This window comes from Helianthus annuus, chromosome 3 (assembly GCF_002127325.2).
Source record: "Helianthus annuus cultivar XRQ/B chromosome 3, HanXRQr2.0-SUNRISE, whole genome shotgun sequence".
Taxonomy (NCBI): domain Eukaryota; kingdom Viridiplantae; phylum Streptophyta; class Magnoliopsida; order Asterales; family Asteraceae; genus Helianthus; species Helianthus annuus.
In genome coordinates this window covers 156,953,285-157,014,232 of record NC_035435.2, presented here as the reverse complement: position 1 = coordinate 157,014,232, position 60,948 = coordinate 156,953,285, and the positions used below count along the sequence as shown (strand labels likewise).

The window sequence follows — 60,948 nt, the reverse complement described above, 5'->3', positions numbered from 1 at the left end:
ATTTGCGTGATCTTCCCAAAAAGCTTGGAGATTTGGTTGCGTGACTTATCTATGCAAGATGGAATGTTCTAGAATAAATGTTTATGATTATTTATTTATAATAAAATAATAGGTAATGACCGGGTCGGGTTGGCCGATTTCGAACAAAATTTTAGCACATGTGGCAGCTATATCTACAAGGGTACTAAATTTAGTACGCAGCGTATATAATCTGCTGTTGTTGGGTTTTTGGAGGAATTTTAGCGGGATCGAAATCGGGTGGATAGTACTTATTCACCACCTTTCTCTCAGACATCTTGTATGAATCGCATGAAATTTTTGATATATATGGTGATCTGAAAAACGCAATACACACCCTTTTTGTTGTGAAATAAGGCAATGAATAGTAGTAATCCTCATACCTGTACTACGTGTTTATGTCCCTTCCTTCTTCAATTCGACGATCAATGATCCAGAACCCTAATCATAGTTAGTTGTATATATATATGGGAACTTGTTCAACACGAAAACTTTAAATATCCCAAACCCACTTTTTTACAATAGGCTCGGCCCTTAGGCCCGACACTCTCTTCCATTGGGCTATTGGCTATATATTCTAAATTCTAATAAGGTTAAATCCTAAAGGTATAAAGTTTGTTTATCTAATATAAGGTTAAATCCTAAAGGTTTAAAGTTTGTTTATATTAGTGGAAATGTTTATTTGAAGAGGTATGGTCCTAAGTCCATGCATACATGGCAGAGACCACACCACTTTTATCCAGCATGGCGCCTACATCAACAGAGCATATCCAGAAGCTTCTGGAGGAAATCGCAGGTGACACCAAAGATGCTCTCCCAGACAAAAAGGACAACACGTGTCACCAGTAGACGGACGCCAGCTGGACCTGCAAAATATTCCAAAGATAGGACGACAGCCACAGCTAGAATTCTCCTATCTGGACGAATAGAGATGCGCCACATCATCCACTACTCTGAGCACGACAGAGGAGACCAAGAGGATATTCCTCTTGGTCGGACAACTGGCATTCAGCAGCAGCTGGCAAGGCCCTCCTTCCCTCCTTCATCCTTCGGCTATGAATAAGAGACTCCTCCTTCAGGTTTAACATTCTCCTCTCTCTCTATTTAACCTACAATACACACTATTCTCCTTAGAACAATACTTATTCTCACGCTGGAGGGTGGTCACAAGGAGTACCCCCCCTATTCCCCTCCTTGTGGCGAGTCACCGGTGTTCTGTTTTGCAGGAATCCAGCAGTCGGCGAGTGGAGGAAGAGATTGAACCCATATTCACGAGACGACCCAGCTGGTTAACCTAGTGTTAACCAGTGTTTCATCATTGGCGCCCACCGCATCTTTTTGCAACCATTTTCATCTTTTTTTCTCTTCAAAAACTCTCTCTTAGTGGCTGAACAAAACCCTTCTCTTCACGTAGACGGAGAAAGCTCTTCCTTTGTGCTGCCTACGGACACCTTTCACGTCCAAGGGCACCAAAGGAACGGGACCGTCAGAGAAGAACAAGTGAACAATGAAATACCCGATTTCTTCGGAAGTTCTTCCAGAGTTATTAACCAAGCCACACCTGGAGCTATCAACCAAACAGCCCATGGAGTCACCAACCAAACAACTCCAGGAGTTCAAACGCCAAAACAGGTGCAGGTCCTTCGGCACCATCGGCTCAGGCACAACTAAACTTCTCAGCTATATTAGGGCTACCTGAAGGAGAAACTCTGGGCTCCTGGTACGCCAAACAAACAGCATCTTTAAACATGGTCTATGCATAGTTAAGCGCACAACAAGCACTGCTCCAAGCACAAGCTACTCCATCCTCCTTTGTTACTCCACCTCAAAGGCCACCAAACACCCAAATTTCGCTACAGACACATGCGCATAGGCACGCGCGGAACCAATAACATGAGAAATCATCCACCATCTGGAGACAAAGCGTGCATGACACACGCGACACCTATGGTGAATCAGAAAGCAACTATGAGCAGTACACTTACCAACAAAAGAAACCTCCGTTGCACAGTCGCTTAGGCCCGCACAACATCAACAATGAATGGGAGAGTTACAATGAAGAAGATGACTCAACTTATAAACAAGAAGAAAGCTCTGTTTGCAGCAGACTACCACCGAACCATGAAGCATATAGACCCCGCGCACACGCGGGATACAATCCAAACGCCGAACATGACTACACCTTAAGCTATCGTCCAGAAGGCATAACTGAGAAATCAAAGTTCATCAGAGAACTTGCGACGACCCCAATAGACAAGACAAAGCTGCCACACAATGTGGGAAAGTATAATGGCCTTACTGACCCTGATGATCATCTTCAAGTATTCACCAGTGCAGGAGTGGTAGGTGGGTGGTCATTACCAACCTGGTGCCATTTGTTCGTACAAACCTTCGTCGGCGCAGCACGCGCATGGTTTGATAGCCTGCCAGAAGGAAGGATCAAGTCATGGATGGACTTTCAGAACAAGTTTCTAGCACATTTCTCCCAACAGCGCAGACATACCAGAGACCCCAGGGACTGTTTAAACATCTAGAGAAAAGATCATGAAAGCATTGAAGACTTTATCACCAGATACAACAAAGAATATTTGGAAATAGGAGATGTTGGGGAGAAAATGATGTGCGCACATTTCATGAGAGATGTCAAGTGTGACGACTTAATCAAAAGAGTCAAGGGCAGGGATGGAGGTCCCAAAGACTGGGATACTTTCATCGAAGCAGCAAAAACCATTGCAAGAACCGATAAACAGCTGAGTGGCGATGACAGCCATCAGTACAGCTATAGCCAGCATGCCAACGATAGACCCAATACCCGCACCACCACCACCCATGAGTACCGAAAACGTGCAGGAACTCCGCACAGTAGGTGAGGAGTTAGTGGATGAAGGAGGGAGAATCAAACAAATAGGGGAAAGGCTCGTTTGGAAGTACGACGAGCGAAATATGCAATACTGGATGAACCCTTAATATATATATATATATATATATATATATAAATATGGGTAGTTGAAAAAATATTTATATATATATATATATATATATATATAATAATAATAATTAAAATAGATAACCTAATACTTATTGATGCATAACTAGAAGTATGTTTTAAATTCCAGTTGTAGTTTGTAATATATATAAAAGAGTAGAATGTCGCAATGCTCGATGATTTTGATCAATGTGTTTGCGTGATTATTTACATTCAATCTTATCCTGTGATATTAATACCTAGTAAATGTTTATAATCCAAATGGATAATGAAGTGAATCAGGAAAACCCGAATAATGATAACAATGGAAACCAAATAAATAACAGTGCTATCCAACATATAGCGGCACAAGAAATTATAGACGCTATGCCATATATTATTAAGACTATTAAAGAAGCGGAAAGTAATAAAACTAACAGTGGAAGTAAACGACTGCCTACTGAACCCAGTCACAGCGTAAACAATGGACCGTTACTTCAATTGCCTATTCCAAAAAGAAGAAGAACCATGTCATATGGTTGTTCTTACAAAGAATTCTGGTCTTGCAAACCAATAGAATTCTCTGGCAATGAAGGAGCCATTGCAGCTCTACGCTGGATAGAAAAGACAGAAGCAGTCTTAAAAATAAGCAAATGTGCAGAAGAAGATAAGATCTTGTTTGCTTCCAATCTTTTTAAGAATGCAGCTCTAGAATGGTGGAATACTATTCTCCAGTCTAAGGGAAGGGACAGAGTCTATAATATGGAATGGACAGAGTTTAAGAACATGGTTGAAAGAAAATTCTATCCTCCCAATGAAAAGGAACAAATAGCTAATAAGTTCTTAAACCTTAGAATGACTGGAGTTGACTGTAAGGGTTACACTACCATATTTTTTTGAATATGCTAGAATTGTGCCAACCCTAGCCTCACCAGAACCAGTATTAATCTCCCGTTACATCTGGGGATTAATCAGTGAGATTATACATGTAGACAAGGCAGCTAGACCACAAACCATAGAAGAAGCTGTAGAACTAGCAAATACTTTGACTGATGAGCTGGTACGTACGCAAGAGGAAAACCAGAGGAAGAACCTAGTCCAAAAACTTACCCGGGAATTTCGCTACAGTAATTCTAGCGGTGGGAAAGGTACAGGTTCTACTTCTACACCTTACTGCAAGTACTGCAAGAAAAAGCACTCAGGGAAATGTTCCACATACTGCAACTTCTGCAAAATACCAGGACACAAGGAAGAAGACTGCAGGAAGAAACCCAGTAATGGAATATGCTTCAATTGTGGAGAAAAGGGGCATATCAAACCAAACTGTCCGAAACTAGCTCCAGCCATGAACAACAAGACTACTAAGAATGCTAGAGTATTTGTGCTGGCTGCGTAAGAAGTCAAGATGATTCCGGATGTGATTGCCGGTACGTTTTTAGTTAATGATGTTTTTGCTAAAGTATTATTTGACTCTGGTGTGAACCAAAGTTTTATTAATACTTCATTTTGCAAACTTCTCAATCAACCATTAACTAAACTCCAACAAGAATGCCTAGTAGAAACAGCAAATGGAGAATCCATTACGATTACTGAAATCTTGCAGGGAGCAAGAATAGAAATACTAAACCATAATTTTATTGCTAATCTTTACCCAATGAATCTGGCTGGATTTGATATTGTATTAGGAATGGATTGGTTAGTAGCCAATAAAGCCAGTATTCTATGTGATCAAAAGTCAATACAAGTAAATTCACCCAAGGGTGAAAAGATCACAATTAAAGGAGACAAGCCATCTAGATCCACGAAATTCATCTCGATGATGAAAACAACCAGTTATGCAAGAAAAGGATCACTAGTGTATATGATTTCCATAATCATTAACACTAAAGGAAAAGAGTTGAGAGATTTTCCCATAATATCTCAATTCTCAGATGTTTCCCAGATGAGTTACTAGGATTACCACCAGATAGAGAAGTCGAATTCAGAATTCACCTACTACCAAGAACAGCACCAATTGCCAAGGCACCCTACCGTTTGTCACCAGCAGAGATGCAAGAACTGAAGAAACAATTGGATGAACTTCTGGAGAAAGGATTCATACAACCTAGTTACCAATCTTGTTTGTCAAGAAGAAGGACAGATCAATGCGTATGTGCATTGATTACCGAGAATTGAACAAGGTCACGATTAAAAATCGGTACCCATTACTGAGAATCGATGATCTGTTTGATCAATTGAAAGGAGCTCGATTCATTTCCAAGATCGATTTACGCTCAGGATATCATCAATTAAAAGTACTGGAAGAGGCATGTCCTTTGCAGAGTGGGAAAGTAAACCGGGTGATGGTCACTTATGCCTAAGCTAGGTGCAAGATCTGGGACCATACCCCTTCAGTGGCAAATGACCTAAGTTGCCCTTCCAATATGTATATTATATATAGTATAGATAGATACATTTTTAAAGTACGTCTTATTCAGTTCGGTTATTAGACACCTTAACCATATCCGTAACCGACTTATCGGTTAATCAAATAGTATTATCCATAACCGCCGGTTAATATCGGTTATCGGTTAATTCGGTTCGATGTTAATTTCGAGTTACCCTTCACTACACACAGCTTTTATCCACATATAAATAGGGATTCTCAGCATTGCCTCTAGATACTTTATCCCATAATGAACTCCAAGCTCATAGACATCAAACCAAAACACTAGCAGTAAGTTTTTGCTCTGGGCATACAAATGAACCGACTGGATATATAAAAGAATCACCAGACGCAGAGATGTTCAACTGTAATAAATCACATAAATATATGAACTGATACTTCAATTTATAAGTAAAGATATGACAAAGTTTCCACTTCACAAAATGATGCGGGCCTAAGCGTGGAAGAGCGGGCCATCCGGTACTTGGAGGCCCAGGATCGCGTCACAAAAGGGGCTTCATTGAAATGGCTCTAACTTGGGCTACGGGAGTCCGTTTGGGGCGTGTGACCAGTCAAAACGAACGGGAGAACGAGCTCTATCTTGCTGCAAACGCCTACGGCGGTTTGGGTCATCGTCCGGGCCGAAAAAACGCTTATTTCTATTAGTTTTTTCCATTTTTATGTTTTTTCAAGTATTTTGGGCATTTTGTTTTTGGGCTTGTGTTTGGCCCGTTGTCTTTTTTAGGCCCGTTTCGAATTTCTGTCTCTATTTATGTATTGCCCTAATCATTTGATGAATCAGAATTGAATTTTGAGAAAAACAGTTTTTCACTTCAAATTCCGAGCCCTTTGGGTTGAATTTTGGGATTGGGGAAGAACGACACGGGCATTCACAGAATCAACGTGTTTGATCTTCATTATCGTACTACTCACTACATCACAAAACCATTAGAGAAAGGCAGATATGTTGTCCACTAAAGAATGCTTTTGACATTTGAGATCACATTCACAATGACGTGGATATCTTACCAACACCAACAAATTAGTTCCTATTTAAGTGCTATGGTCATCTTTTTTCCTTAAAAAATATTATATTTATATCTGTTTTGAAGTTGATATTAACATCTTATATATTAGAAGGGAGCTGTTGTGTTGTGCGTCACTGAGGTAGGTTTAGGAAGTGCAAATCTTACTTTGCTAACATTATGGTTGTGCAGTGTTCTCTTCACATGCGTGAATTCGTTAAAATGAAAACCACCGGAAACTTAAATTAGGAAAGTTATGTTTGGATGACCATAAACCTTATGATTTCTTTGATGAATAAACATTATCATTGTTGGAGAACACATCGAAAAACTGCCTACATATATTGTGAAACATATTCAGTAACTATTTTTTGTTTACAACTTTTATAAGAAAGCACTTTTCTTTTCAGGGACTGATTCAGAACCTAGAAAATATGTTGTTTGGCAAGCAACTTCTGATTTTGTTGCTAGAGAAGTAAGCACATGTAATCGTGACTGACACATGATTAAATTGAATATTAGTGTCATTCGTAGTATATGTAATGTCTGTGATTGGAATGGGATGCGGCTAATCGTTGGTTGAATCTGATAATTTAGTCAGATAACTATTGCATATTGCATACTTAGTTTTACTATACAACTTACAAGGAACACTTCTACTTTGAAAATGTTACTATACAAATAACACTTCGGGGTTGGTTCCGGTACAAACTATATTTATCCTACAAACCATAAGAACAGATCCTAGCACTTAAAAAAGTTAAATTAGCACATACTAAAACAATAAATACATAAAAGTAGCATTTTTGAATTATATTAGCACATGAAAATTAATCAAGATAATTGATTTTAGCACATATGTGAAATGATATCAGCACTTTTCTTTATTAGCACATTAAAAACAAAAGGAAGATCCAAATAAGAATTGATTGCTTGTTAGCATAATTATAAGGAATTCAAGATAATTGATATTATTTAGGTTATCATTTTACCATTTCTCCATAACTAGTTGGATGCCATATGACACTTTTATAAATGGTTCTTACCGTTTGTATACGAAATATGGTTTGTATTTAATCCTACTCCATGACACTCCTACTTTGAAAATGTTAATTGGTTTGCTAGCAACCTCAACTTTACAAATTAAATATAAAACTAGATTTACCACCCGCCGCAGCGGGATAATCACATCCATTGGTTAAAAATTTGGATTACAACAAACATAGATTATTCACAGCCAAATACTTCAACCAATAAATGATACAAAACAACACCACGATAATCCGCTTCATGTAGTCCATCGAAGACAATCGAACCAACAAACAATCCAGCTTTGCTGCGTACATACGTACTCCATTGGTCTGCACCACTACCAAAGCAGTAGAATCATCCGGTATCAATACAACTGCTAGTATCACCGCCACCAGAGCTGCCAGCGCAGCAGACACTAGAGGTGCAGGAGAGTATCTAGTAGCGGTTTCAAGCAAGCTGAGAAGCCCTAAATCCTCGGATTTTGATAGAAGCCCCAATTTCTCAAAGAGAGAAAGAGAGAGAGAGATAATTTAAACTCATATATTTACTTACAGTCCATAAGTTGTCTTGGTATCACTACTTGTGAACTTGAGAAGTGGAATGAGAGCAAATGGGAGTTCAAATGACAATATCATCTGCCACAATAACAAATAGCTGTTAATAAGAGATGCTTTTGATGTTGTTTACATAATATGAATAATCACCTAACAAATACTATGAATAATCACTAACCGATGCTATAATAAATAATTAACTATCCAGCTCCAGGCCCAGCCGACTGGCTTATAAGAGCAACAATTAAGCTAGGGACCATGGCTAACTCCTGGTTAAGAAGTTGCTAACCATGGCTTCATTCTTTAGATCAAGAAATTCTTGCCATGAATAAGAAGTTGTGTGTCAGATTAATAAAGAGACAATTTACAAGAACGTATCACATGAATATACAAACGTATCTGGAAGTTGATTTGGGGTGAGTAGAAAAATACTGAACCATAACATAACCAACAAAACCGAATAAAATAAACCAAACCAAACCAACCTAAATATAATTATTTGCATTAAATACATACTTAGGGAGAGTTTTAACCAATTTTCCTTCTCATTTTAGACTCTACTTATGTTCAGTTTTTAACCGTTTGATCCGCTAAAGATAAAAACATAACTCAAATTGATCCGTTCATAAGAAAATGGGTTGAAGTTAGTTGCCACATCCACAATACATTTATAAACATATGCAGAGAGCTAAAATAAGACATGATATCAACTATAGTGTGTTGGTTCAATAAGAATAAGCTTTCTTGAGCAAAACGATTTAGGAGGTTTTATGTATTAAACATACCGACTTTCGACCCATTTGATGATTTCCTGTTAAGCTATTTCTTTTGTTTTTACCTTGTTAGATGACGTAAGCCCAGTCTACCAGTTCATAAGCTATTTCTTTTGTTTTTACCTTGTTAGATGACATAAGCCCAATCTACCAGTTCAACCGGATACGTCGAAATACGTGTTTTCATAAGGTTAGTGCATCACATAGCGTTTGGACTAATCCGTTCGACATTTGCAATGTACCCGCGTCGCAACGCACGCGGTTCTTTTTACTTGTATATCTTATTTACAAATGCCGGTTACATTTGTATATATATTGCTTTGACTTTTGTATAATGATAAATTTCCCCTTTAGGTTTTTAGGTTTTCCTTTTTACCACTTGATTTTTAAACTTCCTTTTCTTTTGTGCTTTTAATTACTATGTCTTTTGTGTTATTCTTTTTTTATAATTTTAAATCTCAAAATTAATTTAACAATATGTATATCACTTTGTGGTGTGTTTAATTTTATCTACGTATTGGTATAAATTTAACGCGTCTAATTTTTTCGTCACAATTTAATATTTTTTGTTTAATTGTACAGCGTATTTATACGTTTCTTTTATGTGTTTTACATGTTACGTGTTGGTATAATTTAGACGCGGGTAAATGATCCATCATAACTTAATATATTTTGTTTGCGTATCTTTTGTGTGCTTAAACATGTTTATGCCATCGTGCTAACGTGCGTAACGAACGCAAAAGTGCCCTTAAATACGTAAATGTCATCGTACAACCCCACCACCTCTGGCCGTGAAGTGCGTTCCGAATCGAAGAGTGTCAAATATAACACGTTCTCATTCGACGGTATAATTTCGAGTTACTCTATGTTTTGGCCACGCCGCAATGTGCTTGGCTTCAAATTTCAACCCTTGTTTATTTATTTATTTTTTTTTTGTACGTTTCCTATGTATGAATCGGGTCACGTGTTAATACATTATCATTGTACAGTATAAATTCGATTACCTTACATTTTGATCCAATTGCCAATACTATTGAGTTAAATAGGATATGTCAAAACGCGCGTTTTCATATGGTCAACGCATCCCATAACATTTAGACTAATTCGTTCATTTACTTAGTGAATAGTTTCGATTATTACAAAAATAAAAAATAAATGAATGGGTTGAACGGGTCAACCCGTGAACCCATTGGGTTGACCGGAATCCTACCTGTTAAATATAAACAGGTCAACATGCTCCGATCTTTATATGTTAAATATATTTTAACATGCTCCGATCTTTATATGTTAAATATATTTTACAATCTATTTTCAATCCTTGCAATCTTGAAACTAACATTTGGTATTTTTCATTTTTGATATTTATGTTCTCTTTTTTCTGTAACAGTCCACTGTACGCATGGAAAAGTTTTGGACTGGTCTCACAATGCTAATGATAGCGTGATATATTATCAACTCTATTTAGTTAAATTGAATGTTACATACAAATTTACATGTTGCCGGATAAAATATTATATGGAACTGAAGGCAAGAAGGTGGGGATATTTCACCCGGGATGAGTGGCGTTCAGGAATGAAATTCCTGAAAGCCGACACTCTAAAAAAAACTACAAAAACGATTGCCCGGGTTGCAGTTGGAGGTATTATTTTTATATCTTGTTGTCCATGTTCTTTGAGAAAAGTAGCCAAGAAAGAATATTTGAAGGACTTCTATAGCTACCCATTTCGTTACCGCCTCACCTGTAAGATTCATCATCTATCTTATTTATTTACCATCTTAGCATTATATATTATAATATTGTATTGGATTTTTCAGATATTAATTGTTTAGTCTTAGTCTTGGACATTGAGACCGCCTGTTCATTGCTTGAAGGAAACATGGAAACATGGATGGACTTTTATCGTTTCTGTCACGAGGTAATGAACCAAGTTTTATTGCGTTTTCGTCACTTCAACTCCTACTAAATTACTCGAATTTGAAGATAGACTTCCCGGGCTATTGAACTTCCACGAGAACGACACATGGTGTGACGTTATTGACATGTTCGTAGATGCTCTAAGATAGGATAAATAGGTATGATATCTTTGTTTACTTGTTTATATGTTGATCCAGTGGTGGAACTAGCCCAAAAATTTAGGGGTATCCCAATTTTTTTATTTTTTAGACCAGGGGTATCCTTTGTATAACGGAGACGAAGTTGAGGGGCATTTTTACACTACGGGAACGGAGTTAAGGTGTATTTTTACACTACGATGACGGGGTTGAAGGGTAGCCCGTACTACCCCTACTAACCTTCTAAGTCCACCCCTGTGTTGATCTGATCTTGGTCTTGAGAACAATGAAAATCATATCACACATAAACCCGAATACGACCCATGTATTCACGGGTTGAGATGAATCTGACCCGTTTGACCTGAAATTAATGTTGATTTTTTTTTCATGTTATTATTGTAAAACTCTAAATATACGTATTATTTTTTATTTTATTGAATCATTTATGTTTAAAATATGCCAATCTATTTTGAACTTTTAGATATTAGCATAAAAGTACCTAAATAGTTCATATTATTACGTAAATAAAAAAATGAATGAATGGGTTGAACGGGTTAAGCCGTAAATTATTTTTTATTTTATTCAATCATTTTTGTTTAAAATATGTCAAATTATTTTTAAACTTTTAGATATTGGCATAAAAAATACCTAAATAGGAATTTTGCAAAAATTAAAAAAAATGAATTGGTTGAACAGGTCAACCCACGAACCCATTATGAGAAGATAGGGGTCACGGAGTAAACTCATGACTCTCATGCGGCGATTTAGAAACATTCTAAGTTAAGCCTTTGATACAAGGTTAACGATGATTCTTGTTGGTTGTGTTGGAAGTTAAGGCGATGTATACAAAGAACGGCTTTGTATCACTACAAAGGGAAGTTACAAGGACAAGGCTATGACTTGTGTGTAAGTTCGGGTTATTACAAATGATCCTAACAACATATTTATACTACTCTAAAGCGGATCTAGATAATTCTTTATCTAAAAAATTCCATACATGAAATCGAGGTGTTAGTTTCTCTAGAGTTCCCCGGAATATCCATCATTTTATGCCCATTCATGGCTCTTCTAGAGGGAGTTTCTTATGAGAGCTCGAGCTCGGCCCGGTTCGAGCTTTGTTTCTCAAGCTCAGGGCCGGCCCGTAAGCTTATCAATCTAGGCTAAGGCCTAGGGCCACCAAAAAATAAGGGCCTCCAGTTTTATTTTCTTTCATATATTAGACTTGTTTTTTGCCATTTAAATAATGTTTCTAGGCCCAAGATTTAGGATTTACACTAGGAGTCTGCATTGTCCACTCACACATCACATCAACCCTCGTTACTTGCAGCGTCTTTTGAGTAACCAATGTGAAACTGATTGCGGATTGAGCGAAATTAGGGCCAAGATTAGGAAAAATCATCGCTATGGTTATTCAATGTCTCAAATCTCAATCTCAATTCATTTATACCAATTCAATAGGGCCCTGACTTTGTAGTTCGCTTAGGACCTCCAAAAACGTTAGCACGGCTCTGCTCAAGCTCGGCTCGTTGGGAGTTACTCAAGTTTAAGCTCGGCTTGTTTATAACATATTAAATAAAAATAATATAAATAACAGACTCGATTAAGGTTAAGCTTGCGAGCTCGATAAGTGAAGCTCGGCTCGGGCTCGGCTCGTAAACAGGTTTAAATAAGCTCGGCTTGGCTCGGCTCGTTTAACAGACAACTTTATATTAGGGGTAAATGTAAATAAAAAATAAATATTCACAAAATTTATTATTACACTAAGGCTCGACAAGCCTGACGAGCTTCACATGCCAGGCTTGAGCTTAGAATCGATAAATAAATGAGCTTTATTTTTCTTGAGCTGATCTCTAGCAGCTCGCGAGCCACTCGGCTCGTTTGCACCCAAGTTATAGTTATAAATTGATGATTATCCTTTTTTATAGTTATAAGATTGATGATTATTCCTTTTGGGTAATCGCTGTAAGGTCTTGGTGGTTGACGAAATTGCTTTTCAATGTGTTATGTTGTATGTGTAGTACTATAATGCTCACTTAACAACAAAAGCCAAGTATAACCTGACTCATTTTATATTGCCTTGGATTGGTATTGGTAATCATATGACCGTGGCAAGTCATTTAATATATCATTTATACTATGTAACCTCACTGGTGTGTGGTTCTAGGCATATGATTATTTGTTATCAACGGTCTCTATGGTTTGATGGTTTGACTTGCACCTCTTTTATTTGAAGATATTAGTCTTCTACTTTTTCATCCCCACTTCTTCTTATGTTCAACAATTCGATTGGGTCTTTAGTGGATTTCCTTTGTTGATCGAGGAAATGCAGGAACGTAGCTTTTGGTTGTTCAAAACCGCCCAAGGCTGTTAACGATGAGGTTAATTTGGCACACCCAGTGAGTGTATGTACGAACATATGACACTAGACTAGAACTACTTAGGTGGGAGGCATACCCAGTGATCCGAAGTGTAAACGTAAGACTGTTCCAGGAGTTAAATGGACATGTATCGTCAAGTCATCTTATCTCGTCTCCCGAAGGTGATGGCAACAGGCCCAGGTACACCATAGGAATGGGTGTGGGACCTGATTCTAACCGAAGGTTGGACTACTACATTGGGCTGAGTAGTGGCCGGGCTTCAGTCAATGTGGGCATATAGACCAGACCTCCAGCCGCAGTGCGTTCATAGACCAGATCTCCCGCATGGGCATGCACGTGAGTTGGACCTCTGGATGAGGTATGTTCACGTGTAGGATCTTCATATGACATTTGTGTGGAATATATGTATGACCAGACGTATTGCTGGATGTCTGGACGGTCAATTTGTTTTTAAACCAAAAAACGCATTTCAACATATGAAAAAGGCATTAAGAATATGAAAATGGTCTTTAAAATGTAATACATAGACTGTTTGTTTAAGTTTTAACCGTCTTATACATATGTCCTGACCGAATCCGATGACACTGGTAGCTCGCTCTCTCTACATCTTAAAAAAACCAAGAAAACGATGATAACCACACATCACAATATTAAAACAAATTCCGCAACCCTTTACACATAACATCATTTTAACACACCTTTCAAAGGATTCTATCTTGGAAATCATTCATTAAAGTCGACGCTATGGAGCTCAGCTTCTTTCCTGTTTCTCCTGCTATGTTCTTTAGGGATGACATATCCTGTTGCGCCTGGAATTACATACATATTTTTTAAAAGAGAGAAAATTATCTTTAGTATTAAAGTAAATTCGGGAAGAGATGGAACGAGATTCGGTTTTAACAATCAAAGATATCAATACCTGGAACGAGATTCTGTTGATTAGGTCACTGGCACTAAGATCGAGGTTAGAATTATCCTCGTCACGACCAAATAGATCAGCACTTGAGATCGCTGCCGACCCCTAGCATCCGACATAAAGAAACAATATTTCGGACATGTGTCAAAAACCTTGTTATATAAGTTTGTATTGTAGGTTTGATGAGTTTAAGGGAGGATGCATACCTTAAACTTATCAAGTCTTGCTTGACCATCAAGATCAGCTTTCTCCTGGTCTCCAAAAAATTGTGCTGACGAAATAGATTTAGCATTAGAAAATTTCTTCCTTGCTTCATCCGTTTCCTGGATCTGAATAACAATATCATTTTACAATTATTTGATGCAAAAATTAAAATAATAAAATAAAATACTTCTGACCTGAACCTTTGACGCGGTACTTTTTTTGGAGAAACCACTATCCATCCCATATTCAGCAAAGAAACTGGATGACTTGGGTGGCGCAACATGACTAAGTGTGTTCACGCCACCTGGACCTGTCTCCACAGTTTGAGAACTATCAACATACTCGAAGCGTGAGGTGTGAGGTGTTGCAGCAGATGTGGATATGCCACTTGCTGACGTGGACACTTGTACAACCGGTTCTTCAGGCTTCTGATCATACAGACTTTCACTTGTCTGCATAAAATCAGTAAAATCCAAATCATATAAATAGTAAACGAGTAAGATGCCATTTTCGTCCCTGAGGTTTGGCCAGTTTTGCGACTTTCGTCCAAATGTTTGTTTTTCTGCATCTGGGTCCAAAAGGTTTGAAATCTTGCCATTTTCATTCAGCTTGTTAACTCCATCCATTTTCTCTGTTAAGTCAGGGGTATTTTTGTCTTTTTTGTTAACTTAAAGGTCAATTCGGTGTTTTTCACTTTATGTACAAGCATTTAAGTACCCCTGACCAAAGCCGTTAGACAGGGTTGCCATTCAAGTTAACAAAAAAGACGAAAATACCCCTGACTTAACAAAGAAAAATGGATGGAGTTAGCTAGCCAGATAAAAAATGGCAAGATTCAAACCTTTTGGATCCAGATGCGGAAAAACAAACCTTTGGACGAAAGTCGCAAAACTGGCCAAACCTCAGGGATGAAAACGGCATTTTACTCATAGTAAAATTAGTAACGTAGTTGAATATGGTCTTTACCTTGGTGCTAAGTTTTCTTGCACCAAGCCCACTAGGTTTTCCGGTCTTTTTTGCACCACCAATAGGCTTTTTGACAGTAGTTGTACGAATTGATGAAGAGGTTTTAACTGGAGCAGAGCCATTGGATATGTTGGATTCAGGTTTTGCTGAAGAGGTCTCTTTTGGGGGTTCAGTGACCTTAAAATCAGAAGGTCCATCAGAAGGTCCTTCAAAAGGTTCAACTGTTTTGTTAGAAACAGGGGATGATGGCAAGACAGCCTCTTCTGCAGAACTTTTAGCAACTTCTTTTGAAAGTAATTGTTTATACAACTCAGCAGCTCTAGAGGTGTATTTGGCCTCGATTTTCCCTCCATCTGTCCACCCGTGTTGCTTAAAGAAAACTTGGGCACGATTATTGCCACCAAAGCTCATCATCTTTAACTGATCTGGTGTCCATGAATCTAAATTGGTTGACCTGAAAAAGTTAGCAGCTTTATGGGTCAACAAGAAAAAACAACTTAGATAGAAAGGGCAACTGTATTTTTGGGTATTGGTGTTTTAAATTTATCAGGCTAAAATATGAACCTATTTCTAACCGTCTTAATCAATTAAGAAGATTTTTAAATACTTCTATTGCGATTGGTTATTGTGTTGCGACTATGTATTTAAACAGAGGTATACTATAAACTTCTGAAATTGACGAAATGCATTTCAGCTATCTCATATGCCATCTCCTCAGTGCCATGTTCTCTCATGGATTTGCCGTTAAACTAATGACTTACAATGTTACATATAACTCATTATTGACAGCAACCTTACAAACTTTACTGTTATTTATGACCCCGTAAATCGTTTTTACTATGGAAGCCTTCTGCTATTGAAACAGGTCATATCGCATTACACGAATATGTAAGATCCTAGGGCAATTCATCATTTCCCCATAACTGAATATTCAAACCTAATGCATCTCATGCTGATATTTCTACCTAAACGAATAGACAAATTCCTAAGTCATAACAACCTACAACTGTTGAATGAATGTCAAAAACATTTAAAATGTGTTCATTAGCATTTGAGCCTAGTTATTTTATAGTAAACTAAGTTTCAAATTCACAAGACCTAGCGATCCTCACAATGATAACTTACATGTACAGTAAAGTTCCATCCATATTCAACAAAATTCAGTACTCTTTAAGTTAATTCTAAGTATGTCGCCCTTAATTCATCCTAAAACCTAAACATCAACCAATCACACAACCTTACCCTAAAAACATCAACACCGACAAGAAAAATCACCTAACGTTGCTAATACGAAAACACAAATTCCTAACAACCTACAACTGTTGAATGTCAAAACACTTAAAATGTGTTCATTAGCATTTAAACCTAATTTCAAAACAAAGCAAGTTCAAATTCACAAGACCTATCAATCCTCACAATCATAACTTACAAGTACAGTAAAGTTCAATCCAAATTCAACAAAAATTCAGAACTCTTTAAGTGAAATCAAAGGTACTTCAGCCTTAATACATCCTAAAACCTAGTCATCAACCGATCACACAACCGGACCCCCAAAAACATCAACACCGATAACAAAAATCACCTAACGAAGCTAATAGCCTAATACGAATACACAAATTCCTAACAGCCTAAAGCTGTTAAATGTCAAAACATTTATGATGTGTTCATTAGCATTTAAACCTAACTTCAGTTTCAAATTCACAACACCTATCAATCCTCACAATCATAACTTACAAGTACAGTAAAGTCCAATCCAATTTCAACAAATACTCAGCACTTTTAAGTGAAATCAAAGTTATGTCAGCTTCAAGTCATCCTAAAACCTAATCATCAACCGATCACACACACAACCGTGCCCTAAAAACACCAACACGAACAAAAAAAAAAAAATACCTAACGAAGCTAATATGAACACCGAGGCTACGGTGCGTAGCAGAGCAATCAATACAGAGAAATATCCCGTAGGTCACCGACGCCCAAGTAGGATTCTTCGCGTTACAATCAAAACACATCTGACACACAACACATCACAACAAACACAAATCAGATCAATTCAGATGCAAATTCATATAAACTAATGACAGATCTGACGAAATCGAACAAATACATGCAAAATCACATCACCTTATTCTCCGATTTGGCTTTCAGCTTCCTGAAAACGGCGGTTTTGTCGGTGAAAGGTTCGGTCGCCATTGAAGAAGCTGAAAGCGAGAAAAATAATAACCTAACGGTTCCCTGGAGGAGATAACTGAATCTGAGATTTAGAAACTCCTCGGGAACAATGATAACTGATGAAGAAGATGAAAATGGAAGATGAAATTGTGAAGAATTGTTGTGTAAATAGGTGTAACGGGTTGTTGTTTGAGGGATTTTTACGTTTGTAAGGTGACACGTGGATATTGTAGTGAGATTACTGGAATGCCCTTGGGATTGGTGTTGTGTTGTTGTCTTGTTCGGTGGGTTTCAGTGTCTAGTTATGTAATTTTTACCGTCTTAAAATGGATAGAAGTGAATGTAATTACCTATTTTATATCCATATTTGAGAAGTCCCATTACAAAATTAACAACATAAAAACATGCTTATTTGGTCATTTGTTATGATATTAGATCAAGATTCTTTAATTTCATATTCAATGTAACAAAATGGATAATATATGGATGTGTTCGAAACGTTTTAAAAATCTAACAGAAAGTTTAAAGAGACTAAAATCATATTTAAAAAACAATGAAAATACGGAAAGAATTATACATTTGTAGTTATGTTAGAAAAAAAAATCTATGTGTATTACATACGTGAAACCAAATTTGTGAATTTATTTTTGCTTGCGTGTTAAACTTTAATACTATAAATATAAATGCATATGTAAGTGCCTCACTCGTGTGGTATCATAAACCGTCTATTGTCCTATGGCATTATAGCCTAGTGACATCTTGGGGGTGAGATAAGGCTTAGTGACCACTAAGCCTTGGGTTCGATTCCCACAAGGGGAGTTTTTTCCAGATTTATTTGATTTCCTTCTGAATTTGAGTATAGACATTATTGCCTAGTGCAGATGGATATGATCGGGTGGTTCCGCTGATGATACGGTGACACTCTAGTGGTCCATCAGTGACCCAAATTTGTAGTTAAAAAAAATCATAAACCATCTATTTAGAAGTTAACATGCAAATATTCATTATTTATGTGACTGTGACTCACACTATTCCGATTATGTATTGGTATTAGTAATTATATAAATCTTCGTTTGCTACATAATGGCATGTATTGATTAGACAATCACACCATTTAAGACTCGTACAATTTATAATAAAAGCATAAAGAGATATCGTGGTGACGTTTGAGAGATTTGTTAGAGAGCCCACTAAATCAATATCAAATCAATATTAGACACAGGAGTCATTAAAGTAATTATCAAAGGTTATTTATATCACAATATCAATCACTACTCACGATTGATTTATGATGCTTGATCAACTACTCATGTAAGTGGTGACAGGTATAATTTTACAAATTATCATCTTACTAGTTGATCGCTTGTACTAGTAAACGGTTAGCGTTAGAGGTGTTTAATGTGGAAGTACAACTTTGATGTTATGCTCCTATTCGAGCCCTTCAAAATATATATTAGCATATTGGTTGAAGATTGATAACTTGCATATTTCTAATGCATACTTCTCATTACACAAAATGAGTGTAGCTCTCAACATCATGCGATTGGAAAAGGCTGTAACATCTTACTCTCGTTAATGACTTTTAATAGTTTTACTATTTAAAAAGGTGTAGCGGCGCAGCTTGTTGCCCGTTTACCATCTATCTCGATATAAATTCATAACATTTTATATTTATATATTAACGATTAATAACCATAAAAAATATTACTAGATGCATGATATTTTTGATGGTATGTTTGACCTAAATTTATGATACAATAACTGATCTTAACTGATGGTATGTTTGATCTAAATTTATGATATAATAACTGATCTTAACATATGATACATCTCAACACACATGGCTTGGTTGTAGTCTAAAAAAGGTAGTAAGGTGATTAATCCCGTCTTGTTCTAAAGTTCTTCCTTTTTATCATATGTTTATGATGCCAATTCGATCGCATTCCACATATACTAATCATTTCTTTAAACTATCTTTACGTAATCTAGATTGTAGAGTGACATGAGTCGACGTAATAATCATTTTACATTGTTCTCAAGGTGGTATCATATGGTAATATATATTTTTAAGAATGACGAGATAAAGACAATATCCTTCAACAAATACAATGTCAACAAACCCAATCATTGATATACGTTATATTCTTGTAATAAGTTTGTATAATTAAGGTTTAGTAGCAAGATTTGCAACTGAAACGAATGACTTTATGTGTACCTAGATTAGAGAAATCTCCAGCGAACCTATCGGCGTAGGTGTATAATGCAATCTATAAATCACGAGCTATAAAACTTCTGTAATTCTTAGCCGCATGATCAACCTGTACTAAGTTCTAACATCATAATTTATATCTAAAGCTAACTTCTACATACACATACAAACAAAGACATTAAACGCCACTAACCTTACAAAAGCTGAAACCGAGTAAGTGTTGGCACGCAGTTGTCTACATGTGTTTCATATGAACTGGTAAGTAATGCAAATCTTATGAGGCGTTACAATTTTGCAGACTTTTGACAATGCCTAGTCTTTCTATCCCATTTGTCTTTATTCAAATAAAAACATTGTATGCAGTTGCTGTTAATTTTTCAGGCTTTAACTAAGTCAGACAAGTTAAATAAAGGGTATTACTGTCAATTCATATATCTTTTATTTTCATCTTATTTTATGAATTGACAATAATACCCTTCATTTAACTTGTCTAACTTAACTGTGTTTTAATTTTTTGACTGAAGTAGCACATTTCCAGTATGTCAAGGAGAAAACTGGTGCATTTTTTAAAAAAAATTGGCCTAAAATGGCAGTGAACAAACCACAGGGACGGAAATGGCAGTTAACTCCTTTTTTTTGGATAGTCGAAATGCATTTGATAAACTTCAAATGAATTTCAATGAACTTAGTTAGGATAGAGTTGTTTTGGGAGTCAAAGTCAAACAGTTGGGTCAAAGTTCAAAGTTCAAAGTTCAGTGCATATCCAGGTCTCAGTTTAGTTCTTACTCCAAGTACCCAAAGAACTGTTACTTACGAATGGGTAGTAGATTCATTCAAGATATTAATATTTATAATGATTATAAATTCTAAAAAAATAGGACATAATTCATTCAAAAACAAGAACAAAACCGGCATCTTTCGTAATCTACAAATAAAAATGAACCTAAAATAGTTGTAGCTTTCCAAATGGAAAATAGCCTAACAAAGCTCGCAATAACCACATAATAGAAATGATAAAAAAAGGTGATATAATCATGAAATGTCATCTACAATTCTAATATTACCATTACAAATAAACGTAGAAACATGTTCATAGAATCTTGTGTTTGCGCTCCAACGCATTAGTGATCCTAGTAATGCAGTATGCTGCACTCAACGGATACCCAGAAACTGCAAAAAAGGTACAGGATTTGTAATAAGATTACTACTACTATAATAATTTAGAGTTAAATGTCATTTTAGTCCCTGTGGTTTGGGTCATTTTGTCAGTTTAGTCCAAAGGTTTCATTTTTCACTTGTGGGTCCAAAAAGGTTTTGCCGTTGCCATTTTAGTCCACTGGGTTAACTTCATCCATTTTTTCTGTTAACGAGAAGGCCAATCGGGTCATTTTTATGGCTGAATTGCCCTTCTAGTTAACAAAATTACATATAAAATGACCGAATTGGCCTTCTCGTTAACATAAAAAATGGATGAAGTTAACCCAGTGGACTAAAATGGCAACGGTGAAACCTTTTTGGGCCCACAGGTGAAAAATAAAACCTTTGGACTAAACTGGCAAAATGGCCCAAACCACAGGGACTAAAATGGCATTTAACTCAATAATTCAGGCATCAAAGAATTAAAGATACATAACACTATGCATATTATGTAGATATGTACCCCAAGCGTATATAATGAACTTACTTGAAATAAAATCCTCTATGTAGTCGCATTCGATTTTCCCATGGGCCATTGCACCAACCTGAGCCATAAATAAGTTAATGTTTTCTGACTAGCAGTTGACTTTTTGAGCTGTTGACCATCAATGATCAAACTCAGCTTTTTGTAGCAAGTATAACATCATTCTTCCAAGAGTAAATTACGTTTTTGGCCCTTGTGGTTATATCACTTTTACTATATTAGCCCAAAATAAGAATTTTTAACATATTTGCTCCCATGGTCTCTATAACTAACCATTTTGACCCCTAAGTCTAACCATTTTAGCCCCCATGGTCTCTATAACTAACCATTTTGGCCCCCATGATCTCTAGACTTAGGGGCCAAAATGGTTAGTTATAGAGGCCATTGGGGCAGATATGTTAAAAATTCTTATTTTGGGCTAATATAGTAAAAGTGATATAACCACATGGGCCAAAAACGTAATTTACTCTTCTTGCAAATATGCCAAAAGAACACCACATTTGGCAAAAATGAGTAAGTTTAGACAAAAAAGAATGCCAAGTAGCCTTTTGTTACAATTTTACAAGTTGACCAAAATAGGTTATTATTACTAAAAAAATGTGTTCGTGGCATTTTACCGATGATTTATCTGAAACTGAAAGCTAGACACAGTGGTTCAAAAGTCAATTACTCAATTTAAAAAAAAAGTAAAACTAATATTATTTATGTTTTTACATACCACAAAAACAAGAGTTGCATCTTTGTCCAATGGAGCCACATAGTCATGCATATCAACCAACTTTTCTGAACTATGTGAAAACCCTGGTCCATAAAACAATAATAGATTTGTAAGTCTTAAGCCTGTCATCACATAAAAATTGTAAAACTTTTCCCCTCTGGGATTTAGAAAATTATCATCAAAACTATAATTTTTATATTTAACTAAGATTACAGTTTATACTTATCAATTTACCATTTTTCCTAGATAGATATACTGATTTCGTAATGCATGTTCGGAGAAGAAAGACAATATATACAGAACACAGGTAAAGAAAGTACACAGTGTAAGTTTTTTCCTCGTTAAACAGTAAAAGGAAAAAAAAAAAGTTGATGGTAATGAATACCAATAGTCTAAACAGAGTTGAAAAGGTTAAATTGTCGAAAAAACAAGGTTCATGTAAGATCAATAATCAATTATATGACAAAATTAAAAAATAACTAGGATTGCGACCCGCCGCAATGCGGCGGGGATTCTTTAGTTATAACTAAGTCGATCTAGGACCCGCACGTTATGTTAAACCTGTCAAACGGGGAAAAAATAGACGATGTAAAAACGTTCACCCACACACGCACGTCGCGTCGTGTTAACTTGCAAAATTTAAAACGAAACGTAAAAACGTTAAACCAAACACGCATGTTGCGATGTGTTAAGTCACAAAATTTAGAACCAAGCATAAAGCGAAAAATTTGCGGAAAATGAAAACTATAAAGGACCAAAGTTGAAAGTAAAAAAAGTTATGAGGATAGATTGCAAAAGATAAAAAGTTTTGGGTTAAAAGTAAAAAAAAAACAAATAGTTTTGAGTTAAAAGTAATTTATGAAATACTTTTGCGTGAAAAGTAAAAAAATCATCTTTTTTGGAAAACCCCTAAAGCCAACGTTACGACAACCATATGCATAACCATTTTTCTTTGAAAACCCCCCAAAGCACACCCCGCGTTGCGGCGGGGCGTAAAACGGTGTCAAATAGTACTAATGTCACATAACCGTCATCGACCACCAACACTGACTCGACCTAGGATATGCGTGTTGCGACGAACCGGTGAAACATGGAAAAATAGAGGTAAAAACGTTGAACCACACATGCACGTTGCATCGTATTAACTCGAAAAATTTAGAACTGTACGTAAAACGAAAATTTGCGAAAGATGAAAAGTATAAGTGACAAAAGTTGTGAAGTTAAATTGCAAATAATGAAAAGTTTTGGGTTAAAGTTAGGAAAACAAATTATGTAGGGTTAAAATTGCAAAAGGTAAAAACCTTTGGGTTAAAAGTAAAAAATCAACTTTTTTTAAATGCAAAAAGCACAATGTACAACTCATGATGCACATATAACTTGCTAATTTATATATGGAATAATAATTACAAACCTATCTTGCGAGAATTGACTGGGAGATACTGTGTTACAGGATTCTTTATCACACGCAAAAGCTTTTCGCGTTTTCCAACAGCAGAAATACTTAGTTTTTGAAGTAATTGCACTGAAAGGATCAAGACAGTCAAATGGTCAAATCTAAGAAAGTAAATTATATCATAAAAAAATTGATTAGGTTTCATTCAATTAAACTTACACATGATTCCAGCGAAACGCTTAAATGTCCTTGGAATACGAACGTGAGGCTTGATTTCAATAAGTACCCCTTTCTCGGTTCTCACATACAAAGCTCTTAGTTTACCAGCTTTATTCAGCGGGCTATCTAAGATATTTAATATTGCCTGCACCAACCAAATTGCACGCCCATAATCAAAGCAAAAACAAACATATACTACAGAAGTGTGAGGTTCATTGGGGAACACTAAAAAAGTGGGGAACAGTGGGGAACCGACTCAAACGAACTCCGATTGGACTCATTCCAGCGGCGTTGGAACCGGCTCGTCGAACACTAACTAGGATCTCTTAACCATAAACCCTAAATCATAACCCCTAAACCCTAAATATATTAGGGTTTGGCTTTTAGGGTTTAGCTTTAGGGTTTAGCCTTAGGGTTTAGCTTTAGGGTTTAGCTTTAGGGTTTAGGGTTTAACTTTAGGGTTTAGCTTTAGGTTTAGCCTTTAGGGTTTAGCTTTTAGGGTTTATAGTTTAGATTTTACGTTTTAGCTTAGGTTTTAGCCTTATTTTTTAGCTTTAGGGTTTAGAGTTTAGGAGTTAGGATTTAGGGTTTAGGGTTAAGAGATCTTAGTTAGGGTTCGACGAGCCGGTTCCAACGCCGCTGGAATTAGTCCAATCGAGTTCGTTTGAGTCGGTTCCCCGCTGTTCCCCACTTTTTTAGTGTTCCCCAATGAACCTTCCCCTACTACAGAATTCTACTTAACAAAACTAATTTTCTAGTACTAAACTCTGCATGATATGTAGGACAAACCAAAAAAGAATATTTAAGGTTCCCAACCATACTAAAATCTTTACAATATGTTTTTAAACAGCAATAAAATACTAAAGTTTCAATCACTAACCTGATGAGAAATGTCAGGCCTGTACTCAGCAGGGTTTCGGTTATTTTTCCTCAAAAAATTGGCATGATCCTCTGAATTTAACAATTGATAGCTCTGAACAACACATATACAGATAAAATACATCAATTCATAATTAGAAAACAAAACCATATACAAAAAAAATTGACAAAAAAAATGTCCTGTCCTATGAAAGTTGCATAATTTATACTGTTACACTGTTTGGACCATACTAGTCAAAAGCGCACTAGGTGCTAAGGCGCAGCTTAGGCGCCATAAATACACTCAGATGCATCAAAACGCCTTAAAACCGACCAAAACTGCCTGGACCGAACTAAAACAGGCCTGCACCAGCCAGAGAGGGAATGAACCAGTCTTATGGCACCTTCTCTTGACTTGATTAAATTAAACTATATTCATCTTTTATTATATCTGTAAAATAATAATATATTATTAAAAATATATGCCTATAACATATGTTTTGCTTTCTTAATATTTCTCCAATCTTTTCTCAAGTGTGCACTTGCGTCTTAGCCTCTTAGGTGCACCTTTAACTACTATGGTTTGAACTATTAGACCATGTGTTATGTCCCATGGGCCATGGCCATGAGGAGGAGCATTGCCACGTTGGACTCACTGTCACACAAACACCGCGAAGTACACGTTGGACTCACTACCACACAAACATTGTGCCGCACATAAGTGAGTGGCGGTGAGAGGGCCCACCGTGACCATTCTCATGCCTGTGAGGCAAATTCTTTCAACCCATTTAAACAGTGAGCCAAAGAAATCCTTGCACTCACCTTTCACTAACCATAAGTCCATAACACATATTAAGTGATAGTGAGTGTGAAAACCCCTCCACCATCACTTACCATAACACATGATTTTAGATAAATGTCATCAATGCCCTCACACAAAGAGCAAATAAAGAGATTTAACCTACCAAAATCTATACCATCAAGTGTACTAACAAGCACATCATCATTACGCACTAAAAACTTCAAGAAACATGAAAAAAAACTGACCTTTCCAACTTTTGCAACCTCCAAAGAAGCTTTCTCAAGAACAAAAATAACACCTGGACTGTTGTTATCATTACCCTGCTGCTGCTCACTCAAATTCACTGGAATTCCCGCCAATTCTTCTGCAGCTGCTTCTGCTTTTTCTTCATCTGATTCTGTAACCCCACTCTTCAATTTCTTCTGGGTACCTTCTTTTTCCCCTTCTTCAACAAACCCTGCGTTTTCTTCTTCCTCTTCTTCTTTATCGTATCTTTCTGTTTTGTTCTTCTTCCTCTTTCGCCCCTTAACTGCATACGGTCTCACCATCTTCTATGATTCCAAAATTATTTCTCTTTGACGCTAAAGGGTTTCAAATTAGTAGGAAGACATGGAATTTAGAGGTATAACCCGTGTGAATAATATCGAAGAATAAATTGGGGAAAATTACCTGTGGATATTGAAGGACGGGTGGCGGCTGCGTTGGTGAATGGTTTTGAGAGGTTGATGATGGGGTTATGTTTCAGAATACACCCTCAAGTTTTTTTCAGGTTTTTATTTACCCATTAATTTTTTCTTCCAATACCGATGCATGTTTGGCGCACAACTTTTTTTTAAACGGCTAATGAATCCTCTAAATGGGTTATTGGCAAAATTCACTATATCTGGATACACTCGCCTCTGAACAGGAAAAATCCTCACCTAGGGCCGAAGCCCCTGAACACTCGCCTGAAGGCACGACAGTGCGGTAAGGTAAAACCCGCTCAGTTCAAGGATCGACTAGCGATTTCGGCCGAGTCTCCTATCATCACCAGGTGCCGCAAAAACTAATGAAAAGGGCATAAATCGAACTTGATTTATTTAAAACACGAGATCTCTCTCTTACTACTCCATCATCAGCTAATCGGGTGACACACAACTGTTAATCTTGAGTTTTCAAATAAGTTTATGTGGGAAAACACACCCTCAAGTTGATATTTATTTACCCATAAACTTTTTTCATTCAGAACCAATGAAAGTTTGGGAGTTTGGCACACAATTTTTAAAAGCTTATGATTTTCTACTCTTGCTCTTTAAATACATCGGTGTATTTTATTATGTCTAGTGGAGATAGATATGATCAAGTAGTTCCGTAAATGGCACGATAATACTCCAATGGTACATCGATGATCCAAATTTGCCGTTCAGAAAAAATTATGTCAAAATTTAAATCTTGGGTGGTGGTGGGTGTTTAGGTTTTTTTTTTTTTTTTTGTAGTGGGTTTTTTTAAGAGCCTTTGTACCCTTCTTATAATTAGGAGCCTTTGTAATTGATCCTAAGGATTAGGTTCAAGAGTGAACACTAGTGTAGCTTGCGAACTGAGTGAACTAATCCTGGCCATACACGTGTGTAAATCAATGGCCAGGATTTGATGTTGAAATACACTAGTGTATTTTACGATTTGATGATGAGATCCTGGCCATACACGTGTGTAGATCAATGGCCAGAATTTGTTCACTCAGTTCGCAAATACACTAGTGTTCACTCTAAAACTCCACCCTAAATCCTAATCCATATGTATTTATATTTGTCCCTTATATTATTTTGTCACACATATAACCATTACAATAGCTCAACTTACATATCCAATGTAGCTAATATTACATAAGGGTGCGCATGAGTTAAGCTACCCAAACTTAACATATCAAAGATCAACTTCAGTCAAGTCAAGAATAGTTTATGTCGTATTTGAGCATAACTAGATAAAGCTCGAGCTCTCTTAGACTAAAATGAGTCAATATCTAGTTGAGTTTCTTTGCCTCTCACCCAACAAAAAAAAAAAAAAAAAAAAAAAAAATCATTTTTTAGACACAATACAAAAGAAAACTAGTTTGTGATTATTATAAAAATGTAAACAAGAAAAACGAATATCCATTCTTATTTTGCACGTAAAAGTTCTTCAACCCCGTCCGGTTAAATATTATGGATTTTTACATATTTCCTCTTCCTAAGCCTCCTTATTACGTATTTCCTCAAACCATAAAATCAATTACATATTTCCCTTTTTTTGAGAAATTACCCAATTACCCTCAAATAACTCTTGCGTGTATATCCCCATTCGTATAATCAACTCATCCAAACCCTACACAGAACGACATTTCTTCTCCCCCACCAAAGACGACGTTCATCTTCTTCATCATGTATGTTCAAAAACTTGAATCTTGTTCATCTAGTTTGTTCGTAATTTCATCAGACGACGTTAACTTGCTACATTATTAATCTGTTTTTTTCCGAAACATCTTCTTCATCGATTATCCCCGTTTACAACACTGGTTCATCAGACTGGTTCGATCCAGGAAGCTTTCTTACGGATTAAAAACAGGCTTAAAGGGGAAATATGTAATATATATGAGTTAGGGAGGGGAAATATGTAATTGATTTTATGGTTCGGGGAAATACGTAATAAGGGGGCTTAAGAGAGAGAAATATGTAAAAATCCCTTAAGAGTATTAGTAATTAGTAATGTGTTGACATGGCAAATGACCTCTAGCTCAAGTGGTAGGAGAACTTGTGTTCTTCTTTGAAGACCCAAGTTCAATTTCCATTTGGTGCACAAAAGAGTGAGGCATTGGTGGGCAGTGATAGGAGACCCTGGGAAATCTGGGTTCAATTCTTGAGTCAAACTGGTTTTACTGGTAATTTACCGTCGTGCCTACGGGCGGGTGGGTTGCTGATTTTTCCCCGGAATTGGTGGTGGACGACTCGGGTTACTCTCGGAGTACTCCGTTTGTCCAGAAGAGAGTGTTCAGGATTGATTTATTGGCCATTAAAAACAAAGTAATGCGTTGACATTTTTATAAGAAGTTGTAGCTAGGAATTTCTCACATGGGGATATTCTACCCATTTGGCGTGGTGGGTAAAGGCAATAGGGCAAATCTCTTCACGTGTTCGTCACCTAGACAACCTCCAAAGCACAAAATGAAAGGAGTGGTGAAAGACTGAAAGGCAAGGGGCTAAAAGTCATAGATGGAAGAGAGGTCAAAGGCCCAAACACGCTTGAAGATCTCCATGGGGAAGGGGCAACACCCTCATGGTATTGGCGGATCCAGCTGTTGAAATGTTGTTATATTATTATAATTTCATATGCTACTATCTTGGACTATTGTTTATCTCTTATTGGGCTTCTGGTCTTCTGGGCCTGTTAGTTATAACAAGCTTTGTTGAGTTTGTTAGTTGTTGTGATGGGCCGAGGGTTGATTTGTTACATCATGAAGGTTTAAGGGGCTTGTTGTAATATGTTATCTTATCAGCTATATAAAGGAAGAGAGAGAAGGAAGCTTTCAGTTGTAACTGATATTTTCTAGGGTTTTCATCTTGTTTCTCTGGTGATTCGTGTACGATTGTTGGTGCTGGTGTTGAAGATCAATCTCAGATCATCCTCTGGAGTGATAATCTGCTTGTGTTTAGATCTCTGTGTTGAGATCATTTCTGTATAAGAGATTGTGTTGATCTCTTTGTCTATATCCTTTTGTATTTCTTGTTTCTTTCTGTATTTTTACAAGTTTATGTTCAACATATCTTTGTAATCTGTTGAACTTGTATTCTGTATTCTAAGGATCTCATATTTTGAGATCTAGGGTTTGGTTGGGTTGTTTTTTGGGTTGGATAATCAATAAAAGTTTTGTCATTATTTTGTCACTATTTCTAGTGTCTTGTATGTTTTGAGTTGTGGATTTGTTAGATCTGTATAAATTTTACATGGTATCAGAGCATCAAAGCTCTTTTACTCAGATCTAAGTCTTCCGCTGCTTGATCTTGATTTGATCTGTTCTGATCTTGGTTGTTTTTTGTAGATCTGTGGTGTTTCTTTCATCTGGTCTTGGGCGTGAATCGGTGTGGATCTTGACACCGTTCTTGGGATTTGTGAGAAGACTGTGTTGGTCTCTGAAACCCTAGAAGGATTCAGGGCAAACCAACCAGTGTTTGTTCCTTGTTGTTGGTATATGACTTGTAACCCTAGAAGGTTACAGTCTTTATCTTGTGTGAAGATTTTGCACCCACTGTGAGATCCTTCCTTTTCTCTGTAGTTAGTTTACTGCTTTTGATGGTTGATTAGTTGAAGTCGGGGTAGTGAGGACCGGCACCATTGTTACTTGTTATTGTTGGTTATTGTTTGTCTGTCTCTGTGTTTTTCTCTTTTAGGGTTGGCTCCTGTATTAAGACTTGTTCAGGCACTATAAGTGATGAACCTGAAATCTGGACACTGATACAGCTTCGCCATAGTTTGTGTGTTTTTTCTGATTATCTGTTCTTGGGTTGTGTATTATCTGTCTTCTTGATTGTGTGTTATCATGGTTCAGCCAGAACCAAATGCTAGCACATCTCAGACCTTAATAGGTAAACTGGATATTGGAGATCCTCTTTATCTACATCCTAGTGATTCTAGTGCTCTTACAATTGTTAGTGTTAAGTTGAAGGGTACTGAAAATTATGCTGTGTGGTCTGCGTCTATGAAACTTGCTTTAGAAGCAAAAAATAAGTTCGGTTTTATAAATGGAAAGTGTGAAAAATCCACTGAGGATGCTGTGCTTGCTAGTCAGTGGGATAGGTGTAATTCTGTGGTGTTAACTTGGCTTTTAAACTCCGTGTCTGAGGAACTTTTCTTAGGTCAAGTTTTTTCTAGTTTAGCTTCAGAGGTTTGGGAGGATTTGAAAGAGACCTATGACAAGATAGATGGTTCTGTGGTTTATGATTTGTTCAAGAAAATAAATAGTATTTCTCAAAATGGTTCAACTGTAGCTGACTATTATAATAGATTAACAACAATGTGGAAGCAGTTTGATGCTATGCTTCAACTGCCAACATGTTCTTGTAAAGCAGCTAAAGATTATAATGATTTTACAATGTTAATCAAGCTAATGCAATTTCTTATGGGACTTGATGATGTTTATCAACCAGTAAGAACAAATTTGTTAACCAGAGAAACTTTTCCATCTGTCAAGGTTGCTTATTCTGTGGTTTCTAGGGAGGAATCACATAGGTTGACTAGTAGTGGGTCAAAAGGACAGAATGTTTCTTTTGTTTCTAAACCAAATCAGTCTTTTGAGTCTAAGAAAAAGACAACAAATCAAAGAGGACCTAATCCTAATTTGAAATGTACACACTGTAACATGGTTGGTCATACTGTTGATAGGTGTTTTGAGATAATTGGGTATCCACCAGGTTTTAGGAAAAGGTCTAATAACATGTCTGGTAAAACTGGTGGATCCAATAAGTCAAATGCTGTGGTTGGGTCTTCTACTAGTGTTTCAACCCCTGGTCTACCTTTTACACCAGAGCAGATTGCTAAACTGCTAAGTTTAGTTGGTGATAAGTCTGGAGCTGAGTCTTCAGGTGTTGGAGGTGAGTCTGTTATAATGAATAATTGTGTTAGTTGTTCAAGTTCTGTGTTGTTTGGGAATTTTTTTAGTTGGATTGTTGATTCTGGGGCAAGTCAACATATGGTAAATAGTGATAAAGAGTTGTTTAATGCTGTTGATGTTTCTGAATTTGACATTAAAGTAGGTCACCCTAATGGAACAAATGTTAAAGTTTTAAAGATTGGTAATGTCAAATTAATGGATGGTGTTATTTTAAAAGATGTTTTCTATGTCCCAGGGTATCATGTTAACTTGTTGTCTGTCCATAGGCTTGCTAAAGATAATCATATAGATGTTGTGTTTAAAGAGAATAGTTGTGTGTTACAGGATTCCAAATCAAGGAGAATCCTGGTGACTGGTAGTCAAGATAGTGGTCTATACTTTGTTGGAAAATATGGTAATTCTGTAAATGCTTGTTTTAACAGTTTTGTTAAGTCTAGTCTATGGCATAGTAGATTAGGTCATCCTTCTGACCAAGTACTAGCTGTGTTAAAAGATAAGTTTGGTGTTAAAAGTATTGATCATGGTGTTTGTGAAGTGTGTCATAGGGCTAAACAAGTTCGTGTTCCTTTTCCTTTAAGTGATCATAAGACTAAATATATAGGAGAGTTAGTTCATCTTGATGTGTGGGGACCATATAAAGTCACAAGTTATGAAGGGTTCAAATATTTTTTAACTATTGTTGATGATTATTCAAGAACTGTTTGGTGTTATATGTTAACAAACAAAACAGAAGTCTTTGAAAATCTTTGTAGTTTTTATGAACTTGTTTTAACTCAATTTGAGAAAAAAATTAAGATCTTTAGAAGTGATAATGGAACTGAGTTTGTAAATAGTCAAATGAGTGGGTTTTGTAAAAACAAAGGTATATTACACCAAACGTCTTGTTCTTACACACCACAACAAAATGGTGTGGTGGAAAGAAAACACAGACATCTTTTGAACACAGCTAGGGCTCTAATGTTTCAAAGTAGTTTACCTTTAAAATACTGGTCTGATTGTATTTTAACTGTTGTTTACTTAATCAACAGGTTACCCTCTTCTGTGTTAGGTGGTAAAAGTCCTTATGAAGTAGTGTATGGTTTTAAGCCCTCAATTGATCATTTAAGGAACTTTGGATGTCTTTGTTTTAGTACTGTATTGTCTGAAACTGATAAACTTACTTATCATGCTGATAAGTGTGTTTTTATTGGCTATTCAAATTTTAAAAAAGGATACAAGTTGCTGAATTTAGATAATAGAAAAGTGTTCTTTTCTAGAGATGTGAAGTTTTATGAAGATGTGTACCCTTTTAAATCTAATTTGGATAAGAGTCAAGAGCTGATTAATAAAACAGATTTAAATCATAAGAATTTTTTTGACTTTACTGAAACAAATGTGTCTGAAGTTCCTAATGTTCCCAATGATGAAGAGGGTACAACTGGTGCTCAAGATCACAACAGTGATGATCAGCAGCCATTGTCACCCTCTACATCTGCTACTGCCCAAGATGGTGAAAATGTTCATTCTGAAAGTGGGCAGTTAGGTAGTAGTAGTTCGGGTAACAATGGCAGGGCAGAGGACACTGTTGTATCACATGATGAGACCAACCTGTCTGAGGGGCAGTCAATTAGGCAATCTTCTAGGAAAGTGTCTTTTCCAAAGAAATTTAATGATTTTGTTGTTGAAGGAAGGGTAAAGTATGGTGTTGAAAAAGTTGTGAATTATGCCAATTTATCTGTTGATAACTTGTGTTTTGTTACTTCTTTGAATAAGTCTACTGAACCTACTTTATATAGTGAAGCTGTAAAAGATCCTAGGTGGATTGAGGCTATGAATAAAGAAATGGAGGCTCTTCTTAGAAATAAAACTTGGGAAATTGTTGAATTGCCTAAGGGTAGAAAGCCTATTGGGTGTAAATGGGTATATAAAATAAAATATAAGGCTAGTGGTGAAATTGAGAGGTATAAAGCTAGGTTAGTTGCTAAAGGTTTCAACCAAAGGGAAGGCATTGACTTTGGTGAAACTTTTTCACCTGTTGTTAAAATGGTAACTGTCAGGATTGTGTTAAAAGTTGTTGTGAATAATGGCTGGCCTTTATATCAACTCGATATAAACAATGCTTTCTTGTATGGGTCTTTGTCTGAAGAGGTTTACATGAGTTTACCTCAAGGATATTATAGTAATGATAAAAATAAGGTGTGTAAACTTGTTAAGTCCCTTTATGGACTTAAACAAGCACCAAGAAAATGGAATGAAAAATTAACATCTGTTATATTAAATATGGGGTTTGTTCAAAGCCTTTGTGATCATTCTTTGTTTATTTTGAATAAGAATGATGTTGTTATTATTTTGTTAGTATATGTTGATGATATAGTTGTTACTGGAAACAGTCCTTCTGAAATTGAAGTTGTCAAAAGGTGTTTAAGTGATAACTTTCAAATTAAGGATTTAGGATTGTTAAAGTACTTTCTTGGTATTGAGGTGTTATATTCAAATGGTTCTATTTGTTTGTCTCAGAGGAAGTACTGTCTTGAACTTCTTGCTGAGTTTGGGTATTTAGGATGTAAACCTGTTGGAACCCCTATTGAACAGTCACATGTTGTTACTGCTAAAACTGATAAAGATACAAATTTTCTTGAAAATGTGACTGGGTTTCAAAAGTTGATAGGCAAGTTGATATACTTATCATTAACTCGTCCAGACATAAGTTATGCTGTCCAGTATTTGAGTCAATACATGCATAAACCTTGTCAATCACACTTGGACATTGCTTTAAGACTGTTAAGGTATTTAAAGCAGTGTCCAGGGAAGGGTGTTATGTTCAGAAAAACAGGTAATTTTGACATTATGTGTTATGTTGATTCGGATTGGGCAAAGTGTACCAAAACTCGAAAATCTGTTACAGGATTTGGAGTTTTTGTTGGAGACACACTTGTTTCTTGGAAAAGCAAGAAACAAGGTGTTGTAGTTAGGTCCACAGCTGAGGCTGAGTACCGAGCAATGTGTTCAGCTACATGTGAGGTAATGTGGATTAAGAATGTCTTGCATGAGTTGAAATTTAGTTGTACTTTGCCAATGAAATTGTTTTGTGATAGCAAGTCTGCTATATCCATTTCTTTAAATCCTGTTTTCCATGAACGAACAAAACACTTTGAATTAGACTTGCATTTTTTGCGAGAAAAAATTGCAAGTGGCATTATTGAACCATATAAAATTGCTACTGATGAACAGTTAGCAGACATTTTCACAAAAGGGTTAAATCTAGTGCAACATGATTTGTTATGTGAGAAATTGGGTTTATATGATATGTTTGCAGTATGAAATTATGGGGGGATGTTGAAATGTTGTTATATTATTATAATTTCATATGCTAATATCTTGGACTATTGTTTATCTCTTATTGGGCTTCTGGTCTTCTGGGCCTGTTAGTTATAACAAGCTTTGTTGAGTTTGTTAGTTGTTGTGATGGGCCGAGGGTTGATTTGTTACATCATGAAGGTTTAAGGGGCTTGTTGTAATATGTTATCTTATCAGCTATATAAAGGAAGAGAGAGAAGGAAGCTTTCAGTTGTAACTGATATTTTCTAGGGTTTTCATCTTGTTTCTCTGGTGATTCGTGTACGATTGTTGGTGCTGGTGTTGAAGATCAATCTCAGATCATCCTCTGGAGTGATAATCTGCTTGTGTTTAGATCTCTGTGTTGAGATCATTTCTGTATAAGAGATTGTGTTGATCTCTTTGTCTATATCCTTTTGTATTTCTTGTTTCTTTCTGTATTTTTACAAGTTTATGTTCAACATATCTTTGTAATCTGTTAGAACTTGTATTCTGTATTCTAAGGATCTCATATTTTGAGATCTAGGGTTTGGTTGGGTTGTTTTTTGGGTTGGATAATCAATAAAAGTTTTGTCATTATTTTGTCACTATTTCTAGTGTCTTGTATGTTTTGAGTTGTGGATTTGTTAGATCTGTATAAATTTTACACCAGCCCTATTTTGTGGGTTCATATGAACCCATTCGCTTTGGAAAAAAATGGAGAAAATTATTGAAAACCTTGTATGATTTGGAAAAAAAATAGTGAGAATATATCAAAACGAACCCACTGAATAGTAAGAATATATCAAAACGAACCCACTGAAAAAAAATTTGAATCCGCCACTGCCTCATGGCGTTTATGGCGGGGTGGTAATTCTTTTTTTTTTCCGGTAACCTTATAATACTATTCCAACATGTTCTACCCATGTAGTATTGCTACGATGGTACTTTTTTTTAACTACCTTTTTTTATAATATTGAGATCCATAGCTCGTTTGGTATAAAAACACAACACAATCAATATCATAGAAAAACAATAAACAAGAAGTTAATACATAAATGAAACAAACAGAAATAACATGTCGCAAGATTTCACAAGTGTAATGAAGCATAGGATATATCCTGTAATCTTTTAGTATAAAAGTTTGTATATGTGCATAATACAATATTTCTCATAACCCAAAGATAATTAATATTCATAATATGAATCAACAACACATTCAGATGGAAGTAGGAGCTTCTGCCATAGAAATCGGACCATCTGCAGCAGCAGAAACGGCTCCAGAACTAGTCATCACACGGCGTGGCATCTTGCTATTCACTTCACATAGGTTTGCAAGAAATACACCTACAAAGATTGGTTACAGACAGAAAATCATTCATAATTTTGCCTTGAGTAGTAAATTGTATAAAAATGTAGCAAATTTTATCCAATCTTTCTTTTGTTTCACTTTACCTATATCATTCATTTTTGGCTAATTAATTCTCACTCAATACCATGCATATATAAACTCAATTGGTGAGCATGTTATATCATCATATTACCTTCTCCTATAGCTAGGTTGTGATAGAGATCCACAATGTTGGGGCAGTTCTTGTAGCACAAATCGGAGCAAAGTCTGGCAAGGAAATATGGCTCGAGGAGGGAGTCAGAAGAGATTCCGACCGTCTTCCTGTGAAGCCCGCACTCGTTCAAGCACTCATCGTTCTCGATCCATTCGTTCATGTCTTTAACAAAAATCTCTGAGGAATTGCACTGGTATTCCATGTTCCCGTTGTCTTGTACATTGTTCTCTAGGACACATCGTTTTCCTGAAGACGCGATCGAGAAAGAGCACAAGCCAATCGGCAAATTCTCGCAAATGATCTCAGCTTGAGCTCCATGGAGAAGGAATGAAAATAAAAGGAAGAGAATGAATGCCATTTGTTTTCTTGTTTTTCCCTTCTAACAAAATAGTAGCTAGCTAGGTGTATATATGTTTGAAGGAGTTGATGTGTGGATGGCTATATATACACAGCAAAAAAATAAAAAGACAATTTAGCTTTCTTTCTTGACATAATTTTGCGGTCAAAGAAAAGAAATCAATCTGCTTTGATTTGTATTCCATGTTTGTTTTGTTTCATGTAAATGTAAATAAATGCATGTATTTTTTTATATTATTTCCTTACAATTATAAAGTATTTAATAATGTGCTTTGATTTGTATTCCATGTTTGTTTTGTTACATGTAAATGTAAATGCATGAATTTTTTTATATTATTTCTTACAATTATAAAGTATTTAATTGTGTGTGCATTGATTCGTATCCCATGTTTGCTTTGTTACATGTAAATGATTTTTTTTTTCTTACAATTATAAAGTATTTGATAGGTTTGACTGATTTGACTTTAAGATTTTCATGATCAATTGGTCCGGTTTGTTACAAATGGATCTGTTATTTTATTTATTAGAAATTAGAAATATGATATGATCTAGTAAATGATTCTGATAGCATTTTTGTATTTTTATGAAACAGTTTTCAAATAAACGTATGTTTCTAGGTTATTTTGTTGAATGGGTGTTTATGTTTTCGACCACATTGCTTAACGAATATGATATAAGAATATAAATATTAGTTGGAAGAATTATAAATTTAAACAATGTTCTTGTTATACATGTGTCAACAAGTTGATTTCACATATATCACTCGAATAAAATTTCTTTGGCCGTAGTCCCTGTATAGTTAGGGATTGTAATGGGTCGGATATCACTAATCTTATACCCATACTTGTTTGGTGGAAGGTTCAAATGAGAAGAAACTTTTTGTAAGAAAAAAAGAATAAGTTTCAACCAATAAAAATGTTTCATTTTACTTCATTTAATATTTGCATTTAATTTTAATGTAAGGGTATATTTGTAAACTTACATAGATCATTAATATCTAGTTTCCTTTTTAATAGCTAACTAAATTAAATTTGTAACTTCCTTTCAAAATATATATTTTTTCAAAAATTAAAAAATAAATTAATTTTGAATGTAGGACAAACTACTAGATGTGTAGGATAAATTAAGAGTTGTGTAGGATAAATTTAAGTAGGTGTAGGATAATTTTCGAAATGTGTTGGATAACTTTTTATGTGTGTAGACAATGAAAATTAGTGTAGATAATAATAGTCTTTATAAGAGTATTCGCATCCATTCCACCAAATTTTCACCCTAAATTACACTAAAAAACACTATATTTTCTCTCTCTTTTCAATTAAATAATATTTTGAGTTAATTACTGTTTTCGTCCATGAGATTTGTCAAAAATAACGATTTCAGTCCATTAGTTTAAAAATTGCGATTTCAGTCCATTAGTTTCATTTTCGTAACCATTTCAGTCCACTAACTTAACTCCATCCATTTATTTTGTTAACTTTGAGTTAACTAACTAATTCAGGGACGGTTTGCGTCAGTTTTAGAAACACATGGACTTAAGTGTAAACTCTAAAACATTAAAACAAAAAAATAGTAAATTCCAAAAAATCAAAAAAATCCAAAAAACCAAACAAATTCCAAAAAATTCTAAAAAATAATAAAAATTCTAAAAAATCATAAAAATTCTAAAAAATTCTAAAAAATCCAAAAAATCCGTTTCGGCGCGAACTGTTTCGAACCCAAACCGTATCGAGCTGAACCGTTTCGACACGAACCGTTTCGACCCGTACCATTTCGACCCGAACCGTTTCGAGCTGAACCGTCCGAACCGTTTCGAGCTGAACCGTTTCGACGCGAACCGTTTCGACCCGTACCGTTTCGAGCCGAACCGTTTCGACCCGTACCGTTTCGAAGCCGAACCGTTTCGAGCTGAACCGTTTCGAACCGAACTGTTTCGACCCGTACCGTTTCGAACCGAACTGTGCCGTTTCGAACTGAACCCTTTCGAGCTGAACCGTTTCGAACCGAACCGTGCCGTATCGAACCGAACCGTTTCGAGCAGAACCGTTTCGAGCTGAACCGTTTCAAGCTGTACCGTTTCGAACCGTACCGTTTCGATGCGAACCGTTTCGAACCGAACCCTTTGGACCCGAACCGTTTCGAAGCCGAACCGGTACGGTCCGATACGGCACGGTTCGCGTCAAACCGGTACATCTCGAAACGGTTCGGTTCGAAACGGTTCGGTTTGATACGGCACGGTTCGGTTCGAAACGGTTCAGCTCGAAAGGGTTCGGTTCGAAACGGCACGGTTCGGTTCGAAACGGTATGGCTTGAAACAGTACGGCTTCGAAACGGTACGGGTCGAAACAGTTCGGTTCGAAACGGTTCAGCTCGAAACGATTCGGCTTCGAAACGGTACGGGTTCGAAACGGTTCGGCTCGAAACGGTACTGGTCGAAACGGTTCACGTCGAAACGGTTCAGCTCGAAACGGTTTGGGTCGAAACGGTTCGGGTCGAAACGGTACGGACGGTTCAGCTCGAAACGGTTCGGGTCGAAACAGTTCGCGCCGAAACGGATTTTTTGGATTTTTTTAGAATTTTTTAGAATTTTTATGATTTTTTAGAATTTTTATTATTTTTTAGAATTTTTTGGAATTTGTTTGATTTTTTGGAATTTTTTTTATTTTTTGGAATTTACTATTTTTTTTGTTTTAATGTTTTAGAGTTTACACTTAAGTCCCTGTGTTTCTAAAACTGACGCAAACCGTCCCTGAATTAGTTAGTTAACTCAAAGTTAACAAAATAAATGGATGGAGTTAAGTTAGTGGACTGAAATGGTTACGAAAATGAAACTAATGGACTGAAATCGCAATTTTTAAACTAATGGACTGAAACCGTTATTTTTGACAAACCTCAGGGACGAAAACAGTAATTAACTCTAATATTTTTTATACCTTTATCATTACCTTTTCTATCCCTTTCACTCACAATCACTTTCAAAATATATTAAAAAATTATAGGGGGTGAACAGTGTCCCCTCAAATATACATATGAACAGTAACATTTTCTCTCTCCTCCACTCACAACCACTTTTTATACTCTTTACATTATAAAAACTTCACACACACAATTTGATGGATTGGATGTGAATGCTCTCAGTAATGAATTATTTAAAGATTGTAATAAATGAGATGAAAGAATAACTACTTAGTATTTTACAATTGTGCCCTTTGTTCTTTTTATTCTCAATTAAATTTTCTTCTCAAATGAACCTCCCCTACTTGTTTGTAAAATCATGTTTCATACCCGGTTCAAAACGCGTCTAGTATTTATCGGACAATTACCTATCGGGTATCAGGTGTACCCATTAGTGTTTTAAAACATACGTGTTTTGATTTTCAAGTAAATTTTTTTCTTTTATAATTCTATGTTAGTATGTTTTTAAACTCTAAAATAATAAAAACTAGGGTATCTCTCCACGCGTTGCTGCGATACGTGACCGCGAGAATTCGATAGGTATTGGTTCGATTTGTTACAGTACTGGTATGATACATGCACTCGGTATAGAAATCAACATGTGCTTTACATCATTCGAAAATAATAAAACAGCACCGGAACCAGCACCGGCACCGACGTTCGAACAATATCAATCAGTTTAGATCGTTATGGTACTGTTACCGATATGTATTTATCGCCACAGACAGAGTTATATATATAAATGAAATATTATTGAAATAAAAAACCATAAAAATAATCAATATACTAAGTGTGTTATTCTTGTCTGATAACATTGAGTAATATCAAATAATATTTTTAGTGATATACCTTTATTTTATATTCTTTAATATAAAAAAGACATAAAAGAAATATATGAATTATATATATCATGAAAGGAAGCTAATAATATTAAAATACTATTTATATAATAAAAGGAAATTAATAATATTAAAATACTATTAAAAATATTCATAAGCAATTAGAAATAATATGTATAATTAGCGGGATTTGCCCGCGCGATGCAGCGGGAAGTCTTCCGTATTGGTTCGATTCGTTACGCAGTAGATTCGGGTGGTAATGATTCGGTATCGATATAGGACCTGCACTCGGTTTAAAGTCATGATATGTCCGTACGCCTTTTAGATTAAAAATGAATACTGGCAATTCATCACGGTACTATTTTGAATAAAACTCTTTTTTCAAGAAAGTTTGTACAGGAACGGTGAAAAAAATATATTAAACACAATCGCGTATTTAGCTTTATATAAAAGATAATGAACGCGAGTTATCGAAGGAAAATTAAATTAAATAAAAACTAATTGGGGCAAAGACATATATATTTTAAAGTATACACCGGTATCGACCTTGTCGGTATTTGTTTTGTTCGACACGGTAGTGTTATGACATTGGCACTTGAACAAACCTTCGATACCAAAAAAAGACTTTATTTCGAACACGACTCATTCTCAATCAAATATATAAAATCAAACACAACTACGTATTTAGTTTTTTAAGCCAACAAAGGCAAGTCATCGAATAAAAGACTGATTAGTAAAAAAATTAACGGGTTAATAACGTATATTATACATAATAGAGTGGTAAAAGGAAAAGGAAAAAAAACCCTATGATATAACCATTGCTGTAAAAAAAATAAAATATTATTAAGAGGAAAACTGTAAAAAAAATTAAAATATTATTAAGAGAAAAAGAATTAAATATGATTTAAAAAATCAAATATCATTAAAAAATAAGTTTACTATTCATGCCAACTTTATATTCATATATATAATATATAATAATAATAATAATAATAATAATAATAATAATAATAATATAATAATAATAATAAACTACATACATATAATCTATACATAGGATAAAGTAAATTAACTTTGTCCACGTGGCAACTAATGAGGGTATTATTTTCTTTGTTTTGACGCAATTCCCCTGCTCCATATTTTCTTCACGTATTTGGATTTGGGTAACCCGGTAGGCTTACGGATCCTTTATATTCCTATTTCCTAATTTTCCCCTGACCCTTCTAACCCTAGGTTTTTTTTCCTAAGACGTTCATCTTTCTTCCCCATCTCTAATCGTCTCCCATCCATCTTTGAATTGGATTCTAATATTGTTCTACAGGGTATGATTTACTTTATTTTGTTTGAATACTTTTCCTTTTTATTCGTAGATCTCCTCTCAAATCTAATGTATTATCCTTCTCCCTCCGATTGATATCAAGGTTTTGATCTTAAACCCCTTGATTTTCTTCAAATCTTTTTCAAAAATGGTGAAGATTTTGCGTTATAATGGCATCTATTTTTGCCTGAATCATTCTAATCATTCCCTTCAACATCTTCCAAAATCAAAGGTACATTTTTTACTTTTATTCTTCTTTTCAGCTTCTTACATATTAAACAGTCTTATTATTATTATTATTATTATTATTATTATTATTATTATTATTATTTAGGTTAGGTTTTTATTATATCAAATGTAGAAATCCCAATTCTGAAACCCTATTATTATTATTATTATTTAGGTTAGGTTTTTATTATATCAAATGTAGAAATCCCAATTCTGAAACCCTAAGTTTTCTTAACTTTTTGAACAATTCAGTATTTGGGCATGTGTGTTATACTTCTAATCTATTGTCATTGCAATTATGCAAGTGTATGTATATATGAATGGTAACAATAATTAATCGGTCATCTTCAAATAACCCAAATTCTGCCCCTTTTGAAGCCACCACTTCGAATCTTCAACCGTACCCGCATCACAGTTCTGCTCGGTCGTGACATTCACCAAACGAGGTTTGAGTCCAAAAGGCAAGTGCTACATTCTTTGCAATGGTCATTCCCTTTTAATGATTTAGTTAATATATTAAATTAAACATTCTGTCTTTTGTGTTTCCTGGACAGTATTCCCATCTGAATCATATGCCATCTGCAGAAAACCAAACGCTTGAACTTAAAAATGTAAGTGACAAGTTTGAAAGTTCATAACCAGACTGTGGATCGGCTAGCGTTGAAGGTATGGGACTTAAAATCGTTACATTTTTCTGCTTTCTTTTCAAATCAATTCATTTACATCTGATCGTAAAATTAATAATATTAAGAAGTTTAGGAAATAAAACTTAATTGGACAGTTAAATATTATTTTAAAATTTGAACAAGTTCATAAAAATTAGAATTAGGAAGTTTAGGAAAAAAAACCATTTATTAATGAAGAGTGCTTTATCCATTTATGAAGATGTGCATGATTTTGATAGTGACGAAATGAATAATATATGTTGATGGAGGGTAATTCAGTTTGAATACATGCGGATTCAAGGTCTAATAGCAATTTTGATGGCTTTTATTTTTAGAATAAAATATTTTAAGTATTAATCTTAATCTTATCTTAAATATTAATGATCATATTCTTCGGTAAATGGTGGTACAAATGTAACGAGTCAGCATTTGTAACTCCACCACCAAGGTCTCTGAGTACACATACAACTCAGCAGACTAACGCGTGGAACCTACGTCCGGAGAGAGGACCAGTTTAAAATGTGAGAAGACCAAGCGCGCATGACACGCGCGATACCTATGGCGAAACAGAAAGCAACTTTGTGCAAAACCCCAATGTGCAAAGAAAACCGATCCAGGCTCGTTTAGGCGCGCGCAATATGAACATAGAATGGGATGAAGAAGAAGACGACCCAACATACAAAGGGGAAACCACAGTGTTTAGCAGACTTCATCCAGAGCATGAAGCATACAAGCCCGCAAAGCGCGCAGGGTACAACCCAAAGGCAGAGCATGACTATACCTTAAGCTATCGTCCAGACGACATGGCTGAAGATTCGAAATTCATCAGAGAGATTGCCACAGCTGCCATAGACAAAACTAGAGATGGGCATTTTCGGGTATTTTTAAAACCCGGAACCGGTTCCAACCCAGAACCGGGTATGGGTACAAGTGAATGGAACCGGGTTGTCAGTGGAACCGGGTCCGGGTATAACCCGGGTACACGTCATTTTTTTTAGAACCGGGGGAACCGGTTTCGGGTACTATATAACCGGGTCCGGGTACTGTGTGGAACCGGTTACGGGTACTGTGCAGAACCGGTTCCACTGCGTATTCCAGAAAAAGTGACTGACGTTACTGTTAGTAACCGGTTCCTGCAGAAAAGCTGTTTTTTTTAAATTGTACCGTTGGAACCGGTTTTCAAATATAAAAATCGATTATTTCATCAAACTCTCAAACATTTCATCTTCCATCACTCTTCTTTCTCTAACATTTCACATTTCCATTCAAACAATCAAACCCGGAAGAACACTATGGCATCGGAAGAAGAAGTTGTTTTGATATTAGAAACCAAGCGTAACCCCGCTATTTGGAAAAATTTTGATTTGTGTTTGATGTCGGATAACCATGAGATGGCTCGTTGCAAGAATTGTGGTAAGTTCATGAAGGCGGCGGCAAACTCCACCCTCAAGAAGCATACCGACAAACATTGCCCGGTGACAAAGGCAAAAAAGGAAGAAAAGGGCGAAGGAGCGGGTTCTTCTAATATGTAGTTTGGTGGATGCGTAATGTTTAATTTGTTTAGTTATGTTTGATGTATGTTTTATGTGTGATGTTTGAAGTGTTTGATGTGTAATGTTTAAGTGTTATGTTTGTGAAATAATATCTCGTTTGTGGAAAAAAAAATTCGCATATATAATCGTTTAAGTAGTACAAAAAGTCGGTTCTTTCGGTAATCATAATCGGTAATCAAAATCGTTTAACAGAACCGGTTCCGTGGGTCTGATCAGAAACGGTTCCTTCGGGACTGATCAGAATCGGTTCCTATAATTTATTTTTTTGGTCGTTTGCTTGAGGACGGTGCGACACTTTCACTTCCGCTACGCTTTGGTGCGGGCACTTCGTTACAATCGTCTTCGGAATCATTGGTCTCTACCTCGTCTTCCTCTTCATCCTCTTCTTCAATAATCTTGTGCTCCAACTCCACCTCGTCTTCGAGACTCGACTTATGTTGAACACGATCAACGCCGTCCAAATGGTCTTTTAGGCAAATTGCCATCTCTAGCGACTCCGGGGTTAATCTTGTTCTTCTAATCGACAATACCCTACCACTAAGAGAAAAAACACTTTCCGAAGCTACCGTGGAAGCTTGGACCGTTAGTAAATCACGAGCCATGGTGGCTAAAATCGGGAATTCCGATTCTTTAGACTTCCACCATGCCAAAATGTCAAAATTATTATACTCCTCGGCCGTCATAGTAAGTGCATCATCCCTTAGTTTATATCGGCCGAGTTCACTAGATGGTTCGTTACCCCTTTGTTGTTTCGCCGTTTCGTCTCTAACGACGTTCAACATGGTTATGATGGGGTCGGCAATTGTTTGATCTTTAGAGGCCGATGATGAAGCTCCATTAAAAATTGTATGAGTTTTTTCCCCATATTTTTTTAAATAATGATCATAAAGTTTATTCAAAGATTCATCGAAAAGTTTTTTAGTTTTGCCTTTCAATGTTGGATCAACCTCGTGCATATCCAACTTGTCGTAAATTTCATCAACTAACGCGTTAACACCCGCTACGTTTAAAATTGGGTTTAAAGCGGCGGCACATAAAAATACGGGTGGTAAGTCCAAAAAATATTTTTTAAATTTATTGATCATTGGTGTCAACATGTTCCTCAACATGTCACTTGAGTTTTCAAACTTTTTAAAATTAGTTGTTATCAAATATAGTTCGGAAATAACTCGAGAACTAGTGGGATAATAAACACCGGAAATTAAAGTTGTTGATTTTTTGAAAACTTTTAAAAATTCACTTAGTGTTTGAATGTTATTCCAAGCCGTGTCGGGAAAAGGGTCGACTTGGTAGTCATCACTTAAAGTTGTATGAAATGCTTTTAAAGTGCCCATTTGTTTTAAAGCCATTTCAAACATATGACAAGTTGAATTCCAACGAGTTGGGATATCCCAATTAGGACCAATTAATTTTTGGTTAACTTCTTTACAAAGTTTTTTATAATCTTGATATCTTTCTTTACCACTTTTAAAAACATCTTGAAGCATAGTTTTAAAAGTTATAATAAAATCCGCTACAAATTTATCTTTTAAACCGTCTTGCACAACTAAATTAATAATATGAGCAACACATCTTGTGTGAAAAAAAGCACCATCACAAATTGGTTTATACTTCAACTTTTGTTTTTGGATCGCATTTGAGTTTTTGAGGCGTTATCGAAAGATATTGAAAATATTTTATCCTCTAAACAATATTTTATAATTGTGGCATTCATAATTTTATAAATATTTTCTCCCGAATGAGGAGAAGGAAACTCTTCAAATGTGATCGTGCGTTTCATCATTTGCCATGTATTGGGATCAACCCAATGAGCGGTGACACAAATGTATGATTCGGGTAAACCGTGTGGAGCCGACCACACATCACTAGTTAAATTTACACAAGTCTTTAAATTTTGAAAAAATGCAATTAAATCTTTTCTTGCATTTTCCCATAAAGTTAAACAATGACGTTTTAAAGTTCGACGACTTACATATTTGTAGCTAGGTTGAAGAGTCTCCCTAATTAGCTTAGTGAGATCGGGGTCGTCAAAGTGTCCAAAAGGCAACGCTTTTTTGATGACCAACTTCGCCATCCTATCCCGAGTTATCTTTTGTTCGTAGCGGAAAATGTTCCCATCTTTTGAAAGTTGGACTTGACCGGGTGTCAAATCTTTGAGAGCTTTGCAATACTTTTTCGCATGCTTCGTTAAAGTAGAATTAGAATCCTTGCTTAACAAGGAACCACAATGCTTGCATTGAGCCTTTTGCGAACCATCGCTCATCTCGACTAAATCCCAATTGCACCAAACATCCATATTGCGGCTATGCGATAATGTTCCCACCACAAATGGAGCATTTGAACCTTTTGGAACATTATTGACGGATGGGGAGTTTGTGCTTTTAGAGTTCTTGGAAGCCATTAGAAATTTGTAAAGAAGGTGAATAAATAGATAAAAGAAGAAGATGAGTTGTGAAAAAAAAAAGTGTGTTATTTATAGTATAACCGGTTCCAACGGTCATAAAGGAACCGGTTCCAACGGTCAGATTTGCATTTAATGAGTTACCATATACCAAGGAACCGGGTACAACGGTCTGATCCACATAAGAATCGGTTCCAACGTTAACATACCGGATACAGATAGGAACCGGGTACGAGTAGGAACCGGGTACGGGTAGAAACCGGGTACGGATAGGAACCGGGTACGGTTGACTTTTTTTAGAAAAAATGGGAACCGGGTAGTACCCGTCGGGTTTTTTAAACCTGGGACCGGTTCCTCTGAGCATCGGGTAGGAACCGGAACCGGGTCCGGGCCGGGTCCACTGGAATCGGGTAGGAACCGGTTTTTATGCCCATCTCTAGACAAAACCAAGCTGCCGCACAACGTTGGCAAATACAATGGACTGACAGATCCAGACGATCACCTCCAGGTCTTCAAAGGCGCAGGAGCAACAGGTGGGTGGAACCTACCAACTTGGTGCCACCTGTTCGCACAAACGTTCGTGGGCGCAGCGCACGTCTGGTTCGACCTCGGCAAGGGAGCTTACAAACTGCGCACCATCAACGACAAAGAGGTTCCACGAACCTGGAACGCTCAACAACTCCGAAAGTGCTACATGTGAAACAACTATGTAATCGTAAAGGGCGTACTGCCAACACATTTACTATAATACAAAAAGTGTTTGGCTACCTTTATTTCATGCAAATTTTTTGTCACAACTGCATTTATTACTTTGGGCGTACACGAAAACATCAATGGCTCGACCATAGGAAACGTTGTAGACCTCCAAGGCTCGTCACAACCAAGTGCACAGCCGGGTCAGAAACACAACCAAAGCCTACGAAACGCCAAAATAAAACTTCGTGCCCACATAAACACGAAAAAATCGATAGCAAGGTAACTAAACATTGTAATGCTCCCAAGGCTGAACACAGCTGAGCTCACACAATAACCTGCAACTCGATCACTTCGTAAGTCACATGTAAACGCGCGCATTCAAGCGACAGAATAAAAACGTTGTAGTAACACAACATCACCTGTCAGTGCCATAATTCATTCGTGACACCTAATCAAAGTAATTAAACATGCACATATTATGACGATAACAAAATTCGCATAAACACAAACAGGCGATAAAATAGGCATCAAACAAAGAAGATCAAGTGCACATACCCACGAAAGGTAAATAAAAATAAAATTGTCTAAAAAAGTCAACATTACAGACCCATTCAAGGCCATACACGGCGCACAGACCGGAATCCACCCATCAAGTTTGACTGGTGCCAGCACCCCCTGCCGCATCGGCATCATCTACAAGGGCTTTCTTCAGAAGAGCAACCCCATCTGGTTTCCGAGATAACTTCTGCGCCGCCCGGACGACGGCAAAGTCAAGGGTCGAAAACGCCTTGCGCTTAGCAGCATAAGCACCGTCACAATCCTCCTTATACAACTCAAAATGGTAATCCTTCTCTTTGTTGATAGCTGCAGCCTTGCCTTCAGCATATCCAAACTTACGACCGCTATTATAACCAGCTTGGCCCAATTCGAACATGTACGTGGCAAGTTCAGTTGAATTCAGAATACGGTCAGCAAGCTGCATAAAGCAAGGCAACCAAATAAAAGATCACAAAAATAAAATAACACGAAAGAGCAAAAGAAATTACCAAGGGTACACCACGAGAAAGCAACCATCTGGTGTCAGCAGATGTTTCCTCAGCAAGGAGTTCGCTGCCTGACATTCAACAGTCTTTTCAGCAAGAAGGCGCTGTGCAGCCTCACACTCAGCCACTTTCTGCTGAACAAGAACCTCTGACTTATCGATCCGATCAACATACTCTTTCTCTTTCTTCTCGGACGCAACACGCGCCTGCTGAGCCTCTTCAGCAAGTTCTGCTTTTTCGCCGGATAACCGCACGATCGCATCACGTTGAGATTGCATCTCAACATTCGTGCGCTCACACGCGGTGAAGGGGTATGGTCCCAGATCTCGCGTCAGCATCGACCGCGAGTGACCACTACCCTTATCAAAACCCCCACTAGCTAACAACCTACTTGTGCCCATGCGGGAACGCGTCGACGCAAGGGTTGAATCCAATCTATCTAGTAACAAAGGAGGACTTACATGGGACATGAGAACGGTAGAGTGATGCGACATAGCATCACATCTGGTGTATGAAAACGGAAGTATTCACAGCGATGCGGCATCGCACCGCATCCAGTGAACACTTCTATCAATACAGGAAAGCCTTACCTGAGGCATAGAAGAAGATGAACGTAGCGGTACGGCTGACACCGCACCATACGGACATTTTCGTCACGACAAGGGATGCAGACAAGACGACGATGCGGCTAGCACCGCATCTCGCGTATTCCTTGATCACAAGTAGGAGACGCGGTAACTTCAGATGTTACCGCACGTAGCGATGCGGCTTGCACCGCATCCTATGCACTCAAGCAAGTGGTACTGACACCACAGTGCAAGTGGCACCAATGGCAGTTACCTGTCAGAGCTACGTAAGCAATGGACTGACGTGGCGTAACCTCCATAACCGACGAGCCTGACACACCTGAAAAGGTGCAGCACGTCGTCAGTCCATCCATCATCATCCTCCTTCACTCCTCGGCTATAAATACCAACCCCAAACCAGGTTTGAGGTATCTTCTCACAACTCTCTCACTACTACTACTATCTTACTTTGCTTCCCAAGCAAACTACTGATTCTCACGCCGGAGAGTGGTAACAAGGAGCACCCCCCACCCCATCCTCCTTGTTACGAGTCACGGCTTGTTTCCTTGTGCAGGAGATCAACCACCGGTGATCCAGCCAGCGATCCTCGAGAGGAAGGGATTAACCCTTCTTGACGAGACCAGTGTGTTAATCCTGCCCGGTTAACCATTGTTTCATCATTGGCGCCCACCGCTACTCTTAGCATTTTCTAAACCATCCTTTTTCCTCTCTCACGATCATGACTGATCACCAAAACAACACTGCGGATAACCAAAATCCTCCAATCCCAAACCCGGTAGGGGTCAATGCCTCGACCTCCCAACCCGGACACATTGGCACGTCCACACAAAGGAGCCCCTCCTTTATGTTCGGACATGACTTATCACAGTTCCCATCTGTGATCCCACCAGGCATGACCGTTCATGCCTGGTACGAGCAGCAGGCAGCCACGCTGACTGCAGCATACAACCGCGCTTGTACTGAAGCGAATATACGAGCTGGGCTTCCCCCAGCACCGCACACCCCTGTTGAGCGTATTTTACAATACGACGGCAGGATACATTCACGCCCGGCTTCAAGAAGCCGACGCGAAGAACGGGGATCGTCTTACTGTTCGGTCCACACCCTCAACGAGGATGATTCCTCATACGGGTCCCACACCAGAGGACCGGTACATACCCGCCTTGGCCCCCATGGCGAGGACAGGAGGCGATCAACCTCCAGACGCGGCCCAGGCATTCAGAACCGATTGGGCCCACAACCATACACCCAAGGGTACGGTCATACCGACCCTGACGACCACAGCTACCGCGGTGATTCGCATGACACCAGTAGCAGACCGGGAGGACGCAACTATGTTCCCCCCAGTCATCCCCGCAACACATACCTTAGGGCGGCAAAACGCCCTGCGAACGAACCATACAGGCCAAAGGCAGCGGCCGAAAATTCCAAGTTCGGCCCGCGGATTGCCAACGCCCATGTCACCACGACAAAGTTCCCATTTAACGTTGGGAAATACAGTGGTTCGACCGACCCGGACGACCACATGAATGTCTTCATGGGCGCGGGCATCAACGGCCAGTGGGATGAACCCACTTGGTGTAATTTTTTCCCCCAGACCCTTACGGGCCTGACCAGGGCATGGTTCGATTCTTTGCCAGTGGGATCACTGGATTCATTCGAGGACTTGCGTACCAAGTTCCTCGCACATTTTTGCCAGCAGCGACGCCACGAACGAGATTCGTGTGACGTCATGAACATCTGGCGAAGGGACGACGAATCGCTCGAAGCATTCGTCGTCTGATATAATAAAGAGTGCTTGGAGATAGGTGACGTGGCAGACCAGATGGCACGAAACCACTTCATCCGGGCCGTCAAAGACAGAGAGATGATCATGACCATCTCTGGCAAGGAGGGCTTGCCCAAAAAATGGGAAGATGTCATGACCGCGGTCAAGAAATACGCCCAGACACAGCGGACACTCGAACCGCATGTGGCAAAGGCAAAACCCCAAGCCGAAACATCCCAACAAGGGTCCAAGCGTAACAATAAACGCAACCGGGACGTTGGAAATCGCGATATTTCCAAACCATACTTCCCGCGAACCAACACATCCGACCCAAAGAACTACAACCCCGCCCGAGACAGTCGGGCGTCAAAAAAAGAATCTCGGGACCGCAACTGGACCGAGATCACCATGTCGCCAAGTGAGGTCCTCCTTGCGGACCCACAGTTCTTGCGACCGGCCCAACCAATGAAGTCCACGAAAAATCAGGACCTCACACTCTACTGTGAGTACCACAAGGACTCGGGCCACACCACCAACAACTGCATCAGTCTCCGACTGGAGATTGAGCGCGCCTTAAAGGAGGGGAAATTGCAACATCTTTTGCCAGGTGGGCAAAAACCCACCAAGCGCATTACCCCTCATGGCGAAGGTATCTCCTCCGGGAAGAGAACCATGCACGTGGCTTCCACCCACATGATCCACGGAGGCAAGGGCAGGCCGCGAAAAGCGGCAAGAAGGCCGGAATGTGACTGGAAAGACGAGCAAGTCGTCTTTCCAAAAGTCCGAGGCGGACCGCGCGATAGGCGCGCCGTCGTCATTTCAGGCCAACTGACACACTACTGCACCGAGCGTCTATTCATCGACCCGGGCAGTACATCTGATATAATCTACGAACAATGCTTCAACCAGTTCGACCAGGAGGACAAAGATCGGTTGCAAGCAGTAGATTACCCGTTAACCGGGTTCGCAGGGGAAACGGTCTTTCCCCTAGGCCAGATTACTTTCCCTGTGCGTCTTTCCAGCGGAAACCGCACAAGGACAGAAGAGGTAAACTTCATGGTTTTACCTCACACCTCCAGATATGACGTACTCCTCGGGAGAGAATCCCAAGGAGATTTCAATATGATTACGTCGGTCCCCCACTCTGCGGTTGGTTTCCCAACCGAATTGGGGGTCGCGATAATCTATGCCCGCAGGGACGTCATGATGTCGGACGAAGTACGTCCGACCAAGGTCGCAAGGCCCACTCCCAACGACCAGCCAGAAAAATGGGTTCTCAACGCGAGATACCCAGAACAAAAGGTCACATTGGGTCACGCCTTGTCCCCGACCACCAAAGCGCAACTGAAGCAGCTTCTCTTCAGTAACCAGGACATCTTCGCGTGGACACCCGCAGACATGACCGGGGTCCCACGTGATATTGCGCAACATCACTTGAATACCATGCCAGGTATTAAGCCAGTGATCCAAGGCCAACGCCACCTTGGGTCAGCTAAAAATCAGGCGATGCAAGAGCAGATCGAAGAACTGCTCTCCGCAGGCATCCTGCGGGAAGTCAAATACCAGACTTGGTTGTCCAACCCAGTCATGGTAGAAAAACCGTCCGGGGGCTGGCGCATGTGCGTCGATTACAAAGACCTTAACAAAGCCTGCCCCAAGGATTGTTACGCACTTCCAGAAATCGATGAAAAGGTCGATAATCTCGCACCATTCAGGTGGAAGTGTTTCCTCGATTGCTACAAAGGATACCATCAAGTACAAATGGCAATCGAGGATGAAGACAAAACGGCATTCCGGACTCCCACCGGAAATTACTGCTACACAAAAATGCCGTTTGGGTTGCGCAACGCGGGCTCAACCTACCAAAAGTTGATGAACGACACTTTCCGCGGCCAAATAAGCAAAAGTGTCGAAATCTACATGGACAACCTGGTCGTCATGAGCATGGAAGAAGATACCATGCTCACAAATATTGAAAGAACATTCCAAACTCTGCGAAGCGTTAACATAAAGCTCAATCCAGGGAAATGCTTGTTTGGAATGGAAGAAGGCAAATTCCTTGGATTCATCGTGACTAAAGATGGATTCAAGGTAAACCCGGAGAAAGTCCAGGCGATCGAGCGCATGCCATCGCCTTCATCAATGAAGGATATGCAACGGCTAGCCGGCAGGCTAGCGGCACTCAACAGATTCTTAGCCAACCATGCAGCTAAGTCTTATCCGTTCATCAGGACCCTGCGGAGCTGTTCAAAGAAAGAACAATTCCAGTGGACCGCAGAGGCTGAACAGGCCTTCCGGGAAATGAAGGAGTGTTTGATACAACTCCCAACTTTAACCGCACCACGCAAGGATGAGCCACTCATACTATACCTATCCGCCGCGGACAATGCGGTGGGTGCGGTATTAATAGTGGAGCGAAAGGGGGTTCAAACACCCATCTACTACATCAGCAAGATGCTCAACGACCCAGAGACGAGATACTCAATAATGGAGAAATTGGTGCTAGCATTAGTGCACGCTTCAAGACGGTTACGACGCTACTTCGTAAACCACGTCATCACAGTGCTAACCAATTACAGGATCGGCCCGATCCTCTCCAAACCCGACATCTCTGGGAGATTAGCGAAATGGGCAATCGAGCTGGGCGCGCACACGATACATTATAAACCGCGCCCCGCGATTAAAGGCCAGATCTTAGCTGATTTCGCCGCCGAAGTACCGGTGAATCGCATCCAAGAATGCGAAGAAGCACAAACTCCTGCACCAACGCCACCCTCCTCAGAGACATGGGCACTCTTCACAGATGGTGCCTCCAACGACGAAGGGGCGGGTGCAGGTCTGCGACTCGTCAGCCCTGACGGCCAAGAACTTACATATGCAATCCGCCTCGAATTCAAAAGCACAAACAACGAGGCAGAATATGAGGCCCTGTTAGCGGGGCTACGTTTAGCAGTTAAAATCGGCGTGCAACATCTGGAAGCCCACGTCGACTCTTTGTTAGTTGCAGGCCAAGTACGCGGCGACTATGCCGCAAAGGGGGATATCATGATCCTCTACCTCGAGCAAGTCCTGCAACTAAAATCCAAATTCGCTTCGTTCAATATTCGCCATATTAATCGAAGCGAAAACAAATCCGCAGATGCACTATCGAAACTTGCATCCACCAGCTTCCAACACTTGGCAAAGGAGATACGCATCGAAATCCTACAAAATCCTTCGGTACCCCTGCGCCAAGTCAACGTCATTCAATACGGTTCAACATCATGGATGACACCTATTATCGCATATCTACAATCAGGTGTGACTCCCGAAAGCAAATCAGAAGCACGCAAACTACAATACAAAGCGTGCCATTATCAAATGGGAGACGGTATCTTATACCGCAAATCATACCTCGGCCCACTACTACGATGCGTCAACCCCCAGGATGCCACATACCTCATTCGAGAGATACACGAGGGCATATGTGGCATACACGCTGGACCACGCATGGTAGTGGCCAAAATCATGAATGCCGGGTATTACTGGCCCGGCATGCACCTGGACGCCGTCAAAGAGTTGCGCAAGTGCATCGACTGTCAACGTCATGCTCCAAAAACCTTGCGGCCAAAAAACAACTTAGTCCCCGTCACAACCGCATGGCCCTTTCAGAAATGGGCAATTGACGTTGTGGGACCTTTCCCTGACGCCCCAGGTGCGGTTAAATTTATCATAGTGGCGGTTGATTACTTCACCAAATGGGTAGAAGCAAAACCACTCGCCTCAACCACTGCTATGATAACAAGAAAGTTCATTTGGGAACACATCATCTGCCGTTTCGGATTACCAATGTGCATTGTCACCGATAACGGCACCAACTTCGCTGCCGACGAATTTCAAAAATGGCTAGAAGAACTACATATTGAGCACATATTCTCATCAGTCGCACACCCGCAAGGGAACGGCCAAGTCGAGAGTATCAATAAAAGCCTAGTCGAAGGGATCAAGGCACGGTTGGGAACGGCCAGGCGTGGCTGGGTCGATGAACTCCCAAGTATCTTATGGGCTCACCGTACAAGCCCAAAAACAAGCAATGGGGAAACACCCTTCAGCCTAGTCTACGGTTCGGAAGCGGTGATCCCCGCAGAAGTAGGTCTCCCCTCTCCTAGAATGTTGGCTATTGAAAAACTAGACAACAACATGGAACGCAGGATTGATTTGGACCTCTTGGAAGAAAGGCGCGAAAACGCTGCCATCAACGAGGCCAAATATAAATCCAAACTTGAAAAGTACTACAACGCGCGCGTCCGCGTTTGTACTTTCAACCCAGGAGACTACGTCCTACGCGACAATGAGGCATCTAATGCCGAGCGCCCAGGCAAACTCGCCCCCAAGTGGGAAGGACCCTACCTCATCAAAGAGGTCTTAGGGAAAGGCGCATACAGATTGCAAACACTAGAAGGCGAACCTATCGCACGCACATGGAATGCACAACAGCTTCGACGCTGTTACATGTAAGCCATGTTCTTACATTTCGTTATGTAACCTATCGGGCCGCAGGCCATTTGCAAATAAATAAATAAGCAATTTTGTACATTATTGTTTGTTATTACTATTACAAATGCGTGTTCCACTTTGCGGTATCCCAAAAACAGATTGGCAAAATCTTCATTCGCGATACCCATACAAAGTGGTAACCACACACAAATATTGTAATAGGCCAGCAAAAGGCAAAAAGACTTGCATGTTCATCCGGCCGGATAAACCAGTTTTTGTTAAACACTTAAACACAACTCCTGAGCCCACAAAGGCAAACAATGGAATTGACGCGGACTCATACGACAAAGGTATGGAGTACACTTGACCCCATCCACGAATGGGTAGAGTTCCGGATATATAAGTTTTTACAAAGCTTACACACTTCTAAGAACCCTAACGCGGTAAATACCAGAATTGACGCGTACTCATACAACAAAAGTATGAAGTATACTTGACCCCGTTCATAAATGGGTAAAGTTACGCATACATACGTTCAGCCATGCAAGAATTAAAAACACTTGTACAAACGGAACAAAGAAACTTTATATTCAAAAATTGCAAAGTATCCACATGATGCTTCATAAATTTACATAAAGTTCCTATTCTATACAAGAGGAATACAAAAAGGAGGCACACTCGCCAACCTAAACCCTATTTTGTACCGCTGGTTCCCGCATCTCCTCCGGCACCACCAGCGGGTTCTTCCTCTTCCACATACGGATAAAGCATCCGCAAGCGGTCAACATAGTCCGCAACCTCCAAACAATCGTCCAGTTCCCCTACACAGGCCAGGGGCGTATCATAAAAGGAGGCTACGGCCGCTTTCAGGCGACCTTCGGTATCCACATCACGGAACCCGGATGCCTGATCAGTATAACCACCTGCGGATAATACATTGATATGCCCAATGCAGCGGTTATAACCAGCCTTAAAGCCAGCATCGCGCGCACGTTCCTTAACCAGGTCCAAACCAGATGCGGTCTCAGGGGCATTCATGATAGCCTCAACAATCTGCAATAAAAAGATCATAAGTCTTGGATACTAACCTAAGCAAATGCAAAGGCAACGGATACTTACACGCGCGATGCCGTGAGTCCGCGACCACTCACGGTCAGCTTCCAGCTGGTTAAAAGAGGACACCAAGGCATCCTTGGCCTCAGCAGCGGCGTCAGCCCGTTTCTCCGCAGCAGACACACGGGCAGTAAGGTCTGTAACCGCGACCTCCCGGGCCTGAACCTCCGCCTGTTACAAAAACAGCAAACAGTTCACTCGATAAAAATTTTCAAAACAATAAAGGAAATATACAACAGAGGTAAAGAAACATACCTGCAGACTGTCAACAACTTTGCCTAAACGAATGCGCTCCGCATTCGACGCTTCAAGAGCCTTGGAAGAACGGCTCTCCTTCTCTGCGGCCTCTTCAAGGGCCTTTGAGGCACGAGCCCCGGCTTCTTTGGCCTCTCCAAGCGCCTTCAAGGCGTCGGCCTTCGCCTGCAGCGCTTTAACAGAAATGGCCTCAGCCGCAGCCTTCTCCTGGCTCAAGGTAGCGTTCGCTGCCTTGGCATTAGTCAGCTCCTGCCGAGCATGAAACAGAATGTCATTCTGCTTAGCCCACGATGCATTCCACTTCTTGCGCTCATTGGACATTTTTTCATTCCAACTCTTGCGCTCATTAGCAAGAAGTTTAGCAAGGGTACGCACCTGTTTCAGCTGGGCAGCTGCAACCCATTAAGAAGTCTGTTTCTGCTGCTCAAAAGCAGCCTTGTCCTTCTCGAGCTGCTCCGCACCCGCACGAGCAACCTCAACCAACTTCTCCGCCTCGGCCCGCATGCGAGCAGCTTCTTCCTCGCGGCGGCCCAGCACCTTATAATCTTCCAAAATGGCATTTGCCACAATGGAAGTCCCTACCAGCATTGATGAAAGCTGGTTAATACGCAGCTCTCGGGGCGCGGCACGGGCACGCTCGACTTCAAAAGGGGTGCCCAGACCACCCAGAATCTCCCTACATGCCGCAGGGTCGTTAGAAATATCGTCCCCCTGCATAACAGTCCAGGGGGGTCGGTGATACACCATACTGCGACCCGGGAGTATGTGCGGTAATAATACTCCAATTCAGACTCCCCAGGCTGAATTGGAGGCCCGTCATAACCCGCACCACCAGCAGACGAGCCGCTACCTTTCTCCCCAGCAGGAGACTTCTGCGGCTCAGCATCCTGCTGCCGCACCTCAGCATCAGACTTCTGCTTACCGGCATCTGAAAACCTCAAGTTCAATCCATCACCATCATCAGGAGAGATCAGATTGTCCGAGGAGTCCACAGTGTCAAAAATCCGGTCAGCAGTCGTCTCCACCGTCTTCTCCAAGGGGGGATCGCGAACCGGCCCAACAAAAGGGGCCGTAGGCTCCTTGGGCGCGACCGTCTCCTTCGATACACCCGCACCCGCAGCAGCGGTATGCGGAGGAGACGCAGGGATGTCGAAAAAAGAATACCCCGCATCTCGGGATTCTGCAATACAAAGAGTATTCAATGAGTATTTCCCACCCATTGTACATACAAAACAAGGAAAATGGATATACTTACCAGCAGCAACGGCAGGTTTCTTCTGCGCCGGAGCAACTCTCCTGGTCTGCAGTCTCCGCCGTTTCGGTTCTCCACCACCAGCAGCTTTCTGCTCTGGTCCTCTTTTCTCTCCAACAACGGGGGGAACCACAGCAGTTCCACCCGCAGCCGCACCACTACCTATAACACCCAAACCCTCAAGGGTGTCAGATACTACGACGTAATCGGTATATCCCCGAGAACAAGATTGATAGGTACCTGCGGCTTCAAAAACTGAAGAAGGGGCAGCTGAGCCTTCAACACTCCCCTTGCCACGACCCCGCACGGTCTTCTTCACCGTTTTCTTCTCCACAGTCTTTTTGGGGACGCGTTTCTCAAACTTCCCCAAATCCGCAAGGATACCTGGATTAACACAATCAACAGAACCAGTCAAAAAGATAAACTGAAAAAACTAATGCCACGTAAGACGTACCTCTTGCGTCTCCCGGAACCGGGGCCTCCAGCACCGCTTTCGACGGCACGCGGAAGTTCTTAAGAATCTCAAGGTTGAAACCTTTCTTCAACTCAACCGCAATCAGTTCAACCTGGCCCTTGAAATCGGGCTCAAACATCCTCCACAAGCCAACCGCATCCGCTGATACATGCATGCAGGTTACTACAAAGACTTGGGAAATAAGGAAAATAACAAGGTGCAAAGAGCTTACCACCACCCTGTTCCCGCAAAACGGGCCTTTCCTTCCTGTCCGGTCTGGAGAGCATCATCCGCAATATCCACAGTTGATCATTATCCAACTTCTTGAGTTCAATAGGCCGCAGCCTAGAGAACCAGTCCACGGTCTTCGCGGAAGCAACAGGAATATCTTCATCAGAAACTCCAACGTTGACATTCCTGAAAGACATGCTAGCATAGACCGCACATGCTTTCACGTAGAAGAACCTCTTCTTCCAGCCTGTCACACCCTTAGGGGGCGTCATCAACTTCAGACTCCCATGCCGTTGAGTAAACGAGAAAAAACCGGTGTTCACCGTCAACTGGTAGAACCGCCGGAAATTCTCCACTGTAATGGGCAGGCCATGGGCACGGAATGTGTATTTTCCGAATTCGGAACATTCCGAAAGGACTAAGTTGGGAGATATGGAGGTGATAATACTCCAATACCTCCGCCACAAACACCGTCACCGGCAACCTAAGGTTGCCGTCGTTGAAAAAATCAGCCCACAAGGTTATATAACCGGCCGGAGCATCGGCACCGGTGTCCCCCACTTGTGGGTAAGTAGCATTCCAGTCTTTGGCCATCTGCACCGTGGCCATCAGGGTTTTAAAACCACCCTTGGACCACTTCAACACCGGTAACCCACCACCGGGAACGTCAACGTCATCATCTTCGTCTTCATCAGCCGATACTACCGGCTGTTCAGGGTTTTCACCCTCCACATTATGTGGATTTGATGGTTCAGCCATCAGACAATATCAAAAATATGAAGGAACGTGAGTCGAAAAACCAAAACCCTCACTGGAACTTCAAGGAATTTCGTCGGAGAAGACAGAGAACAGGTTTTCTCTCACCGGAAAATTTTTGAAATTTCAAACAAGTGAGGGGAAACCACGAACGGTTTCCCCTTATATACCCATCGCAATTAATGCGGAGGGAGAAATCAAATGATCACGTTCAAAAAGGGCGAATCGTATGACACCACGTGTCGAGCGCCGTTTCCGCTGACGGTTATCACGCGCGCGTGGCCCCCCACGCGCCTGACACAAGAGACGTTTACACTCTTCGCTACAGTGCATTTAATGCCTCGGGCAGTGCAAACGTCCTTTCATTTCAGCACATGCCAGGAAGATCTCACCAACTTCCACCAACTCACACGTGCGATCAGCCACGTATGCAACAAAAAGCGACTACATTATCCACTTATAAGCGGCATGCGGTTTCTCTGGTATACCGCACCATAACCCATACCGCATGTCGTTTTTTAACATACCCCTAAAAATAGGTAAAAATATATATCTCTACACTATAAGGGGGTATAATACCTATCCGCACTACCCACGAGCACACGTGGAATAGGCGGACATGACACACACGAGCCCGTTCAGGTGTGTCAGATGCTCAGAACCAGCGCTGGCCGTTGGACTGAATCGCATCTCAGACACAGGGGAACCGCATTGCCTTCATTCTCTTCAAGCTTCAAATCCCTCCTGTCCGGTTCACAACCGCAGAGGGTACATGAACACCTTCTTTAACAAACGGAAGGAAGGGAATGCACGCGAACGCACATCAGCAACCCTGTCTCCTGAACCTTCAAGAGCTACATCCGAGCCACACCCGCTTCGAGCAAATGTGGTAATGCAAAACCACAGACACTCACGAGGAGCTACGGACATAACCATAGCTTCCGCAGAGTGGTTGCTACGGAAGAGCCAAGCTCACTCCACATCACCGAACAATGCTACTGCAAGGCAAACTCGGTATTGGAGCGGGAAGGTAAGTGGCTCCAAAACGAACGCAGAACAGCGCTCTAAATAAACCCTCGTCGAACAACAAGCGTCCGAACAGCGGTAACAAGTCTGCTTATGACTTTTTTAGCCCGACTATGGGCCGCATAGAATAAACAATGGTGGGCATACCCTCGCCTATGACCATGTTTATTTACCCATAGTATGAATATACATTGTTCGACCAAACATGGCCAACAATGACGCAACGAGGTAACCGCAAAGAACGTGCGGTTACTAGAGAGCTATGACGATAAAACACGAAAACCCAACAAAAAAGGGATCGTCGTCTCATAACTAGATGCTGAATATAGAGCTTGAGCAAAGCACTTGCAAGTATCAACAACTCTTGATCCCAGTATCAAAGATTGGTCCAAAAATTTCTTTTCTTCTTCATGCACCAATCCAACAATTGGTATGAAGAAAAGACCACCTTTAAAGGATGGGAAACCTCCACATACCTTCGAACCACCATCTCAGAGGTTGGTTCGAAGTTTGTGCAGCATTACTAACAAGGTCTCCAAGAGACCTTCGGCACAACAACAGGTGGCAAGCCACCTGGTGACATAAATCGGCTGAGAATCTCGCATCAGACGAAGATTCCTTCACCGATACGGAAGAGGCGTCAGATGACCCTTCCAGACCTCCAGCTTGATTTACATACAGAAAAGACCACACATGGTCTAGGATCTTCTCCAGACTCCAAACTACCTTCCAAACACCATAGTCCAGTACTCCTCCCACACACACCTTGTATGTGGCAGCAACACTAGACTGGGGGGACTTGAAGGGGTATGGTCCCAGATCTCGCGTCAGCATCGACCGCGAGTGACCACTACCCTTATCAAAACCCTCACTAGCTAACAACCTACTTGTGCCCATGCGGGAACGCGTCGACGCAAGGGTTGAATCCAATCTATCTAGTAACAAAGGAGGACTTACATGGGACATGAGAACGGTAGAGTGATGCGACATAGCATCACATCTGGTGTATGAAAACGGAAGTATTCACAGCGATGCGGCATCGCACCGCATCCAGTGAACACTTCTATCAATACAGGAAAGCCTTACCTGAGGCATAGAAGAAGATGAACGTAGCGGTACGGCTGACACCGCACCATACG

At 39.3% G+C, this 60,948-nt stretch overlaps 3 protein-coding genes across 6 annotated transcripts; all 3 read right to left on the bottom strand.

Annotated features, from left to right (window-relative positions):
- Positions 1-13,697: 13,697 nt before the first annotated feature.
- On the bottom strand, positions 13,698-17,648 carry LOC110930304 (probable ADP-ribosylation factor GTPase-activating protein AGD9). 3 transcript variants are annotated; one of them, XM_022173592.2, is made up of 8 exons: positions 17,433-17,648; positions 17,202-17,320; positions 15,309-15,762; positions 14,537-14,794; positions 14,345-14,467; positions 14,142-14,243; positions 13,921-14,031; positions 13,698-13,829 (listed from the first exon to the last, which is right to left on the bottom strand). In XM_022173592.2, exons 1-7 carry the CDS (start codon positions 17,499-17,501, stop codon positions 13,924-13,926), a joined length of 1,233 nt encoding a protein of 410 aa, XP_022029284.1. In that variant the 5' UTR covers positions 17,502-17,648; the 3' UTR covers positions 13,698-13,829; positions 13,921-13,923. The 3 variants fall into 3 exon arrangements, with proteins under 3 accessions (XP_022029284.1, XP_022029285.1, XP_022029283.1); XM_022173593.2 differs by having other exon boundaries at positions 13,698-13,823; XM_022173591.2 differs by having other exon boundaries at positions 13,698-14,031.
- Positions 17,649-20,553: 2,905 nt separating this feature from the next.
- Positions 20,554-26,138, bottom strand: LOC110930303 (ribosomal RNA small subunit methyltransferase nep-1). Of its 2 annotated transcripts, none has more exons than XM_022173588.2 (8): positions 26,030-26,138; positions 25,606-25,941; positions 24,581-24,673; positions 23,701-23,845; positions 23,500-23,610; positions 22,089-22,171; positions 21,326-21,431; positions 20,554-20,859 (listed from the first exon to the last, which is right to left on the bottom strand). In XM_022173588.2, the coding sequence occupies exons 2-8, from the start codon at positions 25,906-25,908 to the stop codon at positions 20,780-20,782; spliced, it is 921 nt and encodes a 306-aa protein (XP_022029280.1). In that variant the 5' UTR covers positions 25,909-25,941; positions 26,030-26,138; the 3' UTR covers positions 20,554-20,779. The 2 variants fall into 2 exon arrangements, with proteins under 2 accessions (XP_022029280.1, XP_022029282.1); XM_022173590.2 differs by having other exon boundaries at positions 21,374-21,431; positions 26,030-26,137.
- A 9,225-nt stretch (positions 26,139-35,363) lies between these two features.
- LOC110932348 lies at positions 35,364-36,224 on the bottom strand. The gene is made up of 2 exons (XM_022175690.2): positions 35,819-36,224; positions 35,364-35,621 (listed from the first exon to the last, which is right to left on the bottom strand). The coding sequence occupies exons 1-2, from the start codon at positions 36,195-36,197 to the stop codon at positions 35,494-35,496; spliced, it is 507 nt and encodes a 168-aa protein (XP_022031382.1). The 5' UTR covers positions 36,198-36,224; the 3' UTR covers positions 35,364-35,493.
- Between the last annotated feature and the right edge of the window lie 24,724 nt (positions 36,225-60,948).

Coding starts and splice junctions, on each gene's coding strand:
- LOC110930303 (XM_022173588.2), bottom strand. CDS start 25,908: ATGGTGAGACCGTATGCAGTTAAGGGGCGAAAGAGGAAGAAGAACAAA. Junction 23,611..23,700: donor GCGTTTCGCTGGAATCATGT/GTAAGTTTAATT, acceptor TGATCCTTTCAG/TGCAATTACTTCAAAAACTA. Junction 22,172..23,499: donor AGTCAATTCTCGCAAGATAG/GTTTGTAATTAT, acceptor TTTATGGACCAG/GGTTTTCACATAGTTCAGAA.
- LOC110930304 (XM_022173591.2), bottom strand. CDS start 17,501: ATGGCGACCGAACCTTTCACCGACAAAACCGCCGTTTTCAGGAAGCTG. Junction 17,321..17,432: donor AAGCCAAATCGGAGAATAAG/GTGATGTGATTT, acceptor GTTGTGTGTCAG/ATGTGTTTTGATTGTAACGC. Junction 14,468..14,536: donor GTACCGCGTCAAAGGTTCAG/GTCAGAAGTATT, acceptor ATTGTTATTCAG/ATCCAGGAAACGGATGAAGC.
- LOC110932348 (XM_022175690.2), bottom strand. CDS start 36,197: ATGGCATTCATTCTCTTCCTTTTATTTTCATTCCTTCTCCATGGAGCT. Junction 35,622..35,818: donor CAACCTAGCTATAGGAGAAG/GTAATATGATGA, acceptor CAATCTTTGTAG/GTGTATTTCTTGCAAACCTA.